The sequence below is a fragment of the Drosophila willistoni genome (genome assembly GCF_018902025.1).
Source record: "Drosophila willistoni isolate 14030-0811.24 chromosome 2R unlocalized genomic scaffold, UCI_dwil_1.1 Seg200, whole genome shotgun sequence".
Classification (NCBI taxonomy): domain Eukaryota; kingdom Metazoa; phylum Arthropoda; class Insecta; order Diptera; family Drosophilidae; genus Drosophila; species Drosophila willistoni.
In genome coordinates this window covers 2,136,455-2,208,543 of record NW_025814051.1, presented here as the reverse complement: position 1 = coordinate 2,208,543, position 72,089 = coordinate 2,136,455, and the positions used below count along the sequence as shown (strand labels likewise).

At 37.1% G+C, this 72,089-nt stretch overlaps 5 protein-coding genes across 6 annotated transcripts; 2 read left to right on the top strand and 3 right to left on the bottom strand.

Annotated features, from left to right (window-relative positions):
* The first annotated feature begins 37,773 nt into the window (after positions 1-37,773).
* Positions 37,774-58,377, top strand: LOC6641627 (protein split ends). The gene is made up of 12 exons (XM_047011030.1): positions 37,774-37,987; positions 38,654-40,143; positions 40,214-41,215; positions 41,473-42,386; positions 42,449-52,300; positions 52,361-55,973; positions 56,034-56,146; positions 56,274-56,357; positions 56,518-56,716; positions 56,786-57,118; positions 57,176-57,510; positions 57,578-58,377. Exons 1-12 carry the CDS (start codon positions 37,980-37,982, stop codon positions 57,863-57,865), a joined length of 18,231 nt encoding a protein of 6,076 aa, XP_046866986.1. The 5' UTR covers positions 37,774-37,979; the 3' UTR covers positions 57,866-58,377.
* Positions 58,378-60,916: 2,539 nt separating this feature from the next.
* LOC6641628 (39S ribosomal protein L10, mitochondrial) lies at positions 60,917-61,999 on the top strand. Its single transcript, XM_002064520.4, has 2 exons — positions 60,917-61,089; positions 61,193-61,999. The coding sequence occupies exons 1-2, from the start codon at positions 61,068-61,070 to the stop codon at positions 61,945-61,947; spliced, it is 777 nt and encodes a 258-aa protein (XP_002064556.1). The 5' UTR covers positions 60,917-61,067; the 3' UTR covers positions 61,948-61,999.
* Positions 62,000-62,006: 7 nt separating this feature from the next.
* On the bottom strand, positions 62,007-63,935 carry LOC6641629 (homeobox protein Mohawk). Of its 2 annotated transcripts, none has more exons than XM_002064521.4 (4): positions 63,843-63,935; positions 63,164-63,213; positions 62,379-63,089; positions 62,007-62,316 (listed from the first exon to the last, which is right to left on the bottom strand). In XM_002064521.4, exons 2-4 carry the CDS (start codon positions 63,211-63,213, stop codon positions 62,103-62,105), a joined length of 975 nt encoding a protein of 324 aa, XP_002064557.1. In that variant the 5' UTR covers positions 63,843-63,935; the 3' UTR covers positions 62,007-62,102. The 2 variants fall into 2 exon arrangements, with proteins under 2 accessions (XP_002064557.1, XP_023031198.1); XM_023175430.2 differs by lacking the exon at positions 63,843-63,935 and adding an exon at positions 63,660-63,684.
* A 3,185-nt stretch (positions 63,936-67,120) lies between these two features.
* Positions 67,121-67,811, bottom strand: LOC6641783. Its single transcript, XM_002064522.2, has 2 exons — positions 67,749-67,811; positions 67,121-67,679 (listed from the first exon to the last, which is right to left on the bottom strand). The coding sequence occupies exons 1-2, from the start codon at positions 67,809-67,811 to the stop codon at positions 67,122-67,124; spliced, it is 621 nt and encodes a 206-aa protein (XP_002064558.1). The 3' UTR covers position 67,121.
* Positions 67,812-69,360: 1,549 nt separating this feature from the next.
* LOC6641784 lies at positions 69,361-70,019 on the bottom strand. The gene is made up of 2 exons (XM_002064523.1): positions 69,957-70,019; positions 69,361-69,903 (listed from the first exon to the last, which is right to left on the bottom strand). The coding sequence occupies exons 1-2, from the start codon at positions 70,017-70,019 to the stop codon at positions 69,361-69,363; spliced, it is 606 nt and encodes a 201-aa protein (XP_002064559.1).
* Between the last annotated feature and the right edge of the window lie 2,070 nt (positions 70,020-72,089).

The following is a 72,089-nucleotide window of genomic DNA, read 5'->3' as shown; positions in this document are numbered from 1 at the left end:
TTTTGTGGATTTTTATGGACAAGACCATATGGCCCCTAAAAACCCATAATACACACACACACACACACGGAGAGACATTCATTCAGCCATTCATCCATCCATAGAGACTTCTCTTCAGTGAATTTCCATGTGTGTTTTTATTTTAGCTTATCAAAAATTTGTTTTTTATATATGTACATATATTATATTAAATATATGTAACATATATATTGTGTTGGGGCTTTTAAGAGTTATCGTTCTGTTGTTGCTGCCTAATTGCCAAGAAGAGACCAACCAAGTGCGCCATACCATTCTAAAAGGCTCATATCGGCATTGGAATTGGTCTGCAATAGAAATATATGTATATACTCCAACTCACTATATAATAATCGTATGTGTGCCATTTTGATAAGGAAAAATAAAAAACAAAAACAAAAAAAGCACATACAATTTCTATTATGATAATGGTATTGTATAGGATCGAAAATGTTTTTTGTATGACTATGAGGCATTATATTATATTATGACTAATATTGATAAGAAGGTTGCTCTACCTACAGCTGGTCCTTTTTTTTTTTCCATACCTACATGCCTAACCTGATGATGTTGATGATGATGACGGACTAAAATGAAATCGATTGTTGTTGTCAAAGTTGGCTTAACAAAGCCGTCTATCTTATCAGTATATGCCATATTCTAAATCCTCCCCCGCCATTGCCCCCCTACACAGTCTGTGTGTGTGTCTCTCTCTCTCTCTTTCTCTCATTCTGAAAAACATGTGCACATTTTTTTGATTACAAATATATATGTATATATTACATATATACCCATATTTGATTTCCAAATGCGTTTTGTGCGACGACAGCGATTAGATAACACTTGACGATGGGTTGATAATAATTAAGAGCAGGAAGGAGAACGTGGAAAGAGGAAAGGGGGATTCACTGCGGTATGTTTGCATTTAAGTTATAATATTTTAGTATACACACATATATCATCAGTAAAATTTCGTGACTCTATATGCATAATGGGATTTTTTTTTTTGTTGCTATTTAGTTAGATTATAAATATATAAATAAAAGATAAAGTTTAAATTCAAAAAGTAGAACAGATTTTCCACAAAGTAGTATGCAAATATGTCACGTAGTGATAAAAAAATAGAAATCATTGTTGGTGTTAGGGTAAAAATAACAAAATTAAAGTTAGTCTTGAGATTTAGTTTAGGCATCAAAAAGGTTTTTGTAAGAATTAAGAATTGTTCTATCGAAAACTATTTTGAAAATAATAATTATTTACTTCATTCCCTTGTCTTCTCATTGGAAATAGATAATATTTATTTGTGGACTGTCAGTAAATAATATTAATGATTGATGTTACCTTAATCAAAATCAAGTAATTTGTCAAAATTAACAATGGAAAGTTTCAACGATTATTTAATTAGGAAAAGAAATGTTCTCTATTTATTCTCATTAATTGAAAACACGGAAAAAACTAAAAACGTTTATAAAAATTTGAATGTTGTGTGGAAAGGCTTCTGATTTAATAGAGATTTTATAATCCAATTATGTATATATATGTATTTTTTTCAAAAATTTTACCCAGGAATCGTGGCTTTTTACAGAGAAATTGAATCAAATTGTGTAAATATATTCAGCTTTCTGATGAAAATTAAAACGGGAATGAACTAAGATTAGAAAAATTCGAAACACATTGTTTCTTTGAAGCCATTTGTTTCCCTCTCTAAAGTATTTGAAACACGTTTCAAACCATTTTAAAATACATATTTGAAACTTATAATTGTGTGTAGCTTTCATCTAACCTTTAACTATAAACTAGAATTGGATTGGAGGTGTATTTGGCTTGATTAAACCAATCACTTTAGCCAGCAAGTGAAAGCAACAACGTAGCACGCCTTCTCTCTGTTGTTATCTTCCCCTTCACCAATTCTCGAGCAGTTCACGAGGTCGATTCTCCTTATAAGTGCTAATCGAGCTTTGTGTTCTATGGCATGAGTCTACGTTTTATTTCATTTGATTTCTTTTCAATTCTGGGAATTCTTAAAGCTATTATATACTTGTTTATATGAAAATATATGTATATATGTGCATACAAACGTATGCCAAATTAATCAACTTTATCTGTTTGGTAATTAGCTAATGAAACTGTCTACCCGCCTCCTTTCAATGATGATATACATACATGGTGTTGATGATGCTGATGATGGGGGCTTATTTAGTACCAATAATTAAATTGACTCAGTTTGACCTTTACCCCCCGTATATTTCTTTTAAATTTCTTCTAAATTAACAGTTGCAACAAAGAACGTTCCTTTTTTTTTTTGATTGACTGTAATATAATTTTGCATTAGTATTAGTATCATTGGTAGTCTTAGAGTATACTGATTATTTGATATGTCTCTCACTACTTATCGTATTCACATATTTTTTCCACTTTTTCAAGGGAAATACCCACAGCTTTTGATTCATCTGTGGAAAAAACACAACGGCCATAAAACGCCTGTCTGTATAAACACCATTAGAATCTATAAAAGCTAGAATTTTACAGATTAAGTCTGTCTAAGACGTTGCCATGTTAGATAAAAATTTATTATTAATCGTATTTTTTAAAAATTGTATCAAGACGATGTATATTTAATATAAAACGCAATCATGTTCTATTATTCCTTGCAAATTTTAAAGATGAATAAATTAAGTAAATAAATAAGTTGCAATAATATATTTGGTGACCCCGACGTGATGTATATTTAAGAAGATGTATGCTTGGTGACCCCGACGTGATGTAAATTTAAGAAGATCTATGCTTGGTGACCCCGACGTGATGTCATATAAGTGTACTGAATAATCACCAAACATCTGTTTCTTACAATTTTCTCCTTAAAAGCATTTTGTTTTTAGGTTTTTAGCAAACATTTTCAACTTTTTAAGGCATTTCCTCGTCGTTGACTTCAACTTGAAGTCAGCAAATAATTTTCCATAGAAATTTTCGTACAAAAAGGGGCAAAAAAAACAAAAAACAAAAAAGAGGCTGTGCAGCAGCGTTTTGATTTTGACTTTTGGAAATGTTGAATGTTGTTTGTGCTCCAATCCGTACGCATAAAAGGCGCAATCAGCATAACAAACAGGCATTATACTTCATAATGGCCATATAAATACTATATACATATACATGAGTATATAAAGAATATGTATAGATGAATGTATGTATGTACTTGCTATGGTATATATGTATGTATAAGTATCTGACAGTGTCTGGAGATGACAAAGCAAATGCTGAAAATGGTCTCTGGTTGAGTTATTCTTTGGCTTTCTACCAACACAAAGAGGCACACACAACACACATGCCACAAAGAGACGAGACCAAGGCAAACACATACAAACAGCAAACAGACAGAATGACAGAGGAAATCTCCATAATAACCAGCCCCCCACATACATATGCATGTGTGTATGTACATACATACATATACATATACCTAAAGCAGCATTTACATTTGGTTTGCCATAGCATATCATACTATATATAGCATATACTCGTGCATGAGATGTACATACAAACATTCGTATGTGTGTATGCTTCTTTTTAGGTATTGGTATCTCTCTTTCTTTGTCTCTCCTCTACCTAGCCAACTCCACAATGTACCTGTTGTGCGTTGGAGAAGAAAAGGCTGAAAAAAACCTATATATGTATGTACATATATATATATCAGCAGCTAAAATGTTATCCAAGTTACCTTTGAGTAAAAAAAACCGGTTCAAGTCGTGCTTCATGTAGGAGCCACCAAGCAACCAACAATAACAAGAAATATAACTTATTTCTTAAAAAAAAACAACAACAACAAATGAAGAAAAAATAAAAACAACTGACTAACCACTTACTAACCATAACCATATACTCTGCTACTGCCCATGGGAATAATGAACAAAATACATTTAAAATACAAATATCCATCAAATAAACTATTTGATTACCTACTGACTGAATTTATTAGCAAATTTAACAACATTGAAGAATGAATGGGCAAAACGAAATTGCATTTAGATCGTATATTGATTCCATTAGCTAATGGAAAGCATAGTAAAATTTGATTTTTATTCCTTAGAACTTAGATCAACGTAATAATGCAAATTTTTGAGATTTCTAATTTTTGTATTACAAGATTAAATTTTTTCATATATTTCAATCCTTTTTTGAAATTAGGGCTTAAAGTAACAGAAAAATAATATTTTTGAGATTTTCTCATCGAAATTAATTTTTGAAATTAAAGCTTTAATATTTATAATATTTTACAGTTTGTTTTTATTAACCAAGGCCTTTTAGTGATTTCGAAAATATAGAGAATCATTTTAAAATATTGTTAAGATTTTAGAAATCAGTTCAAGTAAATACTGAATGTTATAAATATATATAGGAATGATCTTAATTTAACAAACTGAATCATTAACTTTATTGTTATACTTTTAAAATTAAATCATTACTTATTATTATTTTCAAGTGTGTCCATTATTTAGTAGTTAAAATGTAGAGAATTTCAATATGATTAAGTTTTAATAGATAGAAGTTAATTGAATTAAGTCAAAATAAAGTTTTTATTCAGTTAAGATGTTCTCAATTAATATTTAATATATAAAACCAAAGTTTACAACTCTGTGGGTGTATTTTAAATATTTATAGATGTTGTAATGTCATTTTTAATCCCTTATTTATCCCAATGATCTACGATGCGATACAATTCATACTTACGATTCTAATTTTAAACAGAATTATGAAGTATTTTTATTTTCCCTGAGATTAAACCAATCTAAACAAAAATCTGTGAAATTAAATTTCAATTGTTAAATGTAATGCATTGTAATTTAAACAAATTTCAAGTGATTTAGTAAAACATTTTTAATGTGGGAAAAGCCCTTGAGAGAGAATAATCTGGCAACGTTTTTGGCTGATCAATCAGCTGTCATGTCTTGGGCTTAAGCATTTCAAAAAAGGAATCACCAAAGAATTATTAGTTGGATTAATCTATACATTAGCTAAAATATTTGTAAGGGTATTTGCAAATTTTGATTGAGTGCTGCTTTATGGACATATTGTCTAGAGGAAAGAAACCAGTTTTAGAGCTTATAAGTGGCCACGTTTATGTCATTGTTGCTGCTGCTGCTTTTGTTTATACATAAAGTGAGTTTAGAGCTCACATTAAATTTGTTGTTCCATGATCTAGCTTAAGAAATGACGGAACGTGCTTTTGCCGGCTTAAAAGAAAAAAAAAGGAAAAGGATCCACTAAAACTATAAAACATAAAAATATGGATAACCTTGAAAAAAATTTGTTTTTTCGGACAATCTCAAAAGGCACTTCAGAGATAAACTGAGGGATGGGGATAAGACGGAAAGAGTGCCCTTAACCACTTCATCTCAATTTGTTTCCGTGTGTCTGTGTGTGAGTGAGTGTATTCTTTTCAAGGTTTTGGTTTATTTTTTGTCCGTCTACCTACTACTACCACAACTACTGGCCCTGGCGGTTCAAGTGGCTTATGGACTCCTCCTCAAGATGCCAGCATAATTTATGCGCCGCCAGTATATATACGTATATATATAATTCTGTTATCTCTGAATTCGGTTTCCCTCCATTTCTGACTGAACCAGCAAAGCGACCCTTTTTTTGTCTTTTTATTTCTGCTGTTTTTCAAGTGCCTGAAATGAGGCAAAAATATACTTTTTTTTGTTTTTAAATTTGTATTTTCGCTTAATCAAATTTAATTGTTGTTGATTGTTTTTCCCTACCCTATACGATTTCCGCTTTTAAGGATTTTGGTTGGTTGCAGATGCATATAGGAAAATATATACATATATATAAATATACTATATATGGAGTGGAGATGCGCCTCGTTGCATAAAAGTGTTACCTTCCACTCTCATTTAAAATGCATGATATTCTTCAATTTTGTGATGTATCTAATTTGCATAACCGGCTTTTTGTCAGTGAGACAGAGACTCAGTCATCATCATCATCATCACCATCGCCATCACACATCAGCCATCACCATCGCCAAGCCATCAGCATTGCCATCACCCCATCATCATCATCCAATCCACCCATTGTCCAATCTTCAGGCCATTGGCCAGGCCCCGTCCACAGCAACTATTCAACTTATCCATCCACAATGTTGTGTAGCTGTCATTTGTGGCTTCTGGCTTTCTGGCCCGGCCTGGTCTGGGCTGACTGGCCACCTGCTCTGATTGCAGGCCATGTTGGGCTAACCGGTTATATTCCTTCTACCATTAACCACCTCTTTTCTTTGAACATAACATCAACTTATGACTGATTCAATTTCGTATTTTATATCAAGTTTTTTTTTCTTTATGTCTTCGCTTTTTGTGTTTGTCCAATCTAATTTGAAATGGTCATCTTTGATCCAAGATGATCATGTTGGTCTCGGAAAAAGGTTTTTCTTACAATTACAACAAGATTTTTCCCATATTCTTATTAAGATCATCAATGACTAACAAAACTATTTACTTATTGGAACAATTTTTAATTTATAGCTTTTAAAAACTTTCCAATTGAAATATGGTTCTAAAATAATAAATTTGAATTTGAAGAGACATTTTTTTAAAGCAAAGTTTACAAATTTAGTTTTCATTAGCTCTATTCATTTTCACAGGATAAAATAATCAATGAAATCATAATAAATCTGATAACTCGCCCAAAACGGAAGTTCTTATACCAATTACTAAGCTTTGAAGCTAAATTATTTTTAAAATGTTAAATTGATTTATACAGCCAACTTCATATTTAACTTCCCTTTTTTAAAATAAACTATAGATGTTTAAATTTAAAAGAATAAACGATTAGGCAGTAAAAAAATTCGAAACTGAATCATTTTTATGACGTTTAGTGTATTTAAAAAGAAAATTTCGATTCAGTCAGTTTTAGAACTGATACAGTTCTAGAGATTATCTCTCTTATAATTAATAAGTCCTGTAGTTACTTACATTTATTTAAAAAATGTTTGATATTACTTACATTAATTATTGTTATGAAAATTTTTTATTAAAATGTGTTTCAGAAACCTAAAAAATCTAGGGAGTTATACGCTTATTTTCTAAAATAAACAAACAAAACAAATTCGTTGGAAATTTCATTAAATAAACTTGAGTTGCTTTAGGAATTTACAAGATCAGATGACATTGTTTGTAAATTATTTTTAGAATTACGTTAAGCAAATGTTTCTAGTATCTTCAGAAAGATTTAGTTAGTCATGGTGAAATTGTGACAGCTGTCAGCTATCATAACTTGTAATTCTCAATTATTTTTTTTTGTTTTCTAAACAAATATTGTACCTACATATCAGATGATTATAATTGCCATATAATTGGCATGAGAACAATCGATCAACATGTGAGTAGTTCGTGAGATATCTGTATATAAGAAAAAAATTATACCCGATAATTTCAATCACCTTCCAGTGTATAATTTGAACATGAAATTTGCATAATGATTTTATTTCTATATAGCAATTACCAATTCTATTCTAAGGGATATTTTCCCATTGTCAAGAAATTTTAGTAATTATTTTTAAACAATACAATTTGTTTTGACACTAAAGTCCAGTGTTGAATAACAGATTTTGGAGAACAAAAGTGGAGCTCTTTTTCCGTTCCAATTGTTGAATTGTCTAAAATGAGTTCATGTTTTAGTTAAATCTTTGCTAATTTATGTTAAATACATTTTACACGGCTTTTCAATACATTGAACTTCTGATTGTTTTTTTGTTTTTAAAAGCTTTTTGTTTAAATTTAAAAAAAATATTGTAAGCGGGTTATGTAAATCAAAAACATGTAGGGGAACTTTCCCATATTGTATGATGAAATATTGAAATTTAAGATTTCAATTAATTGTTATATAGATTTTATGTTAATTACGAAACTTATTTGCACTGAATTTGTAGGAATGATGAATTTGAAATACCCTGGGTTTTCCATTTCTGTTTTAATTCAACATACTTATGAATTCGTTTAATAAAAATTTAGATGAAGTCTAAGAAATTTAGTAAAAATTTTTAATAATAAATAATAAGCTAGATTGTCGTTCTTTATGCTCATCTCAGACACAGTGTAAAATATAGAAATAAAAGAAATAAGTCATTAAAAGCTAGTGAAATATTGAAAACATAATTTCGGAAATCATCCCTCCATTGCTCAAACCGATTTGGCCATATATTTTCCGGCTTTTGACGTGATTTCAACATATTTCTACTATATGTAGATAGCGTCTCGTGGACTTAGGTGCTTTCCTAAAATGTAATTCTCTATCGATTTCAGATCAAACAAATCGAAAAATGTTATTGGAAAATTCATCACATAGTTTTCATTTTCGATCTGACTTCTTACACTTTACACATTTACTATGACTTTTTTTTGTTGCAAAAATAAGTAGTAAAGTAATAATAAATTGGCGTCAAAGGAGATATTATTGATTTAAATTGCAAGATCTGTATATTTTTGAAAATATTGTTTATTATTTTTACTTTTTAACTTCTTTCGCAACGTATTTCTCCAATATTCTTAGCTTAAATTTAACAATACATGATTTATGAAGGATTTTCAGTGATTTTCTAGTATAGATAGTTTAATCTATGCCTAAAACTAATAAGAAAAGAAAGATTCTAAATATAAACCCATATTTTCCTATAGAAACGTTTGGGAAGTAAATATGTTAGGGTACATAAGTTTTAAAAAATGGAGTGCTACAATTAGTTAAACCGTTTGTTCCCAAATTTCAAAAGCACCAATAATCCTATAACCTCCTAAAAATATGGACATATAGTATTTGAGGAGGAAATCTCTTCGAGAAAAATGTTGATATGTTGGTCATACAAACTTTAAGGAGTTGCAAATGCATCGGGTTTTGGCCCGTATGCAAAATTTCCCTACAATTGAATAGTGTATGTGGGTGGGTGGTTGGTTGGCCTGTGGTAGTTCAGTGACCCGTCATTTAAAAACACAGTGACTTTGACAAACAATTATCTGTAGTGATGTTGCAGTTGAGATCTAAACACAGTGATCTGAAAAGTTAGTTGCTCGGTTGGTCCCTACAAGATAACTGCATTTCGGCGTTTAAATTGAAATTGTGGCAATTTTGTGTGGCAAATACTTGTAATTGCCACCATATCGCCCCGCTTTCACCCAACTACAATGTAAGAGATATAAGAGGAGAGTATAGTTCCCCCTCGATAGACATTGAGTGAGTGCAACGCACTCGTCGAAGCAACAAATGCTGTGAGTGAGTTATATTGTGTATTTGTTTCTTCTTGTATGTTTTTTTTTGTTTTACGTTATTTGTACAAATAATAATCATAATAATAATCGGTAGTCAGTAGCAGCAGCAACAGCAGCAAATTGTTATGACTCTCTGGCGATGATGAGCATTGAACTAATTGTGCGCTCAAGCAAAATTTCATTAGAAACTAACAACAATAACAACAACAAAACTAGTCACAGCAACAACATACAACAAAAAGCATATAATATTATATGCAAATGTGTCATAGAAAAAGAAATAATAAAAATAAAAGAAAACAGGAGAAGACGTTGACCTGTGTGACCCTTCTAAAAAATACACACACACACATTTTGTCTCTTAATATTGTGTGTTGGAGTATGTGTGTGAGTTTTTTTCTCCTTCCACCTGTAAATGGGATTTTTCTTTAATTATTCAAAGTCTGGAGGCCACCAATCTATATGGAAACACTAATCTAACCAAACCAACCAACATATTTATGTAAATTTTGGTTTATATTGTGGGCTGATGTTGCCGCTGCTGCTGTGGAAATATTCTATTTTCAAGTGGGATGAAAATGTTGTCTCGGATCTAATCAATTTAAGAAATAAAAGGGGAAAAAAATCAATTTTTAGGGGGGCGTAGCTACCGTCGCCCGACCCCTTCTTCCCCCCCATAACGGTTCTTCAATGGAACGGACAGCCGACTAAATACATTGTGGAATGCATAATTAAACATGATTGCATTTGGTTTTCTCTTATTGTTGTTGTTGCTAGTGCAGCTGCGACAACAGCAACAACACCAACAGTTGCCGGCACTCGCCAAATGTTGTTGAGGCCAACAAACCCAAACTAGAACGTGGGTGTTGTTGTTGTTGTTGGTTGGTTGGTTGCAATTGAACAAGAGCTGCTAAAGCCCAATTTCACCAATACACTGTACGAAAACTGTTTGTTATTGCTGTTGTTATTGTTGTTGTTGTTGACTGCACGCGACATGGCATGCCGCAAAATACACTCAAACACACACTGACACACACACACATGCACACACACTAAGCCAAATTGCATAAGCAAACAACATAAAAAACAAAAGATTATTGGCATATGTCTAAAAAGAACTTTCTTGATACTCATTCATTCACAGTAGAATAACTTAGTCTTCTTCTTTTTAACAAACTAAGTTTAAGTTAGAGCATTTAATATTTTATTATTGCTACTATTTTACTCATTGTATTGTACGATTTTATGTATTTCAAAATACCTACTAAATGTATCTCTGGAATGCATAAAGAATTGTAAAGAAAACAGAGTTTAAATACTCATAAAGTCCTATTTTAAAATCGTTAATTATCTCCAAAAATTAAAATTAAATACAAAATTTTCCAAATTTTTTTTGTATATATGTATTTTATAAGATTTATGTACATTATGAGAAGTTTCTTACATAACCTATTTTTACCGACAGCTACAAAAATCAAAAAATGAAATACAACTTACCAAAGTAAAATGTACCTATTATTTTAGTCAAGTAAATACAAATACATACCTAATACAGAGACGTTCATTTAAATTTTGATGTTTAGGGCAGTAGGAAAAATGTTCTGCTAAACTAAACTCAATAAAGTTAAATTTTAAGGGACGTGCCTATTATTTTCCTCATGAGTGTATATGTTATATGGATCCAATTCCAGCATTCTCAATTAGGTAATACAAAGCTTGAAAGGGTTTGATGCAAGCATAGAATGGGGCCAAATCCAGAATTCGGGGCAAATATAATAGACAAACAGATTCTTCAGATTCCTAGGATCATAAAACTGACAAGTCTTTCGTGAATCATTAGCTTTAAGACTTTTATTAAGTAATAAACAGAAACGACCAGGAACTTATATGATAGATTGTCAAAAACCCCCAAACGAAGCTTCCAGCTTCTAATAAATAATAACTAATTACGTGTGGATGTTTTGACTAATAGATTGCAAAAATTTGTACTTTATATGTACATACATATATACCAATTCCAACAACAACAACAATATAGTAATTACTTAAACATATATGTAAATTGTTATTTACATTTAATGGAATTTTCAGGGCTTTTGTTTTCTTCAAATAAAGTTTATTAATTTATAAACTTGTTTTTGTAAGTGGCCCTTAAGAGACACCGCTCTTAAGATAAAGATTAATAGATAAAGCAACCAATGATCAATTAATAAAAAAATATATATATATTTTTTATGATTTGTTTTGACGACAAATATATAAAATTGTAATGAATTTAGTGTCACTATCGTGGTAATGAACATTTAAAACGTTAAATTTAGCGTTGCTATAAAAACTAAGCCCGTGGCAAGGTTAGAACCGGCTTTCTGTTTACATTTATATATGCATTTCCTAGCCTAGCCCCTGGTGAATTAATCATGGATTAATCAAACTAAAATAAAGTTAAAATGTCGTATACATTTACCCTTTGGTCAACCTTTTCGAGGGGGAGGGTTAAGGGAACTCACCTAAAAACAGACCCAAAAGTTTGAAGTTTAAAGTTGGAAACCTTTTGCTCTGTTTGGTTATTTTTTTTGTGACTTTTTTTTTAGTGTCAATGACTTTGGAGTCTGGTGGCTTGGTTGCTTTGGTAGTTTCTTTTTCTTGGGGCGGGTGGCGGCGGCTGATGGCCAACAGCGCAGCGCTGCCATCGCCGCTCTCTTTTCTTGCTGACTAATGCCTGCAGTCACAGCGCCGCTACTTCGCTGCGTCGTCGTCGTCGTAGTCGTAGTCGCGAACCTCCATCAAGTTTGCTGCTGCGCTGCTTTTTTTCTGTCCAACGTAGCGTGCATTTTTCTTATTGTTTTTTATGATTTCTCTTCATTGTTTTGTTGTCAAGAAGAGTTGTTCTTCATTTGCATATTGTTGTTATTGTTGTGACTTTTTTCTGTTATTTTTATGACCCCCAAAAAGGAAGGATGCTGTGAGAGAGAATGCTCCCCAGAGAGAGAGAGAGGGAGAATCGAGTCTTTTGTCTTGATTTGTGGGTCAGCTAACGAGACTTTCCATCATCAGTTGTATCAACTTTATTTTTCCATTTAAACGTTTCTTCTCTGTTTCTGTTTTTGTTTATAATCGACAAGAACAGCTGATGAACAGCTGAAAAAAGCTTGTCATAAATTTAACTATGAAATTGAAAATTCCTTCTCAGTCATTTTGTTGTTTTTTTTGCTTTGCTTTGCTTTCTTTTATTGTCGTGTATTTATATTATGCCATATGCAATGTTTCACAGGTTCAAGTCGTAAAAACCAGGCAAAGTGCCGACAAAAATATTAAAGAACAACTTTTTTTTTTATTTTTTTTGTTTTTGTTTTTCCTATTTTTAGTATTTGCCCTTGGAATACTTGACACGAATTTGGTTTTTATTATTATTATTGTTTTTTTTTTATATTTCTTGTGTTGTGTTGTGTTTGTGTGTATGAAATCTGTTCAAATTCTCACAAGGAAAATTTTCAAAAGTACGCCATCTAATGGTATCCATTATAAAGATCTATGTATATTTTATAAGATATAGAAAATTTTGTATGAAATATTGATCTATTTTTTATAGATTTTGTCTATAATTTTTTCGGAATTTCATTCTCGTTGAAGTTTTGATTTTGAGATAAATTCAGCTCAAGAAATTAATTGACTTTCAACAATTTTTAGTTTAAGCAATTTTTTGCGATAAAAAGTTGAATAATTTATTTTAAAAACTTTATAAAATTTTACCAGTTTTCTTACTTGTTTTTTGGATAAATTTTCCCGATATTTGTTGTTTCTCATTTCTCTTCTGGTCTCCATTTGACCACACTTTCCGTCTCTCTGCCTCAATCTTTTTCTCATTATCTCTGTCTATCTTTCTTTTCTCTCTGTCTCTCTCTCACTGTGTTTTTGCTTGCTCTAGCCAATGTCAGCAAGAAAGATCAATAAACTTTTGGCAAACAACAAGAAATGGAAAGAAAACAAATTAAAGCGCATAAAAAAAGATTACACCGAAGAAAAAAAAATAAGCAATAACAACACTAAATGAAGAGTGAGAGGCAAAAATATATATATAATATATATATGTACATATGTATATTATATATATACTATATCTCATATATACCAAGTAGAGTAGAGGGCATTGAGAAGTAAATGTCGGCGATTGTGTCTCGGAGTCGGTCGTCGTCGCAGTCGCTGTCGTTGGCGTTGTCAGAGTCGATGTCTGGCCATGGCAAACATATCGCCGGGTCTTTTTATTTATTTATATAATATATACACAAACAGACAGTACTCTATACATACATACATACATATAGACTGGCAAAACTGAAAAATACATCATTCTTCTCATATCTGTCGACCACTGACGACTGCTGGCTGACTGCTTTGGACTTACACACAGATGATGCTGATGCTGATGCTGCTGATGATGTGGTGGATGTTGGTGGTGAAGCGGGCTGGTGATGATGAATCTTGCCTCATCCATTTGCTGCGTCATCATTATCATTAAAAAAAAAAAAAACAAAGTTTGTGGCGGCATTTGCCGGCTTAGGTCTGTCTGAGATAGCGATTTTCATTGTACCCTCTCCTTTTTGTTTTTTTTTTTATTTTTGCGACTTTTGCTATATACATCAACGAAAAACGAAAAGAAAACTGATGGGGGCAAATGTGCCTTATCATACTCATATTATCTTATTTTGGATGTATGTATGTATCTAAATGGGAGTTTTTTTTTTATCGCATTTTATTGTTCGCCAATATCTTCCAATCTTATCGAAAGCAAAAGGAAGGATATTTCCATTTAAAGATGAAAGTTTACATTAGACTTCCGTTTTCGTATATGTTTTTGCTTACTCTACTTTTCCCTTGAATGTTGTTGTTATGATTTCGAGGCTCAGATCATCATGTGTTTGGTAAGAGACAACAGAGACAATCACTTTCTAGAAATAGCAAGAAGGCAGTTAAATGGAACAGCTGTTTCATTTTTGCTGGCTAACCAGTTCTTTTTATTAGTCATCTGAATTACACTGACAAATTATTTTTTCATTATATTTTGATTAAGAATGTCCGAACACATGGTTAGATATGAAAATGTTTTAACATTGTATTTTTAAATAGAAAAGAGTCTTGTGTTATACTTTTTGCAATAAAAGGAATTCATAATTATAAAATATATAATATTTTCATAATTGCAATTTCATGATACACCGCTATTGTCCTTTCTTTTTCGAAAGATCGATTCAGATATCGAGAAAAACGAAACGTTTAACCCTAGATGATTGTTTTTATACCCTTAGCAAGTGTTTTAAAAAATTTGTCATATATTTGAAAAGCAAAGAAGAGGAGACACACGATATATATTCTTAATCAGCATAACAGGGTGAGTCGATATGGCCATGTCTTCTTAGAAATATCGTCGATTCGAGAGATTCTAAGATTTTCCATATTGTTTTCTTGAAATTTTATAAGTCATCTGAAAGAATCCCTTAATAAAATCCATTTTTTTGGCCAATTTTTTAAATGGAGTTTTTTTGTCGTCGATTTCACGAAAATAATAATTTTGGAGTGCTAAACTGGTCAAAGGTTGTTGTTATCGCCTAAAGCATGTGGAAGGATTTTAGGTAGTTTCTATTCATATTTCAATTTTCTAGGTAAAACATCGGATAATTAAAAATTTCTTTAAATATGTGAATACCAATTATATTAACTTCTGTTTTCCCAGATCTTAAACTCCAAATATTCGTGTTTAGTTTACATTTCCAAAGCACTTAACGACTTAGGTTAAATATTTTGATTATTGAAAAAATTATCGATATATTTTCCTTTTTTCACCTTTTTAAACTAGAGCTCTATGGTCTGGAAGGTTCTCAAGGTTTGTTAAGGTTCCATTCGATTCTCAGAAGATCCGAAAGTATGAAATCCAAATCATACGTAATTATTGTATTTTAAAACAATTAAATTCTTGTAAATTTTTTTGTTTTTAGGGATACTTTTTCTTAGGACTGGGAAGTACTTTCTGAAATTTACATTTCAAGTCAATAACAAATACAAATATTTGGAGATAAATAACAGCTTGCTACAGTTTAGTTTTTATATCCACGAATTTGCCTTTTCTCTTCTCAATACAGAGACTTCTCGTTCTTTGTAGATAAATAGTTTTCGTTCTTCTTTCCTCTTAGTCTCTAAAAACTCTAAGTTTAAAGTTCTTCATTTGCTTTCTTTTTAATGTTGTGTTTGCCTTCTCTTTTCTGCTTTTTCTATGTGTCTCATTATTTTTATTTTTCTTGGGTATACACATACATACATATATATACATACATACATACATATGTATGTAAATGCAAATCAAATTTATTTTTATCTCTGTCTGCGTCTGTGTCTTTTTTCTTGTCGCTTGATTTTTTTAATTTTTTGTTTTTGTTGTTTAACTTTTTGAACTTTTGCACTTTGTGTAAAATAAAAAACAAAAGATTTGTTCTTACTTTGCTGTTTCTTTTGGCTTTTGTTAATGCCATTTCATATGCAAATGCCAACTAATATTTTTTCTTGTTGAATGTCAAATGTTAACAGATTTGTATTCTTTCTTTTTAGTATTATATTAATTCGTTTTTTTCTCTTTTTCTATTTGCAGGTGTGTATAATGACATTGAACCGACATTTGTCTGCCTCAAGTCCTGGATTATTGAGACAGTCAAAATATACAATTTATTAACACATATGTATGTAAGTCTGTAAGTTTCATCAGTCAGATTATATTAGTCAAATAAAAACATTAACAGACACGCTAATCAACTTGACCTTTGGGCGACAAGTTTTTTACCAGCTGATTCTTAACAATTTTATAGAAACAGACCCAATGAATAAAACAAATAATATAATGTGAAATCCTATTCACACTCAAAAAAATAACAGAAACAAAAAAAATAAACAAACAAACAATCACACTCACTCACAATGTCAAATGGAATTATCTTTTCAATGAGACAACAATAGAATATAGAATCACAAAACAGAAATATAAAGATACATACTTAGTATAAATTTATGCAATCTGGCGCGAAAGCAGAATGATATAATTTTATTAAACAAAATATTCCATATAATTTGATTAAACAAAATATTCCATCAACAACGATTAGGAAAAATAACACAAATTAAAAATTACTTATAGCACGATCCTGAAATACTCTATTAAAGTTGCTCTTTTGTTCATTTTATACACATTATTCTGTATGTCATAAGCAAAGCAGGATTCTAGTAGGATTTTCCGATATATTCTTAAAATTTCATGATTTGTCTGAGAGAAATAAAACACTTGTACGGATTTTGGAAATTTGTAAAATTAGTATTTTTTCATATTCATATTCATGGTCTACTAGTCGATACAACATATAGTCGCATTCCGAATTGCTTGTTCTTTCTAGTTCTTTAGATTTCAATAAATACGTGTGTCCAGGTTAAGCTAAATAAAATCGAATTCTCATCCAGAATATCTGCTCTTTGTTATAAGAATAAGGATATATCCAATGTAAACTGAATTTTATAACCTAGTAAGAGATAAAGGGTGAAGTGGAATATTTAAGTTGCCAAAATATATGTTAGAGTCAGAAGGGGAGCCTTTCCGACCCAACAAAGTATATACAAGCATGATCAGATAAATAGGTGTGATCCTGATGTTTGGAGAACAATCCAAATCTAATCCAGAATCTTATATACGATCAGAAAACTGATTTTTCAAAAAAGTTTTGTGGTACTATCATGAAGTAAAATAAGTAAGTCAGAATGAATGATAAGACCTATTAAAATTTTTTAGCTAATTTAGTCGGTTAATCCAAAAATTGGTCTTAGAGTGTTTTGGATAAAAATATTTTTGATAATCTTGCTCATCATCATGCTGGATCTAACCATGTTCGTCTGTGAAAATGCCTAGATCCCAAAACGATTATCCTTCAAAAAGGTCGATTTTCGACCTATGGTAAATCGGCCATTATTTTAAACCCATAAAATTTAAAAATAATAAATATTTTTATATATTATATAATACCACTAAAGTTTCCTTGTAATAAAGTGTTTGGAATCACAAACATTCATTTATTTATATAAGATCTTGTATATAGTACAAGTTGTACATAGATACTATAGATTATATACCAACTACAGGTCTATGTTAGGTATACGTTTATAGAATAATTGTTTATATACATAGAATAAATTTTGTTTCTAAGTGCAGTGTGCTGTATTTTTCTAGTTTTTTTTTTCTTTCAATTGCCTTCAATTGAGCTCAATTTCTTATGAGTTTCGCCGTTCATTTTTTATGTTTGTTGCTTTTTTTGATTGCACTTTACGATCAGCTGATGAGATGAGAGAAGTGTTTTGGTTGCTTTTGGTTTTTTCTTGTTTTTTTATGATGTAGTTGTTGAAAAACTTACCAAAAATAGTATTGAATGACCCACTTATGTATGTCTGTATGTGGTTCGATTGATCGATCGATCGATTTTTGAGAACCGGTCCACATCGTAAGAGGAGAAACATCAGGAAATCATCATTGAACAAAATACTTCAAATGCATGGTACGAATCATCTTACCTCTCAAACTTAAACGAAATATTCATAAAAAAAAAAACAAATAAAAGCAAAAAAATATAACCAACTGAGCAAACAATTTCAGATTCCTATTGTGCGCACACTCAGACAGTAACAACAAATTAGCATAGATTCAATAAATTAGCAAAAAAAAAAATTAATAGAGTTGTTTCAAGGTTTTGCTTCGTTTTGTTGGGTCTGTCTGTCACCAGCATCTATGTATCTCCGGGTTGGTTATTGGTGTTGACTTGGCCCGCGGCATGCGTCCGACAAAAAAATATATAAAAAATTGACATAAAGGAAATTAACACTGAAACTGTTTTTTGTTTTTTTTACCACTTTGGGTCAATAGACTTGAAGACAGGGTCGGATTTTAACAAGAGTAGGTGAAAACCAGGGCGATAAACTAAAAATGGATTGAAAAGTCTGTAGAATTTTAGGGAAAAGGTTATATAATATTTAATTAAAAGACTTACTACATAATTTTGTTAATAGAATTTGTAGCATGGCTTCAGGGTCTCTGATATCTTTAAAAATGGTACCAAATAGAAATCAAACAAAATTTTGGTACATTGTATACAGGACATCATAAAAGCTAGAACTAAAGAGAGCTAAAAACTACGATTTTATGTGATTTTTAAGAGTTTTCCATCTACTTTATGAAGAAAACAGATAAACCTTTAGAAGTGTCCAACTTTAAAACATAACGTTTTTAGATACGATATTAGTATAACTCCGAATTTTACTAAAACTAGCATCAAAGCCAAAAAAAACAACAGCCCTCCTCTGCCTTCCTGACTTAAACTGCCTTAAACCGCTTCTGACCGAAGATTTTTTGATCATAAAACATTTATGTCTTTAACTGTTAAAATATTGGCAAAAAAATATATACATAGTAAAAAATTACTTTTTTTTAATTCTCTGACTTTTTCTCTTTATGTGTGTTGTTGGTTTGTGTCTCGCACTCACTTACTTTTTTCTTTCTCTCTCTCTCTCTCTCTCTTGTTGTGTGCTGTCTTTTGCAGGTGGTAGTTAAAGAAAAGAAAAACAAAACAAAAATACAAAAAATATGTTAAAAATGGAGCAACCACAACAAACAAACTGCAACAAAAGCCGCCACAAGCAACAGCAGCAGCAACTGCAACGCCAACAGCGGCAACAACAACAACAGCAACAACAGCAGCAGCAAGATGAACAACTGCAACTGCAACATCAATCAACAATGCAGACAACGCCCCTGGCCAGGCTTTAAACACACTCTAAATTCTATTGAATCAAGAAGCTAGAGTTTTTCCTTCCTTCTCTTATCTCTTTTACTCTCAATACACAAATGAGAAAACCGAAGAAAAAATTTAAAAATCTAATAAGATAAATGAAACCAAGTGAAAAGCAAAGTGACCACAACAACAGCAACAACAACTATTGCAACAACAAAATATAGAGAAGAAAATTATTGAGAGAAGAACAAAAGAAAAGGAAGACAAATCTTACAATTATATTAAACAAAAGAGCAACAAAGCAGAGAAATCAAAGAAAATATAACGAAACTGCGGCTGAATTTGACATTATTGAATTCAATTTTTGTGATGTAAGTTGAGACCAAACCAAAAAACTCTAAAAAACTGAAAATAATGAAATTTAATTTAGTAATTAAGTTTCTAGAAGCAACCTATAGAAAAAAGTGGAGTTAGTAATTGTTTGGATTATATTAGCTAAGTTAAGCTTATTAAAACAAATGTTGGAGATTTACCCCCTAAACTATGCAATATAGGTCTTATAATCAATCCTAATCTGGACTTAGTCAGATTATAGTAATGTTTGTAAAAGTAACTTTGTTATTTTTTATGATATATGAGATTTGATAAAAAATAGGTATTAAATAACTTGAAGTTCGATAAATTTTGTTCAAATTGTACGATTTCAACTTTTTAGCGCAGGTGAAGCATGAAATTATAATTCTGAATACTTCATTGTATAATATTTTAACAAATAAGAATCATTTAGATTCTAGGATATGCAATTCCATTAAACTTTCGAACCTAAATTTGACAATTTATCCAGTTTTTATAAAAGATTCATTAATCTTTTGGCTTCTCGTTACAATTGACAGACATTAATCATACGCTCCATTGGTCATTTAACTGTACCTGAACTGTTGTGTGTGTGTGTGTGTACCATTCCCTTGAGGCTTTCGTCTCTACTTCAAGCCAATCAGTGGTGCACATCCTCCTACTGAAACTTCCTTCCTTTCTTACATCCTTCGTAAACTCTAAGCCAATTTGCTTGACATTCAATGGCAAATCGAGTTTTTCTTTTCTCTTCGCTTTTCCTGTTGCTAACGAAGCAAAAGCCTGTAAGCCTCTCCTGCGGCTCTACTGATGGCCCTTTGGTAAGCTACTGCTACTGTTGGCTCATGATTATCTTAATGCTATTCACCGAGCCCCCTATACGGTAGCATTTTTCTCATTTCGCTTCTTTTTCATCTCTTTGGTTTGTTTTACTTGTAATTTTCCGGCTCAGAGTCTCACATCTTATGGCGCCTCTGCGACACATTGCCTAATTGATAATTAAGCCCGATGCGCAGAGCATCAGCTTGTTCATCTTCATCATCATCAGATATGTATATAGTAGCGGAAAGTTGTTGCATCCATCCTCCTCCACCATTGTGTGTGTGTGTGTGTTGTTCGTTTGTTCACTGTTCGTTTAGAATTTCAGTGCAATGCTGTCAAAAGTTTCGCATTTCGCGACATGATTAATATCTGCGCATTAATTAAATGTCGCCACAACCCATCCTTCTTTTCCTCCTACCCCTTCTTCACGTCTCTCCCCACTCTTATTACTCCGTTTTCCAAGAGTTTACTGTTTGTTTGCTGCTCATTTGCTCATTAGTTCACTTTAAATTCGCTTTTTGTGTTCAAATTTCAGAAGGATCAAACCGTTTTCTTTCTGTGAACTAAGATAAAAGTGAGATATTTTAAGATTCATTCGTCGTTTGTCATTATAAATGATGTCTTCATAAATATATTTCCTAACAGAGTATCTTTGTCTCTATTAAATCAAAATATTATACAACCTTTATCATTTCTTCTCTTAGAAATCTGTTTGCACTATAATGCGTTTCCTTCTATATTCGTTATCGGTTGCAAAACGTACATAGAATAGATGTCTAGTCATGATACAATTACGATAGTCTAACGACGGTTATCGATAACAATAATCGAAGATCTTTACTAGTCCATCTTTTCGGTTTCGTAAGAAAATCAAAAGTATATTTACCCCTAAAGCAAACAATAACTTAACATACTTGTAATTAGTTTGAGTTACCATTTTTAATACATCGTTTACATAGAAAAACATGATTTTTTATAGTCAAAATTATAGCATAACGATTTCCATATAAAAAATAAAATCTTTTGCTTTTGAATACGGAAGTCGCTTCTGTTTCCATTTCGATCTCTATCTATTATCAGGTCTTTATCAAAGATTTAATATTTGATTAGGTTTCCCACATGATTTTCCAGTCGTGAAATCTATAATTGAACTCATTCATCAAACGTCATCTTAACTATCTGTTTACTCTGGCTTTACCTTCAAATCGGAAACGATTTGTCCTCAATCCCCCAAGTCTTATGTGGGCGTTGCAACTTGGCAGCGTTCAATGCACTTCACTTATGACCCGACGGTTCGCCCACGGACCACCACCGACCGCTAGACCATTAACTTTAATTCAATTTTCTTGAATCTTTATATATCAATGTGTGGCAGCTGCTGTCAACTTGGCGACTTGGCAAACGTGGCTTGTGGCTTGCTCTTTGTCTCTCGTTGGGTTAGGTGGTTATCATCTGGTGGTTACTTCAAGTACTGTGCGCGTACCTAATGTGAGTGGCTTACCTCGTTGGCGGGTTAAGTTGGCTTTTAACCTATTTAAAACGAAAACCAACGCTGCTTTTATGCAACTCTTGCATCGCCCACCGAAAAAATTTCACTACGGAAAAATGCGTATGTAAATTTGTGCTCGCAAGTATAGCCAAATACTAAAATGTCAACATAATGTATATGAGGAAGCTAGGCAAGGAAAACAAGCCAAGTGAGTTGGCTAAATAAATGAATGAATGGATGGTTGGAAGGTTGGATGGATGTAGGTATGTGCGAGCGAGTAAGCGAATGCAAGTGAGTGAATGAATGCAGGCACTGAATGACAACAAAAATATATTTGAATAATTGACAGGCTGCTGACTGTTCGCCGAAAAAGTACTGAAATTTCACATATACCTACGAGAAAGAAAGAAACAATGTGTGTTGGCTGAATGACGGCGGTCTGGCGCTTGTCATCAGACGTCAGGGGGCGTCCCCTATTGCCCCCAACACCCCATTTCATCTTTTCTTGTCTTCCCCCATTCTGTCTCTCTTTCTGGTATCTCTTGTATAAGAAATATGTGCATATATTTCGCAAATATCGCAGACCGACCTGCCTGCTGCTGGGTGGGTGGGTTTGGAGGTTGGTCGATCGACTAGTTATATAATAACTATATTACTAAAGAAAATGTAAAATAAGAGAGAGAAAAACTACAAGTATTGGGAGCGCAAAGCAACGACGACGATGAGAGGTTTAATTAAAATACCCAACAACAACAACAACTGAAATAACAACAACAGTTGCATTAAACATTTAACAACTAAAATTGCGGCTGCATTTGAAAATTGCATTAACCCAAAAATGTCGGCATGCACTGAAAGAAAAAATATTACCGTAAATCAATATTTAATTGATCAAAAAAAGAAACTAAGAGAGTACATGTTTTCAGTGATACATTTCCGTCATAATATTATCATAAACTTATGGCCAAACTTCATTAAGTCTATAGCACTTTATTTCATAACTAATATTAAATGCGCAAAGCTTTAGATATAGATATAGATATAGAAATTATTCGCATCTTGAACTCTATAACCTGAACTTCAATTAAAAATGCTTATAGCTAACTCTTAACATACATAAATTGTACAGGCCAAAAAGAGTTATTATAAATAATTCTAAAATCTATAAAGGTTCAAAGAATTAGTACAAATAATGCTTAATATGATTAAATTATTATCCAAACCTTTCTAATGAAATGATCCCTTATGAAAATCAATGTACGCATTAAAAGGTGGATTCTGATATTGTAACCATTGGTAATATTTTTTCGCTTCATTTAGTTATAATTCCCAACTAGTTTTAAAGCTACAGATTTTGTAAGGCCGTTGCAGTTCTGGAATCCTGTAGCCATCTGATGATAGACCTTGCTGGTTCTTGAAATAGGTATACAGACTTTAAAATAATCTTCTATTAAAAATTGACGACAAGCCGGCTTAGGTGCAACTATTGTCTCAAACAAAATTCCAATGCATTTCAAATTAAAATACATTCATTCATTCAGCAGACATTCACATTTGGTTTGTAAGATTAATCTTTGCTGTTAAAAGTTCATGCTAAATATAGACTTTCTCTACTTATTAGGTATACTTATAGTATAGAAAAGTAATGAATACTGCTACTTAAGGATATTAAAAATTCCAAATTCTGATATAAAATAAATTTAGTTAGAAGTATTTCAATTATATTAATTAGTGCTTTATTGTAAAGTTGATTGAAGCTGTTAACCTCCTTCTAGTAATAATAATAGTTGAGTAATTTTGAGGGGTTAAGAATTTGTAAATAAAAAAAAGGAAACTAATTGGTTTTTTATGGTTTAATTTACAAAATCTTGCCCTCAAGCCAGCAGACCAACTTGGTCATAATAATTATGATAATATTTCAAATTCCTTCAGAAATTCGAGAATGTATCTAACTTTTATCTATCAAAATTTAATTCATGACACATGATAATCCATGCATTAAAGATTGTAGACTAAGATATCTAACAAATCACATAATCAATATATTTCTTTAACCCATTTCAACATCAAATTTGCACTTGTTTTTTGTCGCATTCTGGTGTAGCAGCTGTTTAGTTACAAATTGCTTATAGAATTTTTCGCAGTGCATATTAAATGAACACTTTAGTTTTGTCTCTTTCCCCATACTCTATTTCTCTGTCTCTTTCTCTATACCCCCACCCCTTGGGTTTTTTGTCTCTTTTAGAAAATTGAAAATAATTTTAGTAACGCGCAAAATGTCAATTTAAATTATGCCTCAAAATGGACATGTGAATGGACAGCTGGCTGTGCCAATTTTATACATATATATTGACTACCAATATCTATCTATAGCAATGGCAATATATATGTATGAAAAGGGCCAACACAAACACACACACACACACACACACACACACACACACAGACAAAGAAAGGCGTTACTTTGATGCATATTAAATATTGCGCATACGCCGTGTGCATTTGTAGGCATTTATTTGTTTGTTTTAGCAATTCCATTTGCAATTGAATAAAATCTGCCGCAATACAATTCAAGTAAAATGAAAAATATTCATGAAAAGCAGCAAGAATATATATGTACATACATATCTAAATAATATTTATATAGCCAAATGCCACGCCCATATTTGGTTATGCCAAAGGGGACAATTTGTGTTTTGCCTAGAGTCATAAAAAAAAAACGCAACCAAATAAAAAACCGTAGAAATGCATTTTCAACTTTTTTTTTATGATTGCCCCGGGTCCGAAGCATCAACTACGGAGAGGAAGAAGCAAAGAGATGAGGTACATCAGCTGAATGAGTGAGTGAGTAATGGCCATAAATACACATAACGAATGAGTTTTGGAGTTCACTCACTTGCCACTTATTCACTGCATCACAGGGAAGGAATGCGATGGGGGTCTTTGGGGGGCTGCTCTGAAAAGTTTTGTTTGAAAAGTGTTTATGGTTCTTGTTATTTTTGGCATCAGAGAGAGAGACAGACGCCTCTCGGAGAATGCAATTGGAATTGACCACCAACTGGGGGCCCAGCAAAATGACCACAATGTGTTTACTGCTGATGCAGCTGTTGGTGCTGCTGTGGCTATCCTCAAAAGAAGAAGAAAAACGGAAAGAAAACTATAACCGATAGTTGTACACAATTTCCCATTACAAATCTTTGGTTTGGGGGGAAAAACTTTACTTCGAGAAATGTCTTTGGATTCCATTTCGCCCTGGGCATGACTAAAGATAAGTTTTCAAATCATTGCTGTCATTTGTACTTATTCTTGGTAACTGACAAACGCATTAAAGTAAGTTTTATATACATAATAGTATAAAAATTGTAGAGAGGACTATTATTATTTAATGTTGATAGCTAATATCAAAGATTTTTTAGCACTAGCTATTGATGCCTTTGGCTATAGAAAAAAAAAATGACGTTTTTGAAATTGCATCGTCTTTTAAGCGTTATTATCGATTTGTTGTAAAAACTATTTTAAATGGAAATAAATTGTTCCATTTGAATTATTAGTATAAATTTTACATTTTGGTGAATAGAAGATACACTAAATGTCAAAATTCTTCAAGATCCTCGTAGAGCATTGAGAGAAAACATTTATAAAGCAAAAAAATCTATGAATGTTGTTAAATTTTTGTTAACAAGATTCTGGTATTGGTTTGTCAAACCTTTTCATTCCAAATGAATCGTTTTGGCCTTTAAATGAATTCATACAGTCCCCTGAATATCAAATCTTAGACTTCGTGCAGAACACGGTCTTTTAGACTTAATCGTATACCAGTCCAATACGTAAATATATTGTACTATTTATAATGCAAAAGGCTTTATCAAACAAACTATAAATAACTTATTTTGATTTTGGATTATTACGCATTTTTTTTCATTTGGACACCTTCCGAAATGTTTTTTCTGGATTCGTTTCTTCAATTCTTTATTATTGGAATCAAGATCTTTGGGATAGACCTAAGAATAAGTATTTAAATAATAGTTCCTAATATGATTCCGAATCTTTTTCGTATTGCTAAGTGCAAAATCATAAAATTTTGTGCATTTTGTCGCAAAGTATATTTTGTTTTCTCAAACTAGATGAGAAATTGTAATTGAAGCTTAACTTTGGCCTAATAAATTAAGTATTCTTTAATCTAGTAAATTATAAAAAGGATCTGTGCTAGTTTCAATCTCTATACGGTCTTTAATTATTGTAGATGCCTATACATTGTTATTAAACAAACCTGAGGATAAAATTCAAATTGAACCAAATACTGTAAAACAGATCCTTACAAACGTCTCTTAAGGTCTCAGGGTGTTCGCTTATGACACTGTTTACTGTATATGAATATATCTCTTTATTTATCGAATCCATGAATCTTGTTCCAATACAAGCCAAATTTTCTATAGGTTTTATGAGAAAATTTTCAAAGGCACAGATTGTAAGTATTAACCAAATTTATTGTAACTAATCAGAAAAAATAAACCCTATTGAGGGTCTTGGTAGGCACAGTCAGAAAATTTAGTGAAAATAGTTATAGATGGATTTATTTTAAATTTTGTATTGTTCAATTTTTGGGCGAACCCAGTTTCTTATGAAAATCTTTATAAATTGGAAAAACTTTCATTTGAATTCGAAAAGAGTTTCGATAATTCAAAGTTACACAGATACAAGCGAGTCTTAAAAACAATTTGCATTCTTTTATTGTTCGTTTTTTTCATATTCTTTGTCAGTTTTGTAGTTTCTGTAGAACGATGCCATATATCATGTTAATATGCATTTCTCTCTCTCGTTTTCTCTTTGTCCTTACACTGCCCTTACGATTTTGCTATCGTGTCCTGCCTAGGCCACAGACGACCAGCAGCCTCAATTTAATGGCATTTCTCTCCTCTTCTTCTTTGGGTATGGCAAAAAAAGCAAGAGAAAAAGCAATGAAAGAAGCAGAAGAAGAATGAGAATCCTTTTTCTCTCTCGATGCATTGAAATAAATTGCAAAATGCATTAAAAACTTGAGGGGCCATAATCAATCTTCATGTGAGCGAGAGTCTGGCTAGGATGGACGGAGGGAGGAAGGGAGGTAGGTAGCCGAGCAAAAGGAATGCTTCATTGCCTTTGAGGTTCTCGGTAATGGGTTTTCGGTTTCGGTTTTGGGGCTTGGGCTTTCAGTTTTCAGTTTTGGGGAATGCTGCTGCTCCGGAGGAATATTGCTCATTAAATTTGATTTGAATCGTTTTTTTTATTTTGCCAGTTGCAATTAAATGCCATACACTGATGAATGTCCTGATTCGACCCACTTCACTTCACTTCACCCTATACACACACACTCACATATATGTATTTTCGTCTCTATACATATCTGCCTGGATTATATAACAGTCAGAGTCGACAGCTACGTCAACTGCATTAGCAGCAACAGCAGCAGCAACATTCTCTACTGTCTGTGAATTTCCCTGGAAAATATTGATCGAAAAATCAATTCTAATTAAATTGTCAACGTTTTGTGCTGCGTTGCGGCTTATGACCGACCAAGAGAGCTGATTATGCCTCCCATGTATGGGTGTATATCTCTCTCTGTGTGTGTGTGTGTGTCTGTGTGTAATTGCATTGCGTGCGACTGTCTGTGTATGGGGAATATGTGTGTTTTCACTTGATTCGCTTTTCCATTTCCTTTCCCCACAAGCCAGTCAACCAGCCCGTCCGTCCTGAAAATAAAGTTAGAGCGACTCATCTCATTTGCGTTGTGAAATTGAATTCATTTGGAAATGCGTAAAACAAATTAGTCTATCAACCAACGAACCAAACCAAACCAACCAACTGACTAACTCTCTGTGGCACTAGGATACTGATTTTGATTCTGAGTGCAGCTGCAAGGATTAAGCGTGCCACGCGGCCATGGTCAGTGGTTGGTGTTAGTGGGTGTTAACTGTGTGTGTGTGTATGTGTGTGTGGTCAGTGGTAGGGACAATTTAAGCTGATTTAAATTTGATTAAATATTAAGCATAATCTGTACTTATATTTTAATACTTTTTTGTTGCTTAGCATACTTTTTGGGGTAAGGAAACAAATCGTTATTGATTTTATTTAGAACACAATATATCATATACTCATTTCCGATTGCAAACAAATTGGTCGGAAGTGAAATCAAGACATATTTGAGGTCTTGATTTCAATTAAGTTTATTCATTTCTAAATAATAATTAATTAGCTTCAAGTAAAGTCTATTCAATTAAACAGTAATTGGCGCCTAATTCTTATATTCATATGTACAAACATGCATTAACCCTAATCAAAATGTCATTCGATAAATTTTCGAATAAAAATTCACCAAATTCATTAACTTTTTTTCATAGACATGCAAAAAATTATATATTATATTTTTAGTATAACTTAAATTGTAATGAAATTGACTTTCTCTTATTTACTAAAATTTTGCTATGCTAAATTTTAAGTTTGCCATTAAAACACTCATAAATTCAAATTGAATTAATTTTTTTACATTAAGATTTAAATCTTAAACGAAAAACTATTTAAATAAGTGATCATATAATGCAAATCAATTTCCAATAGATGGCGAAACAAACCCTAAAGTTGATCAATAAGCAATTCGAAAGTAGACCATAAAATCGATCTGAATAAGTTGTAAAACTCGTCGTTATTTATTCACTGATTTTAGAATCATATTAGTATGTCTATTTGATATGTATGGGTCTATAATCCATGGAATGAGATTACTATCTAAATTTACAAAAAATATTTATGTGTATGTAAAAAATAGAACATTTGTATTTCTTTTTCAAAAGAATAAGTTCACTAATTAGTTGGTGATGGATAAATAGTAGTTGAGTTATTAAGAGGTGAAAGTACTCTGACTAAAATTATAAACATTCCGAGTACTCCAAGTTTTGGATCATTAGATCATTCATTTATTTGGTTTTACAGATTCCTTTAAATAGCTTTGCTTTTATTCAGAATTTTTTTTAAAACTGATTGAAATGAGATCTCATTCAAAAAGTAATCGATCAGTGGAACTTTCTTAATAGATATTATTAATTTCTTTATGTCACAAAAAAAAAACTTTTTAGATAAAATGTTTTTAAGCTATACTATTTTTAGGTAGAGAGTTCCAGAATATCTTTTGACACAGCCTTATATAGCTTGACCCTCTGTTTTGTATTTGAATATGAGGAGTGATTATTCAGAACACAGAGTAACCAAAGTTTTAAATGTTTTCGGGTTGCTATCTATTCTAAGTTACAGAAATTGTTGCTTAGTTTTGAAAGGTAACGGTGAAATTGTTAATACTTCACTTATTGTTTTCAAAAACAAACCACAACCGCTCAGGATTCATTTCAATAAATATTATGAAAAAATTTATGCATTAAAGACTAAAATATTAGAATTTATCACCATATGAAACTTAAAATTCAAGTCAAAATCTCTTACCTATCTCTCTTATCTCTCCTCTCTTACCAATCTCCTATCTTAATGCTGGTTTCTCTCTCTTAAAGTTTGTTTTTTACTGAATCATTTTTAGTTCCATTACATTTTTTAAAGAACAACCTATAATTTTATACGTCAGCCATTGGTCCTTGACAAAAATGTTACTCAGAAAAGATAAATAAAGAACTTTAGATTTACCTTTAGAAAATATTTTATTTCGTATAAGAAATTTCCAAGAAAGACTGAAAGAAAGATCTGAAAGACTTGAGTCGCCTCTGGCTTTCTAATGTACATAACCAAATATTTATTAATATTTTTAGGGGCCAAACGTTTCTTATTAAAGGAAAAACTCATGTTTTGTTAATAAAGTCGAATGAATTCCTTTTGAAATATGAAATTTAATTACTTTTTGCATTACACACACACACAGAGACACTTATAATCTGTGCTTTGAGTGGGAGTGGCATTTGTCTATTTCACCCACTCAGCATTTTGTTCTTCTTTGTTGGCTTGTAATAATTTGCACACTTTGCCTGAAAAGTAGGCAATGAAAATTGTTATTGCAGGCATTTGTCCTGCTCTAACAGCATATCCTTGTACATAGAAATGCATGTGTTGGCATGTATGTGTGCATGTATTATTTATTACATTTTAAAGCCACTCCCAAAGAATTGCTGGTGCTTACTGCATGCAAGAGATGATACAGAAAATCCTAAACTCACATTGTTGTTGTTACTGCAAGTCATTAGTTGCACAAAAAGGGGGGAAAAAGGATACAGGCAGCCGGGCGGCAGGCGGCAGCCGGCATTAACTTTAGGTGGTGGCGTTTTCCCCCCATTTCCGCAGCAGCAGCATCCATACCAATCTCAATTGTAGTGGCCATGGAAAACCAACATGGCGTCGTTGTCTCTTCAGTGACTTGCTTTCATTTTCCATTTCCACGACCTCGTTTTTAGCAGGAGCAGCAGCACCAATGGGTGGGTGGTTGGTTGGTTGGTTTGTTTCATTGGTATGGGCTGAATGTTGATGTAAATGATGGTTGTTAGTAGTTTGGACTGCCTGCACATTTTTAGTAATTTTCTTTTACTTTTCTTGTTGTTTTTGTTGCTGCTGCTGCAATTTATGTCGCGTTTTGCCATTTATTATTATTGTTGTTATTGTCCTGCGGCTGTGGGTGGCCCAGGCATGAGACGACTACACTCCATTTATCTATCGTATGTATTTAACCTTATGTATTACATAGAAGGAAGGATATTGTATTGCTCCTGCTGTTGTAGTACATAAAGAGGAATTATAGAGAGCGCATGCGCTTACTTTTCCTACTTTTGCTGGCTGTTCTTGTTGTTGTTTCCTTCCTCCTTGTTTTTTTTTTTTGCTTGCATAAGTTTCATTCAATACTACGAGCCGGGCCCTAACTGCCAGCCATCAGCCACCAACCAGCCACACAAAACTTCATAGCTAGCTCGCTTCCGGTTGCGTCACTTTGCCTTGGCTCTCACAGTGCGCTGCGTCATTTTTTTTCTATTTCATTTTTGTTTTTGCGACGTTTGTCGCCTTTTACTTAAACTTTTATTCAACTTTGCCCTCTGACTTTGCCGCACAACACTCACACACGCACACACACACATACGCTCACACTCACGTTTTGTATATACGTGTATGTACATGGCATTTCTCTTATCCTGACACAGGACGCCACTTTAATTGAGGTCGCCAGCAGTTTAAGTTAATAATGGGAGAGGCATCTCTCTCCTTTTGACTGCTGCTGCGGCTGCTGCTGCATCGCATCTCTGCATTTTAACGCCCATGGCTCGTTGAGCCACCCACTTTTTGTGTGTGTGCTTTAGCTTTTTGGATTCTCCTCTCTTGGGGCTTTATATAATTTTAAAGCCATCCTAACGCGGCATTTGGGAGCTTTAAATGCGCCATTTGCATTATGTAAAATCTATTCAGACCATGTATATAGAACACATGTGAATTTAAATTTTAAGAGACAAGTTTTATCATTACATTTGATTTTATATCCTAACCATATAGATGATATTATCTCAAATGGACTTTCAAACATATTTAAAGACATTAAAGTTAATGAGGACAATCTCATAATAGTTTTTATCTCTCTTTTGAAATGGCCTATTTGCCCTCCCTTCTAAGGACCCTATATATATTTATATTTGTAAAGGATATTTTTAGAACTTTACCAATACAAAAGAATAGTATCCACTAATTTTAACAAATTGTTAAAAGAGCTTAGAGAAATTACTTCAAATTAATGTATAACAAACCAAATTTTAGAGCTATAATTTTTAAGCTCCATTATATAATTTAATGGTTTATTTGATATCTAACAATAACTCAAATCTTCGTCAAATTGTTAAACAATTTTCTGCAATTTCGAAAATAATTAGGCTATAACTGCAATCGGAAGCCTTGTAAATAAAACATTTAAACGAAAATTTGTTATTTTTTTGTAATTTCACAGTTTCATTAATTTTTAAAAATTTCAAATGTTAAAAAATAATTTTCAATGACAAAATTTGAAGTCGGGCTAAAAGTATTATATAAAATATAAAATTCAAATAGCCCCCCAATTATTTTATTTTATTTGAACTTGCTTTTAAATACAATAAACCAAGTTTATCCAAAAAGGTTCACATTTTAAAACAAAAAAATTAAAATAGATCAAATGCTTGTAAAAAATTTTTTTAGTCAGATTCACAATACTATAATATTTTATACGTAAGTAAATTAAATATAAAAGTTAATACAAACGAAAGAAAAGAGGAAAAAGAAAAAAAATTAATCAAATTGATTGAAAAAGCTATTAGTTTTCGTAAAGAAGTTTGATTTAATCTGGATGAATCTAGAAAATATTTTTGTGGGTAGGCTTAGGAATTTTTGTAATTTTCGAGGTGGCAGATTTATCGGATTCCCCAACTTTTTTGAAGATTCATTAGTTTGACGTAAAAACATACGAAAGAACCGGGTGTTCAGACCTCCCAGATTGCATCCGTCCATGAATTGAATCCTACAATAGTTCAATTTAATTTACGACTGTTAACTTTTTGAATGTAAAACCTATGGTAAAAATTGTCAGTAGTTTTTAATTATTCTTCTAGAAAGATAACTTCCTTTTTGATGGTCTTGGGTTAAGTTACATATATCTGAAAATTCCTGATGCGATTTTCATACTTAAAGCTACAACAAATTTACGACAATTCCACAGATCTTTAAAAAAAACTTTGCTCAACAAATTTAAAAAGTTATTTTTCATGGCGATTTCAAAAAAATTGACATAGAAAACTACGACTCTGTTTAATCAAAAATTAAATTACCTTTGGCCTGCAATTAGACTAAAATGAACAGTAAACTACCAAATATTTTTCGGAAACTTGTTACTTGATGCAAGACCGTAAAAGATGCACTACAAAAGGTTTTTCCAAAGAAAAGAAGCATAGTCGAAATTCATAAAATTCGACATAATTCCTTATATTAAGAAACCTCCCTGAAAGAACATCTATCTGGTAGAAATATGGGATTTCGCCTCCAAACTCAAAAAAAGGTTTGACAAGACTATATCGAAGAGTACAATACTACATAATTACTTTGAATTGAATTATCCTCAAAAAAATCAAATTTATTGCACTTAATTGTTGACATTTTTCACCAGTATTTTTAATTAAGGATATTTCGGTTTTCATATGCAATTAATTCAAGGATTTATTATGCATATTTTAGAATTTCCACTTCAGCTCAGTTCATATATACATATGTATGTTTTTTGGATTTTCCCAGTACTTTGCTTTTAAGCATCCTGTGGGTCGAATTGCCTGCCTGCCTGTCTGCCAGTTTGCTGTCATTCCCATGTCCTTCAACTTGATATTCAGGAGTGATGCTAGCTCCCATACTTTTGGCTTACTCTGGCTTTACTTATGAAGCTTCATTTTGGGGGGCTGTTGATAAATTTTTCGACCAAGAACAGCAGCAGACGGAGAAGACCGATGATTCAGGCAGGGAATTCGCCTCAAATTACTTTGACTTGGCTATTGCAATCAGCAGTGAGAAAAGAGAGAGAGAGAGAAAAACCGAAATGCAGTAGCCTGACACCGCCCAACCATGATTGAATGAAAGGCTAAAAAAAAGGATTTCTGGAATTTTTGCTGATAAAACAAAAAGGAAATAAAAGAAAGATGGATAAAAGCTTCTTCGACGCAACTCTCTTGATGTATCCAAGAGTAATACACACACAGAAATAACCTCAAACAAGGACGTTTCACTGCAAAACTTTATTTCTGCCAGGACTCGACACAAGAAGAAGGCGAAAAGGAAGGTAGTCGTCGTCCGTCTCCTTTATGTAATACATAAGGCAGTAATGCAATTTACCAACCCAAACCCAACCACCTGACTCCTGGCTGGGGCATTACTTTTTGGGGAGGGCAGCGACAGTGGCAGCGGCCCCTCCTACGTGGCTCGTACAACATAATGGCGCAACAAATGTTGGCTGTCTCTCATTCCTACCGCTGCTATTGCTACTGCTGCTGCTGGCCATTGTATTTTGGTGTGGCCCCTGCAATTCCCTAAACCGGGCGCACTTTTAGCTGAATTGATTTTTCGATCGCCTCACTGCGCATGCCGGGCACAGGCAACCGGAGCCAGGCAGGCACCACGGGCATGGCATGGCACCTCACACATGCCGCTCTTTTTCTTTTAGTAAATGCAACGTATACATATATGGCTATATATGTATATATATATATGCCGCCGCCGCCCGTTTATATACACACATCCCAACAGTCATCCGACTGAGTCATCATCATCATCAACATTAACATCATAGTCATGGGATTCTGCCTGCTGGTGCAACATTTCTCTGTCCTCCGATGAATGCTCTGACCTAAGCCCGACGTCAATGCTTTCAGAGCCTTCTCTCTCCCCCTCTTCCCCTCTCTGGAAACTGCATTATACCAAAGGATACATATATACCAGCCCATGTATTCCCTTAGTATATACATACATATGTATTGTTCGGATTGTTCTATATGGCCATATTTTAAGTGCTTCTACTTGCCCGCTTAATGCGGCTTTAAAAATCTCTGTTTGAGCCTGATACCACCAGACACACAGACTAACAATTTAAAATGGCTTCAATTAATCAGTTTGGATTCATGGGTTTTAATACAAATCTGCTTAAATTATATAAATGGTAGACAAAACTCGTGCTATTAAATAAAAATTGTACAGAAATGTTGTCCATTCTATTTAATAGTTTAAAATGATATTATTTTATTCAATGGAAAAATTTCAATCAAATAGATTTGGATAGTTAAAGTAAGGGTTATTTTCAGAACTTTTGAACATTTAAGACTCAAAAAGGCAATTACAATTTCAAAAAAATATTAACCCATATTCCAAGAACGATAACTTAAAGAATTAGTTAGCTTCGATATCTAACAAGCCAGAAATTACCCTTAAAAACTCCTGATTTACATCTATTTTGATGGATCTACTTTCAGTCCATTTATCCAGGAAACTTTTCCAACTGAAAATAACGATTCTAGAATCATTTTTAGCTAAACTGCAATTAATATTCTCTGAATAAATTTCTCAGGTTTCATAAACATTATAAATTATTTAATTACATATTACAATTAAAAATTTCTTATAATAATTTGAGATTCTAGTAATATCCTAAATAGAAATTACTTATTACCATCCAAAATCTTTAAAAACAAAAAAATATTTTTCAAAATTTATTTTTTTGTTTTCGCTCATAATAAACCATATTTTCACTTTAAGTTATTTTCAGAATACTTTTTAATAAAAGGATCCGCCATTTTCCCTTCTTTTTATACCCTTGCAAAAAGGGTATATTAATTTTGGTCAGAAGTGTGCAACGCATAGAAGGAAGCATTTCCGACCATATAAAGTATATATATTCTTGATCAGCACGACGAGACGAGTTCAAATAGCCATGTCCGTCCGTCCGTCCGTCCGTCCGTCCGTCTGTCCGTCTGTCCGTCCGTCTGGATCAACGCAAACTCCTCCTAGACCGTAAAAGCTACAGAGCTGAAATTTTGCATGTAGGCTTGTATATACTGCAGGCGTTGTATATCTCGGATTCAGCCGGATCGGACCACTATATCATATAGCTCCCATACAAATAGCAAAGTCACGAACAGTGACTTTTCTTAATAACTTCGTTATTTTCTGAGCTATTGTCGTAAAATTTCATATTGGTGAATTAATTATACATATAAACGACTGTGCTAAATTTGATCAAGATCGGGTGACTATATCATATAGCTCCCATAGAAACGATCTTTCGAAAACAGTGACTTTTGTCAATAACTTCGTTACTTTTGACGCGATTGCTTTTAAATTAAATATTTGTTAGTTTAGTATATCTGTTAATGACTGTGACGAATTTGATAAATATCGGGTTACTATATCATATAGCTCCCATAGGAACGATCGGTGGAAAACAGTGACTTTGATCAAATCTTCGTTATTTCCTATACTAAGATTGTAGGCCGTTCTTTCGCAAATGTTAGCCTTTTTAGCTTGAACGTTTTTCCACTTTGATGGCTTTAGGTAAGGAAAGAGTTACCATAAAAGTTGCAAGGGTATACAAACTTTGACGCGGTCGAAGTTAGCCCCGGCCCTCTGGTTTTAAATAAAATTCAATAAGTATAAAAAATTTAGTATTGCTATTTATTCACTTCTATCAATCACAATAAAAGTTAAACTTTTAAAAAACTTTGTCTGAAATTTTCACAAACAATTTTTCCATGTTCTTTAAAAGCAGAAAATGGCTTAAAAAATTGAAATTTAAAAAGCTTTTTGTATCTTGGGTATTAAAAAAATATATATTTTTTGGGCTCCCTCAACTTTTTAGCTTTATTTAAAAATATTTGTTTATTTAGACGAATTTGACGATAAACAAAATACATTTTTTAAAACGGGAGATTATTTTTTATAAAACAAAAATCCATTAAATCCCGAGATAAAAAAAATATGTAAAAAATAAAAACAAAGGTAATTTCATTTAAAAAAAATTAGATAAACTAATAAATATAATGAATCTTTCTTGCCAGGCAGATTTAAAAAAAAATCTAGATTTTATAAATTTATTTCTGCGTTCTGATAATTGAAAAATAAAATAATTTATAGAATTCCATTCTAAAATATGAAAAACAAAGTAAAATTCGAAAATTAACTTTTATCATTTACTCTAATCATCTTGATCTCATATTGTTTTGAATTGAAAATTCTTCCTTAGATCAATTTCAACTTGCGATTGATTTTAATTAAATTATAGCAAATGACTAACTTATAATTTAAATGCCTTTATCTGAACTATGGTTGCCATTCATATCACATGAAGGCGAATTTACATTCATGTATGTATGTACATATATGTATGTGCATACATTTGTATAAGTATCTATTCCCTGGCCTTATCTGCATCTTCTGTCTATCTCTATCACAGCCTCTAACGATGTAGCGCTGCCTCTTTTTTTCACAGATTTGCGTGGAAAAACGGTGTCATCTATCGCATTGTTTTTGCTGCCATTGAACGCGTTCGAAAACCTCAATTGTAGTAAATCGATCGCTAGAGCGAGACACGTACCCCATAGAAATACACACACATACATATAACATGTATGTACATATGTATGTGTATGTAACGTGCATATTTAAAGAGGAAACACATCTCCCGATCTGAAAAACAATGAACCAAACTTTTAGCTAAGGTCGCGCCTGTTTCCCTTTCCCATTGCCATTGTTAGGGAAATATTAAGTAAAAAGGAGACAGCAGCAGAGGCCTTGCCCTGCTCTGCTCTGCTCTGCCTTGTTCTGTTGTCAATGTAGTGAAACCTTTTTGCGCGTTAATTTATTGAGGGGTTGATTTTTGCGTCTTTAATGTTTGGCTTGGTTGGTATCTCAGGTAAAAATGCTAGTTTCCCCCTCCTTGTGTGTGTTTCATTATTTTTACCTGGCCTGTTTTTAAATAACCTCCGTGCTTCTTAACGTCATTTGTGCTGCCCGCTTAACGTTACATGACTTTTTGCAGCGATCTGGCAGCACCAAACGCAGGCGAATATCGCCCACAAAGCAAATGGAACAAGCGGGCGACTAACGAATTAAAAGAAAGCAAAAAGCAAATAAAAATTAGCAAAACTAAAGGAAAAAAATACAATAAAAATATTAACAAAAAAAAAGTTAATTTAAAAAAAATTAAACCGGTTCTCCTCAACGTTTTCTAATAAGCAGCAAGCAGCAGTGCGAGGAAAGCATAAGAACGTGGCGGCTCTCCCGGCTTTTTTCTTTTTGTTTATCTGTGTATGTGTACGAGTGTGAGTGAGTGGTCTATGTGTGTGTGTGTGTGTGTGTACGTGTACGTATGTATGAGATTGTGTGCGCTTGCCGCGTAAACACACAGTCGACATCGTCGGACGTCATTTGGCGCCCGTTTACTTATTTATTTGGCCCGGTGAAATTTTTTTTGTTTTGTGTGTGTGTGCGCTCCTAAAAGAAGAAAAAACTAACTAACCAACGAAATTATAAAATAAATAAAAAGTGATAGACTGTCCAAACAAGACACAAAAATTCCATTTGTTACAAATTTTCCTCCATGATAGGGTATAACAGAAAATTGCCCATTTTGGGGCCGCCGTCGTCCATCAACAGCAGCAGCAGCCGAAGAAGAAGAAGCCAACAACAAGAACAAAAGTTGACAAAGATTTTCTCAGTGAAAACCGCAAAAATATTATGCGGAGGTTTGTTGAAAACGCAATACAAAATACAGTAAGACAAGAAAGAGAGAAGCGAGAAAATTCCCATAGGCGTAGATGAGAGCATCGGATCGTGTGACTAGGTTTACCGTACCAAGCCATAACCTTTTTACGTCCTTTTCATAGCAAAAGTTGTAGAATAATCTTTGCTGACCTTTCACCCCCTCTAGATCCGGCACTGGAAAACACTTACGTTAAATGTGGGGAAAAAAATATTCTTAAACGTTTAAAAACGTTTATAATACCTAAAGAAACTTATAAACGTTTTATTTAAGACTTTATAAATGTCCATATTCCAAGGATCCATTCCCAAATAAATGGGAATCGAATGCGTTTTCTAGAGTTCACAAACTCTTTTAAGGGGGATCTTCTCTTGTGAAAACTCCCCTACCCGATTCCATCTAACTTAAGGAATACATTGGAGTTCTCAAAGGATCCTTTGGTGGTAATCGTTGTCTACTTCGGTAATCTGGCGTTTCTCCAAGTAGTTCAGCTGGGCACCAAGTGGTTCTAATTGTTGATAAAAGTATCTTGAAATATACATATGTACATACATCGTTTCCAATCTAAATATATATAGTTGATAGTTATCCTTATATATATAATTTTACTAATTTGTATACCTCTCTTATGGTTCTCTTTCGTTTTTAGGTCTACAGAAGAACCACCGACAAACAACAGCTACGAAAGGAACTACTACGATCGCAGCCGCATAGTCAGTTACCAATCCAATCCCAGCCCTTCCTCTGCCGCAGCATCATCGTCCCCTTCATCCATAACAGCAGTAGGAGGAACATTGTCGACTACTACATCTACAACCAGTGAAAGATCGCGTGGTAGGGAACGCCTCTATAGGAATGGTTCAGCAACATCATCATCATCATCTGGTAGCATTGGTAGCAACAACAACAACACCACCACGACGACAGCAACAGCAGCCGGAGCCGCTACGGCGCCGCCACAAGCGTCTAGCAACAGCAACAATATACATCATCATATAAACACAAATCCAAATCCTTCTACACCTACGCCTACAACAACAACAACTGCTATTGCTGGTGGTGCTGCTGCTGCTCGGGTGGTATCGCAGTCATGGTACGAAGCCGCCGCTGCTGCAACGGCTCAATTAAAAAGTCCTGGTGGTTCTGGTGGCAATGCCGGCGGCGGCTTTATAATGAGCAGCAGCTCACCGATCAGCAATCATCAGCATCAGCATCATTTACATCATCCTCCGCATATGCATCCGCATCATTTACACAGCGGCGGCAGCAGCAGCAGCGGCACAACAACAACAACAGCAACAGCAACAACATCCGCCTCGTATTCATCACCACTGCCTGGCCAGGCAGCCACCACGGCCATGCATCGGAGTGTGGCCTATGCGGGCACGGCTGCGGATGACCCAAATCCCTCACGTAAAATTGTGCTCCAACAAAGAGCTGCTGCTGTCGCTGCTGCTGGCAGTAAACTGAATAAGCTACTCAAAACGACGACGACGACGACGACGATGGGAGTAGCAACAGCAGCACCGGCGGGGGCGGGGGGAAGATGTGGCTCTGAGTCGCCAATAGGAGGAGCTGCGGCGGCGACGACGACGACGACGACAAGTACAATCACAAACAATAGTTTTAGTAGTAATAGTTTAAATAATACAATAAACACGGCAACTCCAACAATGCCAACAATTGCAACATCAGCAACAGCAACGGCAGCTGATGGGACGGCAACTGGTGGTGGAGGAGCTGGATCTGGAGCTGGAGTTGGAGCTGGCAGTGGCAGTGACATTCTAAATGTTGCTGCCGCGCTAGCAGCTGCCGTTGATAATAAAAACGGTATGTCTCCATCCGGCGCCTCTGCATCGACAACAACTTTAACCACCTCCGCCTCATTGTCGTCAACACGGCATCATCAGCGACATCATTTGCATGGACGCAGCACCACCTCGTCGAGTCGCTCGCATTCGAGATCACCGAGTAGCTATAGCAGTTCGCATAGCACATCATCGGCCTCATCGCACTCATCGTCACATTCGCACGCGTCCAGTCCGATTTCGGGCAATTGTGCGGATGCTGGTGGAGGTGGAGGAGGAGGAGGTGGTGGTGGTCGAAGTTCCCGTAGTCTACAGTCCGTTGCAGTGACAAGTAAGTGAATGCCCCCCTTGCAAGTTTTAACGAAATAATCAACTCTTTTTTATTTTGTTTTCCTTTTTAGGCAACTCTTCAAATCCCAGTGGCAATGCTGGAGGTGGCGGCGGCGGCTCCAGTTCATCATCGAGCAGCAGTTCATCGAGTAGTAGCAGTAGTAGCTCCTGCTTGGCCGCCAATCCTGTTGTGCATTCCGATGATAATCGACCGCTGGCCATTCGTGTACGTAATCTACCCGCCCGTTCCTCGGATACATCCCTCAAGGATGGTCTCTTTCATGAGTACAAAAAGCATGGCAAAGTCACCTGGGTAAAGGTGGTGGGTCAGAATTCCGAACGTTATGCCCTGGTCTGTTTCAAGAAGCCCGAAGATGTGGAAAAAGCCTTAGAGGTGTCACATGATAAACATTTTTTCGGTTGTAAAATTGAAGTGGAACCCTATCAGGGCTACGATGTCGAGGACAATGAATTTCGCCCCTACGAAGCTGAACTGGATGAATATCATCCCAAATCAACACGAACGCTATTCATTGGTAATCTGGAGAAGGATATAACAGCTAGCGAATTGCGTGTACATTTCGAAAGTTTTGGCGAAATCATTGAAATTGATATCAAGAAACAAGGACTCAATGCCTATGCCTTTTGTCAGTATTCCGATATTGTATCCGTAGTCAAAGCCATGCGTAAAATGGATGGCGAACATTTGGGTAGTAATCGCATAAAGCTCGGCTTTGGCAAATCCATGCCCACGAATTGTGTCTGGATCGATGGTGTTGGCGATAAGGTATCCGAATCGGTTTTGCAATCCCAATTTACACGTTTTGGCACTGTGACCAAGGTTAGCATAGATCGGAATAGACAATTGGCTTTAGTGCTTTATGATCAAGTGCAGAATGCTCAGGCTGCTGTCAAGGATATGCGTGGTACAATAATGAGGGGAAAGAGGCTACAAGTGGATTTTGCCTCGCGAGAATGTCAAGATGCCTTCTATGATAAGCAGGATAAGCAATTGCAGCAGCAACAGCAGCAGCAGCAGGCAACAACGACGGCACAGCAACAACAAAATGCCGGTAAGTTCTCACTTAGACTCAAAACTCTCGTTCTTTGGAAGCTTTGAACCCAAATATATACAATAGGTTGGAACTCCATAAACACTCCATAAATCCTTTAGGATTGCTTGAATGTCTGACGGACATTTCAAAAATTTCTTTAAAAGTTTTCAAAAGACAATTCTTTGTCTGCTCATTGCATACTTTAGGTGGGCACTGGGGGGAACATAGAGGAAAAAGTATTTTAAAACTAAATCTCGCATGTCTTTATTTAACAGGCGGCTCTTCCTCCTCATCATCTCGGTTTAATCGCTACGAATCGTCCACATCATCCTCACAGTCAAGACCACGTGCCTCATCCTTTGGCCGTTATCAGAATAATTCCAATGATAGTTGCTCGCCAGGAAGCAGCAATGCGATTTCGTCAAGTGGTGTCCCAACGAACAGCAGCAACAGCAACAACAACAACAGCAGTAGCAGCAGCAGTACAACCACTACCATCTCCTCGAGCAGCAATGCCATGCCAGCGCCCAGTATTTCATCAGCATTTGTGCCCGGTGGCGGACAGAGCGCTTCTGGAGGATCTTTAGCCTCATCTACGTTGCCCTCGGTGGTAGGTCAAAGTTCGTTACCCATGTCACCAGCTGCCTTGGCTCAAGCGCGCATGCGTATAGCTCGCAATGCACGTCATACCATTGATTTTGATTTCAATGATGTGGGCCGACGAATTCGCAACAACTATGAAGACTTTAACAATCAGAACAACAGCAACAATAGGCAGCAGCAGCAGCAGCAGCAACAACAACAGCAGCAGCAGCAGAATGCAATTCCAGACGAGGAGAATAGTGGATTTCGATCCGATTCGCCAGTGATATCTCGCTTGGGTCCTGCCGTCAATAGCAGCGGCTGCGGCAGCAACTCTGGAACAAATGCAACCGGTGATAACCTCGAGATGACGCTGATGGGCAGCAACAGCATCAATAATATGAGTGGAAGTAATTTGGGTGCACCCATGCATATGCCCAATCGAAGGCGTTGCGGTAAGAGCCCAAAGGAATTGCGCCAGGTGCACAATCAAAGATTCCAATTGCCTGACAAACTCGAGGAATGCCCGTCCAGTGGTGATGAAGGCGTGGTCAGTCCACGTAAACGCATCAAAATGGATTACCATCATCATTCCAATGCCAGTGGGGTAAGTCTTCGGAGTGTTGATCCATGAGTCTCTATATATATAACATATTGGTTTCTTTTTAGGATTCCTCTGGCGATTATATTAAACCCAATCCTCTACCTATTTCCTCCAACTGTGATGTCATACATGATCCTCTGAATCGTAAAAGTGAAATTCGTCGAGTCTCGGAGTCAATCAATGCAATCCCAGGTAGCATCAAATTCCCGGGACAACAACAACATCCTGGTCCAACGGGACCGCCATCCATGATGCTTAGTTGCCGTCGCCCGTCCATTGATGCTGGGGCATTGTCCCTGTTGTCCAGCTCAGCATCATTTCGCCATGGCCTTGTGGGAGCCAGCAGCATGGATCAACATCATTTGATGAATGCCGCCTCGCTGGCTGCAAAACGACGACGAGTGACAAATAGCATGCAGCAACCGCCTCCTCCGCCCATTGGGAATAGTAGTAATACCAATAGTGGGGGTAATCTAATCGGAGGAGCTGCAGCAGCTGCCACCGGTCTAACACACAGTACCGATGACTATCATCATCATGCATCGCGTGGACGGGGACATCAGCTGCATTCCCATCATTCGCATGAGGCCAGTGGCGGTGAGAGTGCAGATGGATCCCGGCCAGGCACACCTCTGTGCGATGAGCGGCCAGAGGTATTGCCCACAGAACCGCGACGTCTGCCCCCGCCGAGAGAGCGAACTAGAGAAAGGATACGGGAAATTATGTGGCTGCCATTGCCCAAATTTGGTGTGCTATTCTTTCAGCAACAGCGCAGTCAGGCAAATGCCTCCTCCTCGAGTAGCGTTAGCAATTACCTGCAACAATTGGGTGGCGTAGCCGGTGGAGGATCATGCTCCCAAAATTCTAGTCTAAATGCCAGCTCGGGAATCGGACTTGGGCTGTCCTCATCCTCATCCTGCGCATCATCCAATATGAGCTCATGTTCGGCAACAATGTCATCGGCTGCAGCGGCATCCGCGTCAGCGTTATCATCGGCCGGCGGTTCCGGCAGCAGTTCAACTTTCCTGCCCAGTCCCTCGTCACGCTATTGGCGATCTTCGCATCATCATCACCAGCATCACCATCATCACCACCAACATCAGCAGCAGCAATCGCAGCAGTTGCATCAATCGCAACAGCAGCAATCGCAGCTAACGCTAACACATACGCAAACCTCAACAAGTGGTAGTAGTTCATCTTCTGGCTTGATGGCTAGTCCGGCACGGCCACGTTCCTTAAGTTCGAATTCCAGTGATTCTGATGTGCCTGGTGGTCAGGCTGGCGGGAGTCCATCACTCGATGAAAGATTGCGCAACTTTGAAGAGAACTATGAACGTTGGTCAGGTGGCAGTAGCAATCAGACGAATGTCAATTCCTCCTCATCTGCCTCCACTTCCAGTCATGCCCAATCGAGTGCCACACCATCCTGGCAATTGTCCATGCACACAAGTTTGAGCAGCTCCCATCAGGCAAACTCTGGTGGTAATAGCAACAGTTCCACTGGCACCGATTCCAGTTCGACCAGCACATCGCGTCATAAATTTCCCAATATTAACGAACTCCAGCCATCGGATATAGTCAAATCGGTATTGGCAAAAAATTCTGTATTCGACTATGATTTCCAACGCTTGAAGAAGAATCAATGGTACGAGCCAACGACAACAGAATTTAGTGCCCTCTCCTCGTCATCCTCGCTACTAGGATCATGCATTGCATCTCGTCTAGGTGGTGCAGGCGTCGTAGGTGGAGGTATATCTGGCGGTGGTCTGGGCAGTGGGAATACTTCACCAGCATTGCCCAATCTGGCAGCCACTAAGACTTCAACCACTATAGGTAGTTGCAGTTTGTCATCTCTGACGGGCATGGGATTAGCCAATTCAACTGTAACCTCCTCAAATAGCACCTGCAGCAGTAGTAAAACATCTGGACTACTTCAGAGATTAAGTAGCTTGTCGCCAATGAACTCACCGGCGCAGGCTTCCATGTCACCCTATAACAGTCCATCACCATCACCATCGGTGGGTGGTACTGTTGGTGGTGGTAATGTTAGTGGTGTTCAGCAATTGACAAAACCAAATCCAGGTTCTGCATCTCCGTCAGGTGGTCCACCCACAAAGGGTCTACAGTATCCGTTTCCCAGTCACCCGCCATTGCCAAATACAGCTGCTCCACCACCAGCAATACAACCGGCACCACCGCCACCACCTGAGCTGGTGACCAAAGCTAAGATGGTGAATCCATCAGCAACAGCGACTACGACGACGTTGACAGCTTTGACCAAGAGCCTGAGTGTGCCGGATGCAAATAGTAGCCAGCAACAGCCACCACCTCCAACTGTTCGTACTACGCTGCAAAAATCCGCCTCTGTGCCGGGTAGCACTAATTTGGGTACATCCCAATCCTCCGTCACCGCCGTAGCCGCCACTAGCTCAACATCAACTTCTATATCGTCCAACGGTAACAGTTCCTCAGCCACACAACAACAACAACATGTACAAAAGCCACAACAAAACTCAATAACAACGGAGGAGAGCAAGACATCAACCTCAAACTCATCCTCCTTCTCCTCCTCTTCCTGCCCCGTTAATACCAAAAAGAATAATGCTGAAAAATCCCATACAAAGCATAACAATCGTTCGGATAGTGAGAGTAGCAAGAAGAGTCGTAAATCTGAAAAGAGTTCATCCTCCTCAACGTCCTCCTCCGACAAACGTAACAAAAATTCCACCAAATCTACAACGCCAAAAGTTGAAGATGATTCGCCCACAGAATCTGATGATCCGCCAGAGAAAACGGAAAAGGAATCGCATCGTCAGGAGCAGCAGCGGGAAAAGGAAAAGGCCTCTCAAAGCAGCCAACTCAAAGAGCGACAAGAGAGAGAGAAACGTGAAAGAGAACTCCGCAAGCAGCAAGAGCGTGAGGATAAAGAACGTAAAGTCCAAGAGGAAAAGGAACGCGAAGAATTGCGCAAAGCCAAAGAGGATAAGGAAAGAGAGCAACAGCAACAACAACGCGAACGCGAACAAAAAGAACGTGAAGAAAGAGAACAGCGTGAGAAAGAAAAGCGCGAGAAAGAACAGCGTGAGAAAGAGCAACAACAACAATTGGAGCTTGAACAACAACGTGACAAAGAACAACGCGAAAAAGAGCAACAACGCGAAAAGGAACATACTGATAAGGAGCAAACATCTGCTCAGGAATCTCGCCTGGCACGCATGCGTGAATTGTCCACCTATCACAAAAATAAATCCGATGCCACATCAGAGGCAACATCGTTCTATGCCCACAATGTTGTTACAACTCAGCCCAGCAGCGATTCGGAACGACAACACAACAAGGAGAATGCTGTTGGTGCTGATGTGACAGCCGCCACACCTCATGCTGCTCAAGTTTCAGCTGCCGATGGAGGGCAGATCGTCTCGGCCAATGTCACCAATGCAAAAGAGCGTTCACGCAAATCCTCTAGAAACTCACCTGTACCCCGCCTACATAAGCGCCGCCTAAGCTCGCAGGATAGTAATCACAGCGCTGGCGGAGGAGCCGGAGGAAATGGTAGCCATCAAACGCAACAAAATCACGAGGATTATGTTAAACGTATACGCATGGAAAACCATCAGCAGCAGCATCATCACCAACAGCCACAGAATGTAACCAGCCAGAATACAAACCAAAGGCTTAATAACGATCGCCGGGATTCCAAAGAGCAGCATAAAACCACCACTAGCAGCAGCTCCAAGGAAGAGAAAACTGGCAGCAATTCAAACTCTAAATCGCATAGCTCATCCTCCTCATCGCGGCATCATCGACGAGAAAAGCATCACAGTAGTAAAAGTAATGCTGTCGGTTCATCCTTAGAGGTAACCAACTCTTTGGAAATAATGGACACATCCTCGTCGACGAAGCAGCAGCAGCAACATTTGAATACCAGCGAGGAGGAACATCAGCAGCAGCAGCAACAACCGCCTCAGTCGAAACGAGAGCGAGAGGGTCGCGATCATGCGGGATCGAGTCATCATCATGGCAGTAGTTCATCATCTCGTCATAAGAGCAAACGAGACCATCATCATCATCGGGAGAAGAAGCGTCATTCAATTGCCGAGTCTACCAATACCGATGAGGAGCCACCGCATCAACAACTACAATCCCATCGAAGAACTTCCGCCGCTGGCAGTGGTTCGGCTGGAGAACTTAGCTCAGCAACGAGTGGCAAGATGCATAGCCATCATCATCATCATCACCATCATCGTCGGAGTATGGAACGAAAGTCACCACGTGGCTCAGACGAAGGGCATCATTCGTCATCGAAATGCTCGCGTAGTCGCATAATGTTAAGCTCCGCCGACTCTGATGACACCGATGATGCCTCCAAGAAACATTCCATATTCGATATACCCGATGATTGTCCCAATGTCTCCATGTATGACAAGGTGAAGGCACGCAGCTGCAAGAATATGCAACGACAGGCCGAGGAGAAGAAGATCAAGGCTAAATTCTCACAGTTGAAGCAATCGCGAGCCAAAAAGAAACGTTCCACTAGCTATGACGGTGATTCGGATACCGAATTCGAAGATCGTCATCATAGGAATAGTGGTGGCAGTGGAACTAGTAGTTTCCCTGGTCGTAATCATCGTCTGTCGAGCAGTGACGATGATGATGACGATGGCATGACATCTCGTCATCATCATCATCATCATCTTAGTCGTATGTTCTCCGATTCCGATGTAGAGGATGCAGATATCGATGATGAAGCCACTGCGAATCATAGGCTACAAATGCAACAGAAATTGCGACGCTTATGCGATGGTGATGATAGCTCAGAGGATGAGATACGTCGTCGTAATGTCATGAAACATCATCATGCTGGTAAACGTAATTCCTATTCCACTCGTATAGCATCCGATTCGGAATCGCAATCTCAGCCAGCTGTAGATATGGCTTCAGTGGTAAAACAAGAGCAGCCTCCACATTCGTCGACATTTGCAAATGCTGCTGCAGCGACAAATGCAACAGCGACGGCCGCCACTTCGACGACACCAACATCGACGACAACGAATCCAATGGATAATGCTATTCCAACTGTTGCCAATGCTACTCCAACTGCTCCAGCAGAGATCAAACAAGAGCAACTCTCGGACAATGAGCAAAAGTTTGTCAACAAATCTCGTCACGATTCCAACTCATCGGTGGATGAGCGTAAATTGAAAACGGAAATTAAAAAGGAATATAGCGATTTCTATAATACTCCTCCAACTGGCTATGGTTTCACCCAAGAAGCGGCTAAAGCGGCAAAGGATTATTCACCAGATGCTGCTACACGCAAGAAGCACAAGAAGAGCAAGAAACGTTTGAAATCCTCATCGACAACCGAATCGGTAGGAGGATCATCATCACTGCCACCATTAGTAGTTGGTAGTGCATCGGCAACTACATCGATCTTTGATGTTCCTCCCGTTGTGGATTGTAAGCCAAATAAGTTTGAAAGCTTCGAGGAAGTGAAAGCAGAGAATCCTCCATCAATGGCAGCGACCAATCTCGATGTTTCGGCCAGTGAGCGGCGCAAGCACAAGGAACGCAAAGAGAAGAAACGTGAGAAATTGAGGAATTTGGCTGGCGGCGAAACGAATTTTACCACCACTTCGAATGCCATTGGCAGCAATAGCAATGCCATTTGTGGTGTTCCCAGTGGTGCTACTAATGCCACCACCAGCACGACAACAACAGCAACATCAACAACCACTACCAACGATATCAGCAGCGAGAAACTGTCCAAAGAGGAGAGACATCGTCTCAAGAAATCAAAGAAATCCAAAAGTTTGGACTCTTCACGTCTCTCTAATGCCACCGGCTCTGCAGCAGCTGCATCATCGCCCCCAGCGGTTCCTGTTCCTACATCAGCACCGCCTGTGCCGACAAATACAACTACCTCCTCATCCAATCGAGATCAGTCGAAACGTGGTGCGGACGATAAAATGGAATACATATTTGGTTTCATTTCGGAGGAGGAAGAATCACAATTTACCGATGAGAATACAGATGCTGGCAACAAGGAATTAACCATTTCCTCTGGCGGCGGTGTCTCAACAACTGGTCCCATTGTGTCGGCTGCCTTGCAGACCTACAAACAGGAGCCACCAGTTGCAATTACCTCCAAGACAACGCAACAGCAGGATAATGCTATGCCCTCGATGCCAGAAGAACAGCAGTCGCAAACAGAGCGAAATCGTCCAACAGCGGCGGGAACAACAAGCTCTTCGTCATCCTCTCATGCTGAACGTGAACGACATCGCAAAGAGAAGCGTGAAAAGAAACGTCGTGAGAAAAGCCAGAGAGAGCAACATGCAGCAGCAGCAGCTGCAGCCGCCCAGCAACAACAGCAGCAGCAACAGCAACAACAGCAGCAGCAGCAACAACAACAGCAATCCTCGACATCGGCAACATCTGGAAAAATTGAAGATGACAACAGTGTGGACATGGATGAGGCTGGACGTGCTCTCGAGGCTCAACTTATGGATGACTTTGATAGCAAATTAATGTCCGAAGAAGCAACACCCTCAACAGCCACAACATATCGATCCGATATGACAGATGTGTTCCGTTTCTCCGATAATGAGGATAATAATTCAATTGAGCTTAGCAAACCCAATACCAAACACCAGCAACCGGAACAACAGCAGCAGCAGGAACCACACAAAAGCAAGGATAAGAAGAAGAAGAAGAAGCGTTCCAAAGAAGAGAAGCAACAGCAGCGTAGAGAATCACTTCCAACTAATACAGTGCCCGTGCAAGTGACGACAGTTAATCAACCACCGGCTGCTCCAGCATCTACTTTGTCTGCTGTTACCACAGAAGCACCCACAGCACCACCTGCAACTCCTGGCAAGCTTACAGTTAATGTTCAAGCTGCCGCCAAGCATAATGAAGAACAAATGGATGCAAAGCGTTCGACAGATGGCCGAACTTCACCACCATTATGCAAACCCTCACCAAGTTTGCCTTGCCTAATCGGTGACGATGATGAAGATTTGCCGCCATCCACACCAAAGTTGAAGCCAAGCACTCCAGTGAGACGCGGCACAACCGATACAACAACGCTTACGCCACCAGCACGAGAGAAACAACGTCTGATTAGTCCCATTCCGAAGACTCCAACGATAGCCAATAATAGCACATCAATGCTATCCACCCAATCCGCCGAGACGCCAGTGAGCTCCAGTGGCCTGGCTAATGATGGAACCAAATCGTCTGCCCTAGCGACTACACCAACTTCGTCGACTAATGCGGCAGCAGCAGCCGTCCAAGCGGCGGCATCCATCACAGATCACACGAGTTCACCGACATCAGCTGGCGCTGTGGCATTAGCCACAAAGAAGAAGGAAATCTTTATACCCGGCTTCGATGATCGCATGGATGATCGTTTAATCTGCAATACGGCTGTGCAATCGATTTCAGCTGAATTCGATACAAATTCCGTGCTAGATTCCATTGGTGATGAGCCCAAGATACCCGTTGCCTCACCTCCTGGCACCATTAAGCCGATGGATAAGATTGAGGAAACCAAATCTCGTGTTACCATCTCACAGGAGGAGACAGAGAGCGCCGTCTCGGCTTTATTGGGCGAAAGTTTTGGCAGTAGTTCAACACCGGATTACTCTTTGGATGGCATCGATGAGATGGCTTCTGTGAGTGAAATGGAGACTCCGGCCTCATTAGTTGTGGCCGAGCCGGATGAAGAGGCTGCCTTGGCTGCCAAGGCAATTGAAGCAGCAGTTGAACCAGCACCCATTATGGAAGAAGATCCAGAACCGGAAGCTGAGCCCGAACCAGAGCCAGAACCCACAACCATTGAACCGGAGCCGGAACCAACAGAACCAGTTATTGTGGCCGCCGCCGCCGTCGATGCTGCCGTTTCTAATGTTCTCGATTCCGAGGAGATTAATAAGGCAGTACAGAGTCTAAGGCAAGAAGATATGATGGACATTAAGGCGGATACACCGCAATCGGAGCGAGATCTTCAAATCGATACTGATACCGAAGAGAATCCCGATGAAGCCGACAGCAGTGGTCCAAGCCTAAAGATTGATGAAACAGTGCACAGCAACTCGTCACCTGAAAAGTCAGTAACATTGTCCTCATCATCATCATCATCCTTGTCAGGGGCAGCAATAAAACCGGCCACCGCTGCATCTGCAGCTCCAACATCGGCAAATGTGGACAAACCACAGCCATCGGTGATCACCAAATTGCCCGTGCTGGAGCAACAACAGAAACCAAATCAGCCAATGTCCATTTCAGTGGTCAGTTCACCGGCCAAAATTGAACCGCCAACGATTAGTAAATCGCAACAACCTTTGGTTCAACCTGTGCAAACGGTGTTACCCCTACCAACGCCAACGCCAATTCAGACGTTGCCAGTGGCAGCTCCCATCTCAATTTCTACGCCCATCATCAATCTGGATCTGTCTAATGTGATGAGCAATTGCTCTGGCAATAGCTCAACAGCATCAACATCATTTGGCAGTCCAACGCCAAGTCAACAGAAACCATTGATGCCGCAGGCATCGACACCCAAACAGCAGATGGCCATGCCAACGACACAGCATCATCCTCCAGGACAACAGCAGCGAACACAATCGCTCTTTATGCAACCACCAACAATTTCGATACCAGAGCAAACAGCCCAGTTTGTTGTACCGCAGATGGTACTCTCGCCACACCATCAGCCATCGCCAGGTGGTGCTTATATGGTTGGCATACGAGCACCATCACCGCATAGTCCATTGCTGTCGCCTGGAGCGCGTGGTCCGCCACCATCAGCGGCGATCAATCGTTCTGGTCAGCTAAGTCCAGCTGCTGGAGGACGTGCCACCGGCACACACCCGGTGCAGGTGCAACAGCAATCATTATTGACATCCCCGCCAGGCAGTAATAATAATATGAGTCCACTAGCCAGTCCAACAACTCGTGTTGTGGCCAATTCCGCGGGGGCTACATCCTCGCCAACTACCAGCAAGCCAAACAGTTATCAGCCACGGCAACAACAACAGCAGCAGCAGCAACAGTCGCCAAAATCTGTCATTGAATTGCAGTCATCGGCATCGCCTCAGTTAATGGCCATGCCATTGCAAAAGATGCCTCCGTTGCCGGTGCCACATCATCCAACAATTATCAGCAAAGTGGTCACAGTGCAGCCGCAGCAAGCAACACAATCGCAAGTGGCTAGTTCGCCGCCATTGGGTAGCTTACCGCCACACAAGACTGTGTCGCAACAGCCACAGCAGCAGCAGCAGCAACATTCGCCACAAATGATAACTAAAATGACGGCACATCAGCAGATGCAGCATGTGCAGCAATTAATGCAGCATCAGCAAATGATGCAGCGACAGCAGCAACAACATCAGCACATGCAACAGCAGCAACAACATCAGCACATGCAACAGCAACAGGCTCAACAGCAACACATGCAACAGCATCAAGTGCAACAACAACAGCAACAGCAGGCTTTGCAGCAACAGCAGCAGCAACACCATCAGGCTCAACAGCAGTTGCATATACAAAAATTGCAGCAACAATTGCATCCAACACAACAGCAGCAGTCACCACAGCAACAACAACAACAGCAGCAGCAGCAACAACAACAACAGTCTGCAACCCATTTGCAATCGATGTTTGCAACACATCCTCCAAGTGGTGTGCCGCGTGGCATGGTAAATCTGCAACAGCCACAGCATCAACAGCAACAACAACAGCAGCCACAACAACAACAACAGTTGATTTCACTGAGTCCACAAGGCAAACCGAATCCACTTCAGCAGCAACACAGTCCACAAGGACAGCCGCCTTCAACCATACTGATACGAAATGCGCCACAGCTGCAACATCAACAACAGCAGCAGCAGCAACATCAGCAGCAACAAATGCATCAACAGCAACAACAAATGCATTCACATCAGCAACAAATGCATCAACAACAACAATCTCATCACGTGCAACCACAACAACAACAACAACAGCAGCAGCCGGCACAACAACAACAGTCGCATCCAGCGGCACTCAATGTCATACAGAGTGCCCCAAAAATGATTGTCCAGCAACATATTGTGCCACCTCCAACATCCACCTTTACTGCCAGCAACAATCAAGCGAAGGAAACCCATTTGGAGTCGCTAACACCAGTTGTACAACAACAACAACAACAACAGCCACAAACTGCAACAGTTGTTGCCTCGCCCGGTGCCATATTAAAGACATCGGAAAGTGTTTCAGTGATCCGAACGCCAACGCCGACAACAAGCGGTGGCAATTCGTCGACCATTGTCTCACCCAAGACAACAACTGCTGCTCCAACTGGATCCCTACTGCTCACCGAAGAGAATCTTACAAAGATATCGCAGCCAAAGCAGGATGAGCTCATTGAACAGGATTCCAAGGAAGTTGATAGTGATTATTGGTCAGCCAAGGAGGTGAATATCGATAGTGTGATTAAGAAACTAGATCCAAGAGAAGCACCACCGGCACCAGCACCACCAACACAAATCCAATCTCAACCGAACAAGGAGCAAATGGCTGATAAGCGGTCTCTGGATGTGAAATCAGCATCTCAAGCTGTAGTGACTAGTTCTCCAGCTGTAGAAGTGGCACCACCATCTGCTGCACCACCTGCAGCAGCAGAGCCAGATGCAACCACCCCAAGCGGCGCCACTGTGGTCATTAACAGCTCCAATGATTTGGATACCGAGGATGAAACAGAAACCCGACAATTGCCACCCAAACCTGTCACGCCTACGGTGGGCAGACCACCAGGTAGTGGTAGAGGTGGTGGTACAAGCAAGCGTGGCCGTCAACCACGTGGGGCAAAGAAACAAGGTGGCATTCCCTTGACGACACCAACACCTGCCCCAGAACCTGTTGTGGTCATAACACCTGGCGATAATGGAGTTCAGACGCGACTAAGGAAACCTGCAACAGCTCCAGTGACTCGTGGACGCAAGGGTCGTCCGCCAAGGAATCTTCTGTTGCAGCAACAACAATTGCAACAACAGCAATTGGCGCAGCAGCAGCAACAGAAGACCATGACAGAAATTCTCACAGCTGCAGCAGCGTCAACAACAACAACAACAACAGCTGTTCCAGCTGCGGCGATACCAGTCCAATCGACCCCAGTGCTTACAGCTGCCGAGAAGAAGGCTAGAAATCAAGCCCTGGCCCAAGCTCAGTCCAATCAAGATGTCTACGAATTCCGTGACGATTCTGGTGAAGAGCCCAAGGGAGGAGTTAAGGCAACAACAGCCACTTCTTCTGCTGTAGCAAGCGATGACCAGCGACCACGTCTCATTCTGACCATTAATAAAGTGCAGCCGGCTATAAAGAATAACAGTGGCGAAACTGAGCCTCCATCCATATCAGCAGCTCCATCGCCAGTTACTGTAGTCGAACATCATGTGGATACCAATAGCAGCGAGTCCACGGAGTTGGGTAACACACGCAAATCGCGCCGCCTTCAGGAGAAGGAAGATCGCAGCACTGTCGATGATATAATTGAGGATGTGGTAAGAAATACCAATACACAAATGACAGCTGCCGCTCTCCAACAACAACAGCAACAGCAGCAACAACAACAGTTGCCCAAGGGAGCTCAAACGCCACCAAGGCGTTCGGGACGTAATGCACAGGCCAAGACCAAACCGGATGTAGGACTCAATGCACCAACAAATGCTGTGGGTCGGTTGCGTCGCTCCAAAGAGAGGAAGACAACAATTTGTGAGCCACCACAGCAACAACAGCAGCAACCACCGCCACCAGCGCCTGCAACTAATGTGATTGAGGAACCTGTTCAACAACAACAACTAACACCACCTGAGCCAGTTCCAGTGCCAGTGTCAGTGTCTGTCAATGTGCAACCACATATGCCACAATTGGACACCACGACTATTACTACTACTACTACTGCTCCAAAGGAGCCAACTGTTGTGGAACAAGCTCCGGCGCCGGCACCGCCACCACCAACTCCTCCAACTCCGGTTGTTGCTCCAGTAATGGCAGCACCACCCAAGCCAACTATACCACAGCATCCCAAAAAGAAGGCGATTGCCGCCGCTGAGATTGAATCCTATCAGACAATCAATAATTCATCATCTATACCCAGCGGTGGATTACCAATGCATCAAACTGCTGCGCCCGCAACACAGAAAATCACTGGCGGAGCGGCAGATGCTGTTAGCAAGGCATTGGTGGATCCTGTGACGGGTGTTATAACCGCTGGCATGCCACAGGGCAAAGAGGGTAATCTGCCAGCAGCAACAGCTGCTGCTCCAGCAAATAGTAGTGCCTCCAGTGAGCCAATAGCGCCACAGCCGACGCCAACTAACAATCCAGTGCATCATCAACATCATCTGCAGCAGCAGCAGCAGCAACAACTACAACATGGACAGCAACATGGACAGCAACAGCAACCGTCTATACAGATTAGTGCTACGGTGATAACACCTTCACCAGCTGCTCCGATCACAGCTTTAAGCAAACCTGTACAGGTTGAGGCCGCAACGGCTCTGATCAATAAACCAGTGAGTGTCCTGGTCAAGGGCACCGGCAGTAATGCCACGTCATTGGGTTTCCAACAACAGCAACAGCCATCATTACAACAGCAGCAGCAACAGCAATTGGTGGTGCCTCCCAAGCAACCCATTGTCTTGCAACAAAATCCATTGCCCACAGTGTTGCAGCATGCTCAACATAGTAATGTGCGACCGCCTCAGCCTCTCAAGGCTCATGTACTAAATAGAGAGAAGAATCTGCAACAGCAGTTAACGCCAACTAAGCAACAGCAGCAACAACAACAACAACAAGTGGGACATCCTGGTCATATGCTTATCACAGATGCTGCTGGCAATCAGCAATTATTGCAACCACAAATCATAGCGCGCCACTTGCAACAGCAGCAACAACAACAGCAGCAGCAACATCTCTTGGTTAATATACCACCACCAAGCGTACATTCGCCGCATTCGCCAAGGGTGCAACAGCAGCAGCAACAACAACCCCAACAACAGCAGACACTTGTAATCAAACAGGCCACATCGGCAGCACCGCCGCAAATCCTTCATGTGGTCAGCTCCAAGGCTTCTGTAGTTGCTCAACCTCCACCCACATCCTCGGCAAATAATGTGCAGCAGCAGCATCTGCAATTGGGTAAACCCAATTTCGGCTATGTGCCTTCACCAATGCCACCGACCAGCAGCAGCAGTGGCTCAGCACAGCAACAGCAACTCTATAAGCCTGGGCCACCACCACCTAACCAACAGAAGCCCCAGTCAACTGTGCAGCAGGTGCAATTGCCACCACATGCTCTAATGTTACAGTCCCATCCGGGATTGCTATTGCAATCGAAAGCGCCGCCAGTTCATCTGCAACCGCAGCAACATCAATTGACCCCATCACCGCCACCGAACAAACCCAATCCTCAGGTGGTCCACAGCTTGCAGGCTGGACAAATATTGCCCGGCAATGTGGGTAGTCCGCCACCCGTATCGGCGGTGGCTGTGTTGAAGTCAGCACAGCAGCAGCAGCAACAGCAGGTGGTCAATTCGGCAGCAGGTAAGTTAAACACACTTAATCCTCTCAAGAAACTTAATTCGAATTCAATATTCTTTACAGTACTACGCACAGCAATTCCCAACATTAGTCCACAGGGACAGCCAAGAGTATCCCCATTGGTGCTGCCACCTGGCATGGCTGGAGTTCCTACACCATTTGATGGCACTAGCTTGGTGAGTAATACAAATCTTTATCTTAAGGGACAAGTTTTATTTTTTTTTTTTTTGGTTCTTCATTCTTTGCTCTTAACAAAACTAACAAATTTTCTGATATTAACCCCCTTGCTTACTGTGGATGCAGCATGATCTGGGCGCCTATGTTAGTGGACGGCGTACACAGAGTCCGCCGCCGGCTCATCAGCAACAGGCATCGCCCATAACACCGGTAATGCACAAGTTTTACTTGAGGAACCCTAAAGTAGCGTAAACCCAATCCCAAAATAGAACAAACCTAACCATACTATTTACTATATCCACACACGATATCAATTGAGATGCAAGAAATTAATTCCTCATTCCTTTTTGTTTTGTTTTTCCCCATATAGAATGATCCGACATATCGTACTGCCTCCAGGGAGTTTATGCTCTATCAGCATCATTTGATGCGCGGCGCTGGCAACGAATATGACGACAAAATGATTAGCAGTAGTCCACCATTGGAGCTAAGGCGACCTGGAAGTGGACCACCGCGCACTATTGCAGTGCCACATAGTCTACAGAGTCCACAGGATCGCACAGCAGCGGGTAAGTTGACAAAAGGACTAGGGACTCTAAAGGAATCGTTAAACTTATCTTTTATATCTTTATACACAGATTCACCGCAAATGGCTCAAGTTTATGTTCACAATGCACGAATTCCGCACGCCCATTACAGTGATATGGCCACTCGGGCGGCTGGCTTCTATGAGAGCGGTGGCATACAGTTGGAACCGCCACCAGCTCATCGGCCGGCTGCTTCGATTAGTGTGGTTGTGCCACCACCGCCGCCAACTCAACAGGGTGGCAGTCCGTATTTGAGTGGCGGCGCATCTGGTGTACAAACCGGTGGTGCTCCACCCACCCATATGCATCCAGCCAAGCAGATAATGGAACGTGAACGTGAACGTGAACTAGAGAACGAACGTCTTTCCATGGCAGCTGCTGTTGGTAAGTATTCCAAATCAAATCCTTTAGTAGCCATGACTAATCTCATTTGTTTTGCAGTCAAACAACAACAGCAACAAGAGCATTTACCACCCGGCTTGCATGGTCAAATGGAACAACAGCAACAATTGGTTAATAGTCAACCAGGTCCCATACCACCACCACCGGGTGATTCATTGGTCACTCTATTGCAACGTTATCCCGTAATGTGGCAAGGTCTATTGGCCTTAAAAACCGATCAGGCTGCTGTTCAAATGCATTTCGTGCACGGTAATCCAAATGTGGCGCGTGCCTCGTTGCCCAGTTTGGCCGAGAGTCCAGCACCGCTCTTAAGGATAGCACAACGTATGCGTTTGGAACAAACTCAGCTTGAGGGAGTGGCCAAGAAGATGCAGGTATGTGTTATAGGCGCGCATAATTTCCATTCCAATGCTCATGCAAAATTTTGCAAATCATTTCTAGGTTGACAAGGAGCATTGTATGTTGCTGGCCTTACCCTGCGGACGAGATCATGCTGATGTTCTGCAACATTCGAGAAATCTACAAACCGGATTTATCACATATCTGCAACAGAAAATGGCCGCTGGCATTGTCAATATACCCATACCGGGAAGTGAACAGGCTGCCTATGTGGTACATATATTCCCAGCCTGTGATTTTGCCAATGAGAATCTAGAGCGTGCTGCGCCCGATCTCAAGAATCGTGTGGCTGAGCTGGCCCATCTGTTGATAGTCATTGCCACGGTCTAAACAAAAAGAAACACGGCTCGAAACAACACAAAAAAATCACGGCTATATAAGAAACAAACAAACAAAACAATTCCCAGACAAAAACCTGAAAAACAAGTTACGCTCTTCTAGTGTTTTAAGTAATTTTAAAATAGCGATTATCTGCAAAAGCAAAGCAAAAAAAAGAAAAGAACAACAACTACTACACAGAAACTGGCAAATTAACTGATCCAATGGATCTTTCCGCCCCCCCCCCAAAATCTGCATTATACATATGTAAATCTGCAGTTAGAAAACAAGAAAATAAGAGTATCAAACAAGAAATTCTACTATATCCAAATTTGTCTGATTATTAATTTTATGATTTGTCGAAATGAATTGTTTTATTTTCGTTTAACCTAAACTATAACAACAAATGAGAATGAGAAGAAAAACAAAAAAAAATCCCTTGGAAAAAAGCTTGCAAAGTATCGTTAAGTTTGATCTCAAGAAAGAAAAAGTTTTATTTTTTGCTTAATTTAAAAGGAGAATGTGAAAACAAAAAACATAAACAAAAAATATAAAAATGAAAGAAAACACAAAAAAAAAAAACAAAAAAAACCAACACGTAAGAAAACGATGTTAAATCTTATCTAAAGAAAAAGCTTAAAAACATAACTGTTTACTGTACTATGCATACTACTATCCATACATTTATATGAGAATACCTACCTATACCCTATACCCCCCGCCCATCTATGTGCCCCTCCCATTGACACGTTTAAGTTTTTTTTTTCGTTAAACTAAAGTTAATTTCAAGGCTTTCGCATCTGCAATACATTTTACAAAGTTTCCCCTTTAAACTTTTTAAACTATTTTCACTTATCGTTTGTTTGTTTATTTTATTTTTTTTGGTTCTCTGGCTCTATGACATGTAAACTTTTCAAGGATTGCCTAGCATAGACCCAAAGAACATACTTAAGAAAACTTCTATTTCTATTCAATTTAAACCATTTAGCGCTGTTTCAAGCACAATTAGGTTTAAAGATAAAGATGCGCCCAGAGGCTTTTCCTACAATTACAATTACATACATACATACAACACGTATACATTACATTACATATATTACGTATTTAATTATAAACAAAATATGTTAAGCCAAATATTTTATGGATTAGACAACAACAACAACAACAACCTTTTGCATTGATAATTTTCAATTTTTTTAAAAAAGAAAAATTCCCCAAAAATTTGGAGCTAATTCCACTTTTTGAGTATTTTTCTTGTGCTTAGTCTATTTTATTTTTCCCTCTTTCGTTTAATCAACAAAAACATTCACTGCCACCAAAACTAAACTACAAACATACATATATAAACTATATGATTAACAATATTGAAACTTTGTAAAATGCTCTAAGCGGCAGATCGGCGGATAAAGTCAAAAATATGTTGGAATTTGAAATATTTTTAAAACTTAAACGTTTTCATTAAACTCCTCCCTTCTACCCTTTAATCCCATCCACTAAAACTACACAAATACATACACACACACCCACACAAACACTTGTAAATTATGTGACGACAAACAACAAAAGAAAACAAAAACAAAATAAAATATAAAAATTGTAAAATATTTAAATTATTTAGCTCTAAAAAACAAAACAAACAGAAAAAAACAAAAATAATAAACAAAAAACAGAAGCAAAAGAATAGATGAAGAGAAAAACAAAACAAACAAAAAAAAAAAACACATTTGAAAATGTAAATACAGTTTAATTAGTGTTTAGCGAGTATTTAGTTGTATGTTTTAAAACCTAAACTAAAGAGTAAAACAAATTGTAAATTATATAACACAATTAACGATACGAAGAAGATACAAGAAATTAATGATTTAAAGAGCGATCGATAAAGAAAAACAAAAAATGATTATATATATATACATAAAAACAACAACAAAACAGCAAGTGAAACACATTTTTCGAAAATAAGAGATGCAACAGATGAGAGAAACCGAAAAATTAAAAAATTAAAAACACACACGCTAATGAACATATGTTATTGTATAAGTTGTATAATTTAAGACAAATGTTTAGTTATTTCCTAAGTTACTTTGAAGAAAACCGATTAAATTACATTTATTTCTATATAAATTATGGTTTTTGTTTTTTATTTTTACTTTCTTTGTTTTCACCAGGCTCGCTTGAATTTCATCGACTATTCTTTTAAAGGTTTTTTTATTTTGGACATTTATAATTGTTGGTTGTTTCAAAAGATAAACAAAAATGAAAAAAAAAAACAAAAAAAAAAGAAACCCGTAAACACACAAAAATATAAAATATGAAATGAAAATCCCATTAGCGAAATGCAACTTATACATACACATATATATATACATACATATATATATAGATGTTAATGTTATAACTGTAATTAAATAAATTCTATACCTATGCATTATGAATGATTTTTTTTTCTTCAATTATTGGGAGTACTATAATGTAGCCACAGGGGCCCCCCTTCCCAATTCGTATGTGGCAGTCACTGGAATATATATACATATATAGCAAAACAAAAACAACATTTTAGTTATTATTGGTCCAATTGGTCAGCCTGTAAAACCCGTGTTTGGGATGTAGTTTTCGTCTAAGTTGTAAAAAAATAGTTAGACGAAAACAACATCCCAAACGAGTTGTAAAAAATAGTTATGTTGGTACTAAATGATAATAATAATTAATAACAATAATAAATAATAATATTAATAATATTATAGCATTTTAGCTTAAAAAAGTCAAACCTCCCCACGATACCCTACCTCGTTCGAATTCGCTCGAGGTGCTCATATGCGAGAACAACTATAAGGCCATTTCGCCCAGCAAAAACGAGCGCTTTTTACTCAGACATTAGCGTTTCGCCCAACCCTTCGACACTCTGGCAACGCTGTTGCAGTTGGCATCATTTGGTCGATGTTCGATTCGAATTTAGTGTGACCCCGCAAGCTGCATCGAGAAATGAAGTAATTTGGCCACTCTAGTAGGTTTCGAATTTAGTGTGACCGAGCAAGTTGCATCAAAAAATAAAATAAGTTGGCCACTCTAGTTTACTCCCCCACCGCAACCCCCGCAACCGGTAGGGTATTTAATGTATTACAACCTGAGAGCTATTTCTTAACTATTTTTAATAATAATATATTTGTACAATAATTTGAGTGAAAAAGGCAAAGGGAGGCAACGGCTATATTCTAAAATGTCCAAATTGATACAGCACAGTAAGTTTTTGCGGTTTTAAGTCAAGTCTCGGTTGACTCCTTTGCACGTTATACAATCTCGCAAAACAAATAAGTAAATACATATATCTAAACAAAATTTTAGGTCTTCCTGTGACATCTACGCGATCTCCGCTGCTGCAATTCCTGCGTTTCCGTGGCAAAATCAATATACAGCGACCCAAGGAACCGCATTATGAGCGGGCACGGGTCATTGCCGTTACACAGCCAAAATATCCACAGCCCGTCAAATCTCTCACCTGCTTTCAGACACGTGCGGAACGCACCAAGGCCCAATTGGAGAATCCCTACAATGAGATCGTAGCACGAGAAGTGCGCAATTGGTTGAATCACTCGCAACTGGTGGCCATATTCCATTTGAATTCCATCACTGCCGATGAGATCTATCAGTTGCGCGTCCAACTGTTTAAACAAAATATGCACCTAAAATCGTATGGCCGCAAGATCATTGGTCAAGCTGTGGCCGGCACTCCCTATGAGGCCATAATGCCATTGTTTCACTCCAATCACTGCATTGTCTTCTCGCCGGATCAGAAGCGTTTAAGCACATTGCTGCGCCTTACACGAAAAGTGCCACAAATGGTGCTGATCGGTGGCATTGTGGAACAGACTCTATTAAGCCGCAATGAACTGGTCGCCTATGCCCAAATGCCCAGTCTGCAGGTGGCACAAGCTCAGCTGGTGCAAACCCTTAACCAGGCTGCTGGCCAATTAGTGCAACACCTTCAGGCCCATCAAGGTAATCTTGTAAGGGTTCTCGATGTACATGCCCAGCAGGGTCAGGCAGAGGAGACGGCCACAGAAACACCAAAGGACGCGGCCACGCCGACGGAGTCATAATTGACATCCAATAGTTTAATAAAACACAAACGAAATTCAAAAACCAAAAAAATGTTTGTCTTTCTTTCAACTAAATATTTTGTTCTAACTCTAGATTGCACTTTTCCAAAAGGAATGATGGCGGCTGCACGTATAGACTGCACCCATGGGGACTTTCAAGAGCTTATGGCGGGCCCATTATGATGCCAATTGCCAATGTTACGCTGTCGGCAATTAAAGGCCAAATTGGCCAATGCTTCGGCAGCATCGAGCTCATCCTTATGATGCAATATCCAGTGTTCTCCACGTGCCAAAGCTGTGGCATCGCTGGTAAAGATCAATTCACTTTGCCCACCAGTTGGAGCTCGCTCCTGTGAGTTATGCTTATGCCTATGTGAAAGGAAGAGTGTATTAGATTATAAGAAGGATGAGATGTTTAAGATATGACTTACTTGCTGGTATTCCATTCAATGTGATAATTGTTACGATCTGGTGTAAATCTCACGGCACTCTCTAGCCATTTGTTTAACTGATTGGAGCCGGGTTGAATTGTGGTTGTGCTATCCGTGGTGCTATCTCTTAGATATTTCTCCATCATCTGATGTTTGTACTTGGCCTTGCCAGCCGGCACAGTGGGCAATATGGGTACACGATAATTGCTCTGTTCCTTGGGCATAGTAGATGATTCCACATAAAAATTTGGTTTATATAGACTTGTCGATCCATTGTTGCCATTGCCATCGCTGCCAGTACTACCCGGACTGGATAATTCATCATCATCATCCTCGTAATCATCATCTTCAGCATTTGCCGATGGCATTTCCTCCTCCCAAATGCTATCCTCCGATGAGATACTAAACTGTTCTACATTTCCTCGAGCATTGTGATTGTAATTCTTAATCAAATGACCCCATGATTTTTTGGCCTTTTCACGTTCCGAATTCTTGAGTTTTCTACGCCAATTGGCAAACCAATTGCATATTTGCGTATAGGTAAGTCCTGTCTCTCCGGCCAATTGTTTCTTTTCCTCTCGACTTGGATACGGATTATCTCGTCTGCGTATTAGCCAATCCTTGAGCATTGATTTAATATCCGGAGTAAATAATCTCTTGGCCATGCGACCAGTATCCAATAGCAATTCATCCTCAGGTGGCCAGGCGCGTCTAGAAATTAGAAAACCAAAAACATTTTATTATCTTCGTCTCGTTTTCGAATCTTCTTTTTTTCTTTTGCTCACCTACTATGTCGACGATTGCGTTTGGGTCTCAATGCTTTTTCCTTTTCCATCTGTAATCACAGGAGTCACAAATCGCTTATAAAAATACGCTCTAAATCCCATTAAAAAAATAATAAAAAAATTAAGAACAAAAACAAGAAAACGAGAAAACATTTTCCTTGGATGGGTGGGTGGCTCTATTTCTGGCCAACGAAATTTTCATGTTTTTTTGCGCCTCTCACTAGGAGAGAGACAGAGAGTGACGAGCGGAGGAAGAGATGGAGGTGAAATGGTGTTTCATCTCGTCTCGCATTCCCAAAAAAAAAAACGCCTCCGCCTTTGCCTCTTAAATTTGTATACATGTCAAGGAATTGTTGCTAGTAAACTTTTATTTTTTTTTTTTGCTCTCATGTTTTTTTCAATAAAAAGGTAAAGTCTCAGTTGAGTAATTCATTGATAAAATCGTATGGTTCGAAAACTGTACATCTCGACATATGTATATACATATATATCTTACCTTATATGGTAGATTCTGTGTTTTGTTTTTGAAAATAAAACGCCACTTATTTGACACTTTGAAATTCTTATATAATAACTCAATTGTTTCTTTTTTTGTGCTTTTTTAAAAATAAATCAATTTAACACACAAAAAACAAACTAGAATTTTGAAATATTTCTATTCTTTTTGTTCAACACCCACCTGTAAATGTGATGTGATTTCAAATATTCCAATTATATGCTGTTCTATATTCGAGAGAAAAATAACACAGAAAATTGTGTTCTTTTGGTTTTTCTCTAGAGAAACAAACGATTCGCTCGACGTGCTCGGAAGAACTGACGCTACGCATAGTTTTTTTCTTTCTTGTTTTTTTAAATATCTGACTAAAGACATTTATTCTTTGCTTTTTTGTTTTATTTTAATTCTCATTTCTTTATTTTTTTCTCCCCCACAAGCAATCTATTTACTCGTACACATCGGCCCGAAACGAAACATCTCAGCGCTTATCAAACGAGCGGGCCAATTTCGATCTATTTAGAAAACACAACATAGATATACATATATATACGAAAATAACTGATCAATATACCCCTTCAAAATTTTAATCATAAGCTAAAAATTTCAATTCAATTACAAAGTTAAGCGTTTTTTTTTTATAGAAATGGAAGATAAACTGTTAAATATATTATCAAACGTGTCTCTTAGTTTCTTATATAGAGTTTTCTAACAGGGTATTCTAAAGTCGTGGCATAAATTGTATTGTATATTTATTTGTGCTCTGTTATTGAGTGAGAATTGTGTTTGTTTTCGAAATCTTGCAAATTCACTTTCCCTCTCATCTACAAAACTTGCTGCATTGGCCATGAGATGCTTAAATTAAAATCGTCTTGCAAGTGTTTTGTTGAGTTTAATTTGATAAATTTTTTGTACATTTTTTTTTGTAATCATAAATATGTAAATTATGAAAACGATATAAGAATAGATATGTATAGCTTTCAAATCTCCGTATCTATATACTGATTGTTGTTGATTATTAATTAAATGGTGTTGTTAAGCTTTTGCTAGTTTCCCTTTAGTTATATTAATTTGGAAATTTATTGTTAATAAAACTATATAGCCATTAGCTAAACCTTTTAAAAAAATGTTGCCAAGTTGAATGTCGTAAGTAATGACGTTAAGTTACAATGTTGCTCACAAATACGAGGGCTTTAAAGATTGTTTCCTAAATATCAAGCTTTATTGTTTTTAAATGTATTACTCTAATAATCAACATACGGAGAGCACTTCTTATCACTGGCCAGTAACATTCTTACAGAATCCTACCCAAAATTTAAACTTCTCTGGGTACCTACACATGTAAGGGTAAAGGCATTAGCACTGGCAGCGACAACAGCGGGAAATCTAAGCACAACATAAGCATACTTGATATAAAGGAATACATAAAAAAAAAACACTCTATCAAAGTTCAATCCAACTTTAACCTTATCACGCACTTTTACTTCATCGATAGGAACCCAAACACTTGCAGGTCCTTTAACAATCAAAGAACAATAGATCACTTACTCAACTCATGCAATTCCCAGAACACACACAGATTTCATTTCTTAAATTCTATAATCTATTCCTTACGTGCGTACACCGCATCGATAATTGAGAGACCCGGAGGTATGGCACGGTAATCCAAGCTAGAGACCCATGATAACGCACTGGCATTCAAATTGCTGGACATCAGCATGCAGATTAGAAGTCTAAAAAGAAGTCACCCACTTGTTTTGCCATTTGGACCAGAAGCCGACTGGTGTTTCCACCCCCACTTCATGATTATCTTTGACAATATTTGCTTAATCTTCAATTAGGATAGATAGCAAATAAATATAACAAAAATTCTATTATCTATAAGCCTAAGTTAATTTTGAGTTACACAAATATACCACTACATTTATTTTAAACATTTAAATGAAATTAGTCTAAATACAGCGTCAACATTCGTTTATATTTAAAAATACAATTCTTGTAAAAAGTCCTGGGCCTCGTTGAAAGTCTAAGTTCCTTCCAATGGTCCTTTGAGTATAGGCTAGCCTATCATCGCCTTTGTTGATAACATTAAGAAATGCTTCTTTCCTTCTTCGATGTTTGTGTTCTCTATTTTTAGTTAATTGATAAATAACTCTTTGAAATTGGTTAGAAATTATAACAAAAACAGACTGAATAAAATGTTGTTACCAAAAATTTTTCTACAAATTTCTCAATAATTTCCAAAATCATTTAACTTTTTGAGTCACTTTTGGATTTTCAAAGTTTATGTCTTTACTATTATGTTGGAAAAAGAGTTTTTATTTCGCCTGAAAATTTAAAAACAGAATATTTTATTTTATCTTTAAATGAATTTATTTTAATGTCGAAGCTTTTTATGCCATTTTAAAATATTCGAAATACAGTGGCGCTGAACTGAAGAGGTATTGAAACATTTTATCTTTGTAACGTTACTCCGATATTTATTCTAAATGACCGAGCTCCATTTGTGAAATATTTTTGTATTCCATAAGGTTTTACTTAATAATGAGATATTACTCGGTTAAGTAGACTTTTCGATCGATGTTTTCTTTGGCTGATACACACATTTAGCAAAAATAATTGAGTTAATTTGAGTGAATAATTGTCAATATGTATTCAGGATTTTAGATGGATTCATCGGAATTTAGTAAAATATTGGTCCATAGTTTAAAATTCACACCTAAACAAAAGGATGTATTATGAGCTATTTAAGACTTCTTAAGATTATGTACCAGGGATTACCTATTATGAATGTTTCAGAATTAGTTTTCTGATTGCAAAACTTGCCACATAATTTTTAATGTTGCCAGTTTTCGAATTCTTTGGCTAGCATCTATTATTTTAATACATGTTTATGTTAAAGTAATCTTAATATAATGCAATAAGAGGCTTTAATATCAAGTTTCATTCCAGTAGCTTGATTGGCAAAGACTAGAATGACTGTATGGACTCGGCGTCTCATATAAATCATTCATTTAATATTCTCTGCGTTACAAAAAAACTTACTAATTTGGTAATATATAAATAAGAAATAACCAATGTTCTTTTGCAGTTACATTTTTGGAAAATAAAGGATAATAACCTGCGATAGATTCGTTCATAATGGACACAAAATCACAATGTAACTTCCTGCCCTGATAGATTGAACCATTCTATCCTTACTGATGATGGATACACTAGCAAATCATTCTACAAACATATTTGTAGTTCAGTGAGTTATTATATAATGTTCTTGTCATCTTACATACATAAATCGAGGTGAACGATTAACTTGAGTGATTACAAATGAATATAATCTTGGAATTCTTAATTTAGAACAATCTGGCGACAATTTCTGAATTACTTACTTCAATTTAAATTACTTCAATCGAACCCGCCAATTTGAAAAACTATTTAGTTAATGCTCGTTGAATTTTATTCCATAGTCTACCAATATTTGTCAATACACTTTTGACAGTTGGGTACAAAAGCATTGCATCCATCTACAAGTGTTTTGGTGGCACCAACAAAGCACGAGCTGGTGTTTGAAGGGAATTCACCAATATCGCGGATGGTAGCTTTGATGGTTTCGACCAGTTCCACGCCAGCCTCAACGAGCTTAGCGAGACATTCAGTGCCACTGTCTGAGTCATCACACACCTTGGTCTCGAAACTGAGAATGTGCAGCAATTGGATGCCTGCCTCCTTGATAGAGTCAATAATGGCTTGAATATCCTCAGGGATAGCCACACCGCAATCGTTGACGGCTTTCACATATGTTGTGCAAGTAAGAATTACATCCGCAAACTCCTGAATGAGGCAGGTAAGACCGAGAATACCATCCCAAGATGTGCCAAGGATCTTGATGACAGATTTGATAAAGCCCTGTTGCTCGACACTCATGTAGTCATCATTGGAATCCATCTTCTGGTATTTGCTTAGCAAAGCATCCAATTTCGTTTGGAGTGCCTTGATATCAGGAATAGCCACATCCTTAGTGTTTACCTATATAAATAAATGTGTTATTTTAAGGACTTTTGTCAAACAAATCCTTCTTCTTCTTGTGTTACTTACACTTGCGCTAAGGACACAACTGGCCGAGACCAGAACCAGCAGACAAAGTACTATGGCTTTCATTTTCAATTACTTTCTTGGGAATACATTTCTTAGCCTCATTGTCAGTACTTTTATAGCAAAATGTTATCTACTCATTTGTATGTATATATTAATAAGACCATTGATAGGCACTTGAAAATTCTAAAATTTAACTCTAGACATTTAATCGCCAATCCCCAAAAATAGACAGTTCAATGTTTAATTAAATCCACAAACAAAATTTGTATATTATTATTATCTATTTTGGACTTAATTGCTTTCAATACATCAACTCTGTTTGTTGATAACATTTAAATTATGTTATGTTTGTCGCACCCGGAGGAAATTATTTTAGCTTTAGTTTGTGGTCAATTAATTGTCGGGGAATCAAATTTCATTTATATGAATCAAATATTTTATCTATAAATTAAGTTAAGTGTGCCCTGGATACAGTTGAATATTTTGGCAACATTGAGGGAAATTCCCAAAAGCTTTTGATTTTGGTGAAGAAGAAAATTGTGATTAATACTGATTTTCAATCCCTCCATAAAATTATTTTTTATGTAGACTAGTGCCATATATCTTACAATTAGACCAAGACTTTTTGAACCAGATTAGGTTCGTTGAACAGTTTTGTAAAATGTATTGAGAATTCAGCTTAATAACTTTGATATGCATTCAATGAGGATAACGAATCAATAATTTAAAACTAAAGTCACTTGTTTCATCAACTGTTTGATTATAAATTGTTAAATTTTTTGTAGCTTTTACTCTTGCAACATCAGGCATTTCAATCTTAATCGACAAAATGGAAAATCAAGGTCCAAAAATTGTCCAAAACGATACTTTCTAATAAAATTTTTTAAATCAATCGAAAATTAACAGAATTACAAATTCACAAAGTTTGGGTTTTTTAAAAATATATTTAAAATAGTTTTTTTCCTTGGTGATTCAACCTATTTATCTTAGACTATATTTTCGCCAATTTCTAACCGATTTCAGAAGGTTATATTTTAGTTTTAAAGCTGTTAAGCATAATTTAAAACGTTTTTTAATGAACAAAAAAATTTGCATTTAAAAAAAAATCATGCTTTTTTTTAGAAAATTGGCAAAAACTTTTATTCTTTAATTAAAGATTGAAGCACATTATTCTAAGTTTAAAATAAAGACAAGAATTAAAAAAAAAAACAAAATCAAATATAAAACGAAGTTGGAGCTGCATAATTTTAATGTTTATTATAATATTTTGCTGTTCATTGTCATTTTTAGTCTCGATTTGATAGATGACATTCAAAAATCGGTTCAAATAAAGTTACAGATTCGCAAAGTTATGAGTTTTGAAGAATTTTCAGAAGTTTTTTAAATTAAAATTTAAAATTTGAAACATTGAGGCAACTTTTCAGTGATCATACATCATTTAATAAGGCTCTGATAGCTTCCCACGTCGCGGGGCCCGTAGGTTTTGCTAAAGCGGCATCGATTCGCCTAACACAACTGTCCTAGGAACGTAACCCACAGGTTACAGGTAAGGTCAGGTCAGGTGTGCCAGTATAGATCCTTAGTGTTTGCTTGATTAATTTTATTTTACAGTCTACATGGAGTCAATACACTTATCGATGTTTGGCAAAAAGTTGTTGCATGCAGTCTTCACTTTGCTGGTGGCTGCGACAAAACAAGAACTGGTATCTGAGGGCAATTTGGTAATTTGCTTCAAAGTGGTGTTAATTTTTCTGGTCAATTGCATGCAAGCCTTGAACAGTTGCAACATGCACTTGGAGGTGGTACTGTCGTCACTCGCACAGAGGGTGGAATTCAAATGGATAATATTGTTGCAGATGGTGATCATGGCCTTGCAAGAGGAAACCACAGTAGCCACATCCTTGGGCACAGCCACGCCGCAGGCATCAATGGCCTCCACATAGTCGGTGCAGGCCTTCATTACGGCCACAACCTCCTTCAGGATGCAGTTGACACCACGCACAGAAGACAAACATTTCTTCAGAATCTTTGCACAAGAGACAATGAAACCAAATTGCTCAACATCCATATAATCACCCTCGGCTTCCAATTCGGCTAGCCAGAGATCCAGCTCAACTTCAGCAGCCTGAAAGTCAGGATGCACATCGACATTGGCCTAAACGGGAGAAAATGTTAAATTTTCTTTTAATAATAACTCATTTTTCTTACATTCGTTTTGAGCAGACAACTGGCCGAAACCAGAACCAAGAAACAGAGTGTTATGGCTTTCATTTTCAATTGCTTCTTTGTGTTTATTCTACGATATCCAAATTCTGTGCTTTTATATTAAATTAATGGCAAACGTTATCTATTTCATTTCTATATACCATTGATTGACACTTGAATATACTAAAATTTAAATTTCCATAATCAAAAATATGTCTAACTGTTCAAAAAATGCTTCGACCTTGGGATACCTTTCAACATTGATCTTGATTCCCCTTATCAGCAATTTGTCTGTCTGTCTTGAACGAAAGGTTTTAACTAATGTTTCTTTTGGGTAGCATTTGATTCTGGCAGACAGAGGGGCGTACCAAAAGGCCCTTGGATATAAAGTCTCAAAAATGTGAAAGTCTATCAAAGAGACCTATCCCAATTATCTGTTCAATATTCATTCGATTTACTTTAATATACCCAAAGTATAAAAATCACAAAAGATAATAGAAAAGCCTGTGGCACGCTTTAATTAATTTCATATCATGCAAATAAATATTTCAAATTATCTATCCTCGTGGAGGGTATCGGATAGTGCAGGCGCACTTTAGCTATTGCCTATCACATACACACTACGTGTTTGTTGATAACATTTAAATTATAATATATGGATTATTTATCGCACACCCCCTGAGGTATTTGCAAAAAAAAAATTGCAAATTTAACTAGGGTTGGTTTGCTTATAAAAATGAATTTAACTACTTTATGCGACATAAACCTCTGGGTTTAACTTATAAGATTTTCGAACGTGAACCACCAAGTTCTATCATTATCGGACTTTGCTAAAGAATCCAGAGTAGTATTTTATATACTATATAATATTTTAATAGTTTTGTTAGATGTAACCTAAATAATAATAACAATTTTTAGAAAAATTTTTGACCACAAAGTAAAAAAACAAACAAACATAAAATCGTACTCAATTGGCTTGAGTAGAGATAGAGATCTTTCTAAATTTTAAATTGCCAATAATCTCTCATTCTGTGGGGCTCATAAGTTTACTTATACATATGGGTCTTTAATTTTTGTTTAAAAAACAATTGAATAAATCCTTATAAAGAATTGTTATTATTAATGCATTTGAAAAGGGTTGGAATTTCTTTTCACTTAAAACTGGAAATCACTTTCTAAAAGTTTATATTAAAATCGGATAAAAACTGCGGCCTTTAATCCTATCAAAAAAAAGCATGGATTTTATGCAAAACGACATTTTAATGGCTCAATGGAAAATATTTTTTATACAAATTTTCTGCCAGAAAATAATTATGTTGAAAAATATTGTGTAGTAAATGTTTATGAAGGTTTTTTTGGTAAGCGTTGATTCACATTGAATATTGAATTTTATTCGAAAGATTTTGATAACTTAAAAGTAATTAATTCATCATTCAAAAAAAAAGAACCTTGTTGCAAGCCACTGAAATTTTTTGCTTAGTGGAAAAAGTGGTAGTGGGATATAGGAGCAACAAGTTGGTTAACTTTTTGGAAGTTACTTGCCAATTATTATTACAAAAATAAATACATTTCATAGATTGCATTTAAATGCGGTTATAAGTTGCCCTTTCTCAAATTTTTAGCTCCATTTTTTAAGGGCATCTAAAGTGATCACTCAAATAAAGGTTTTTTTTTGCATAAATGAAAAATTAATTCAATAAGTTGAGATATTATTTACCTTTTTATACCCTGCCCATTGAAATTGAGTAGGCAGAAGATTTTGTTTATAAATTGACAACTTTTTACTTTAAAGAAACAAACTAACAACAAAAAATTTTTTTTTATCGATCTTTACTTCATTAAGTAAACGATAAAAAAGCGAAAACAATGTTTTATTGGCAGGATCTTTTTCTATGCTGTGAAATTAGACTACAAGTTTTTAAAGTTTATAACCAGCAAAGATGAAATAAAACCTTTTGTACTTTTTTATGTGATTAGAATTTGATCTACTATGGAATTGACACGCACGAGTACAAACATCATAAATTGAAATCGGCTTCAAGCAAATATTCGACTCAAGTATATATATGTTTTTTGAACTTAAAGCCTCGTATCACAGTTTTCTTACCCTTTCAGCTTTAAAAATAAAACCATTTT

Bases quoted from the DNA above. Each gene is read 5' to 3' on its own strand.
- LOC6641627 (XM_047011030.1), top strand. The intron at 55,974-56,033 runs GTAAGTTAAACA...TATTCTTTACAG, and splicing joins GGTGGTCAATTCGGCAGCAG to TACTACGCACAGCAATTCCC. The intron at 56,358-56,517 runs GTAATGCACAAG...TTCCCCATATAG, and splicing joins AGGCATCGCCCATAACACCG to AATGATCCGACATATCGTAC.
- LOC6641628 (XM_002064520.4), top strand. From the start codon at position 61,068: ATGTCCAAATTGATACAGCACA. The intron at 61,090-61,192 runs GTAAGTTTTTGC...ACAAAATTTTAG, and splicing joins GTCCAAATTGATACAGCACA to GTCTTCCTGTGACATCTACG.
- LOC6641629 (XM_002064521.4), bottom strand. From the start codon at position 63,213: ATGGAAAAGGAAAAAGCATTGAGACCCAAACGCAATCGTCGACATAGT. The intron at 63,090-63,163 runs GTGAGCAAAAGA...TCTAATTTCTAG, and splicing joins CGCAATCGTCGACATAGTAG to ACGCGCCTGGCCACCTGAGG. The intron at 62,317-62,378 runs GTAAGTCATATC...CCTTTCACATAG, and splicing joins ATTGAATGGAATACCAGCAA to GCATAAGCATAACTCACAGG.
- LOC6641783 (XM_002064522.2), bottom strand. From the start codon at position 67,811: ATGAAAGCCATAGTACTTTGTCTGCTGGTTCTGGTCTCGGCCAGTTGT. The intron at 67,680-67,748 runs GTAAGTAACACA...TTATTTATATAG, and splicing joins GTTGTGTCCTTAGCGCAAGT to GTAAACACTAAGGATGTGGC.
- LOC6641784 (XM_002064523.1), bottom strand. From the start codon at position 70,019: ATGAAAGCCATAACACTCTGTTTCTTGGTTCTGGTTTCGGCCAGTTGT. The intron at 69,904-69,956 runs GTAAGAAAAATG...TCTCCCGTTTAG, and splicing joins GTTGTCTGCTCAAAACGAAT to GCCAATGTCGATGTGCATCC.